Here is a 72,089-nt window from a genome sequence, read left to right on the forward strand (position 1 = left end):
GCAGCATGTCTGTAGAACATGCATTTGCAATGTTTTGGGTTATTCAGAGTGATTGTATGGGAGGAGGGAAGATGAGTGGGGGTGGGACAAAGCCTTGGAAAGTGATAAATGGATTCCGGTGAGTAGGTTTTTTGATTGGCAAACGAGAGTACAACGGCTCGAGAATAAAAAGACAGATTATGGCAAAGTGGTGTGGAAAAAATTGGATGATTTGGGTATTCAAAGGGGAAATTTGTATTTGCTCACTGCATTTCATGATTTGTGTTTTTTCTTGATTCCTTTGGCATCTAAAAAGTTTCAGAAGTGATAAATCTGGCTGTAAAATTTTAAAATTGCCCATGTGGGTTTTTACATACAAAAATAAAACACCTCTGAAGCAATAGAAATACATTATCACCAGGTGTGGCAATGTAATGTGGAAACATAAAACTTGTTGTCTTGTGTACGTTTGAACATTGACTTAATAATGGTTCATAGCAATGTTGCCTTTGAGCAATTGCAGAAACTACAAATGCTGGAATCTTGCGCAAATCTCTGCAGGTCAAGCTGCATCTGTGGAGGAAATGGACACGTTTTGGTCAGAAGGATCCCGACTTGAAACATTGTCTGTCCATTCCCTCCACAGATGTCGCTCGAGTTCCTCTAGCCTTGGAGCTGTGTCGGTTTCAGTGCAATTGATGCAAGCACTGCTGTGTTGAACATGACAGACGTTTGAAACAAATTCAATCTTGATGTTTTGGAACCAAGTTAGCTTCAGTACTAATTCAGGTGCAGGTGGTCTTAAGGTCTAGTTTCCTGTGGAAGCAATGTTTTCTGCTAAGTTTCCAAGTCAGGGATCGAGAAACCTTGCATCAAGATTGAGAGAACAGATTACCAGTATACAGAATTATAAGGAAGGGGTGGGATTGAAGCTGGTAGGTGATCAGTGGAATCAGATTGGTGAGGGGGCTGGCTGAGTCATGGAACTAGGTGGGGGAGAGATTGGGCCTGGTGCCATGCACCTTGACTTGAGTTCCAGATTCCTAAATCTGCAGTGTCTTTTGTCTTAAGGACTCCCCCAACACTATATTAGTTTGAATTGTGAACCAGCACATCTTGTGAGTACTTTATCAAGACCCTGCTGTCATGCCTGTTTTCGCCTGTACTCATCCCACCTAAATTTTAAATTCAAAACTAAACCTAATACATCACCAACAAAATGAAAACACCTCTGAAGCAAAATATATCATTAAAAAAAAATTGCAAACAATATGTGGGTTTTGAATTACATTTTACTCAGATGCAAGCCAAGGAATTGCATAATTGTTAGCTGTTAATTGGACATAATCAACCTGAGCAAATTGACAATATCCTATTGAAAGGTAGTGGGTCTAGGGGTTTTTCTAATGATAAAATTAGCTTCAGAAGCATTTTCTTTTTGCATGAACCCACTTCAGAACCATGGGCGATTTAAACATTTTACAGCCAGATTTATCACTTCTGAAACTTTTTAGACACCAAATGAATTAAAAAAAACATACATAATGCCTTGCTGCCCCTATCAGTCTGAAGAAGGGTTTCGGCCCGAAACATTACCTATTTCCTTCGCTCCATAGATGCTGCTGCACCCGCTGAGTTTCTCCAGCATTTTTGTGTAACATCACCAACACTATCCAGCTGTACATACTTAAACCACAATATTATCACTTGTGACACTACTTCATTTAGAATTGTATCTAAATTGGTATGTATTGTATTTTCCCTTCAAACTAAGGACAATCATCTCATTAATTGCTCATTACCTCAGCACCACTTTCTTGCATTAAAGCAAATCTCCTGCCATCTCCCCATATTCCTCGATTCTATCTATCTGTACTTTAAAGGAACGCAATAACTGAACCACCACAGCTTCGGAATGCCATTAAAATGACCACCAACAATGAATAAATTTCTCATCGAAGTTCTGAACAGCTTCCCTCCTATTTCCTGGTTTGAGTTTAATCAGGTAATCGAAACATCCTTTCTGCACACAGCCAGTCAAGCATTGCAAGTTTTTTGAAATAGAAACTGAAAATGCTGGAAATACTGGATCAGACAAAATGGATGGATATAGAAACAGGGTTAAATAAGTTAATAGTTCAACATTTTATGTTTTTATTTATGAATTCCAAATCCAACATCTGCAGATTTATTTGCTGCAAGAAATTTACAAGTTTTAATGACGTCTACCACTTTATAGAAAATACAGTCCGGTGTACTCAATCCTTCTCACTCAGCAAACCCATGAGTGCCTGAAACTTAGCTGCAGTCCCTTTACAACAAGTACAAACAAAAACATTGAACATTCCACATGTGGTTTAATCCAAGTCCCTTACAAATGCCGGTTTATAGACCATTTCCCTTCCTACATGTTGCTCTTGTGTTTGGCTTTCATTGTCATAACTAGGTCCTTTTGATTATAAACATTACACAATTTGTCATCTTAGAAATATCTATAGATAACTCAAATTGCGATGTCATGCAGAAAAATTGTTCTAGTTTACTGTTGCACCTGGACAAACCACCCACTAGAAATTAGGAGGCATTTCCAGCACACTGGATTGGGAAGAGAAGGATTTATTTTAACATAATTTACATGGAGCCTCCTGTACACCTTGGTCTCCATACCCAAGGATAGGCATGCATTAGATGGAGTACAGTAAATGTTTATCAGATTGTTTGTGAGATGAGAGTGTAGATTTACAATTTCGCCCCATGCTCTTGAGTTTGGAAGAATTATTTTATTGAAAATATAAAATCCTTCCAGATTTGACAGCTGGGATGCAGAGATGATTTGCATCACACTTGGGGGAGAAAGTAATCCTGGGGGCACAATCTAAAAATAAGGGGTTGGCTTGCAGGTCTAAAAGAAAATTCATCTAAACATCGGTTTGTCTTTGGCATTCTCAATACATTCAAGACTTTTTTAGATATTATTAGATATTAACTGAATCAGCGAATATGGAGTCAGTGCAGGGAATGCTGCAATGATTAAAAGATCAGCCAAGGGTTCATTACGTTGAGCATTCACAAGTGACCAAGTGGCCTAACTGCTTTTATTTTGTATGTTCTTTGTGTTTATATAATTGTGTAATAGATAGTAGCATCATTTGAAACTTGGTACCTTGCAAACAGTAGGTAATACACACAGTAGATAAAAAAATTTGACAGAAAATTAAACCGTTGGTACTCTTTGTTCTCAAAATTTTAATCACCCGGCTCTATCCCTTAGAGCCATTCTGCCTTACACAGTTTATTTAAAATAATTATATTCCCTGGACAACAAAAAATGTCATTCAAATCTTATAAAATTCACACATGGTTAAATGTGTTGAATAGACTAAGCTGGTCAATATTGTAGATGAAAAAGAAATGATGGAAACACCCAAGTCAGAATATATCCATAGAAAGAGTTTAATTAAAATGTCAAGTTATTTATCTTTGCACAGATGCTGCCGACTGCTAAATGCTTCAATGTGGGTTTAAAAAAAAAAAATGTAAACCTTTGAAGCTTTAATTTTATGCCATGCAACTTTTGAATAACAAACCTGGTTCTGGGATTTAAAGTTATTACATGCTATTCCCTTTCCCTCCTATACCAGTTGGAGCCTATCATTTGTAGAGTCTACAGAACAGATTTCAATCCTACTTTCTCCAGTGTTTCTTATTGGAATCAATGTGCTGGGCCACTGCTTGGAGTTGCACCATGCCTGCATTTATATGGGCTGGATCTGAAGGGCCAGTTTTGTTAGCCCTCCACACCATGTAGTTGGGTAGCAATGACTTCACTACATCACCTACAGCGAACCCCATCCTGAATGTCCTTGATTACTTTGACGGAACCAATGGTCGGAGTCTAATTTCATCTTCTGACGATGTGGTAAAACATTTTAATAGCATAAATGCCTGGAACATTTAATATTTATATAAATTTTAAAGTTCAATGAACAATGTTATATTAAAATGATTAATTAAAAGAAACATTTAATTATCTACTGTTCAACAGGCCTGAAATTCACATTTCAATCAAAAGGATCCCCAAATCCTTTGCCAGTCTGACGGTATAGAAAGTGAGTTATAATATCCCCAGAAAATCCTAGCAAGACTATGCTCGGCCAGTAGATTTCACGTGGTGTCCAAAAATAAAGCATTTTATTAAATAAGTCTTAGACCTCCATGTTTGATATCATATGTGGAAGTCACTTGCATAAGTATAAATAACCTAATTACAAGTTTTGAATATGACTGCTGCGAGCACGATTTGCCGTATTAACTGATCATTATCTCAGGGGAAAGTACAAATGGTACAGTGGAACTTGGGTTCATTTTGGTCAGAAACATTTTTATTATTTCACACTTGTGAATAAATACCTATTAACTAACATGAGACAACAGGTAAATCCATGATCAGAAATGGCATTTAATATTGCTTAGAAATTGTAATTAATTAATAAAGTTAAATTACAGCCTTGAACTTATTTACCAGACAATATATACAATGCCTACATTTATGGAATTTTTATTTCAAGCATGACTCTTCCGTTTCTTCTCGTTCCCTATTTCTATTATTTCCAAGGTGGTTTGAATGATTCCCAACGGAATCTTTGAACAGGACAAAATTCCTGCACTGTTTTATTACTGACAATTGATTATTTTTCATACTGACTTTGAAAACTGAAATGTGTGAAAAGCACAAGACCCTCATGCAGAATAACAAAATATTTTGACTCACAAGACTTACTTTAAAAGACTATATTTTAAAACAGGTGTATACAATTATTCTAAGAAAGGGAAAATTACCATTGTCACCACGAGCAGTATCAACATTAAAATACATGCCAAAACTCGGAATTAGTATCTGTCATTATCTTTGCATAATGGAACTGACCAATAACCGAAAAGACAATGATCCTGGCAACTTGAAGCATTATTTCATCATTCTTTAAGAATTCCAATTCATTTGTTTCCAGACTCTGCACAAGCTTACAACCTCCATTTTGGGGCGGGGTTGGGAGATTAATCATTCATTTCTATCAAAACGCCACATAAGTGTTTAAAACTGATTGACAGATGACATCATCTGAAGTGACTACAGTAAAACATTTTTCACTTGCAAAAATCTTGAAGTCCCAAGTAATATAATGCCATTAATACACAATTCTTGAATGTCAAAGATATGGCTCCAGAACTTTATGGCTAATAAGTACAAATACTAGGAATAGAGGATAACTTCAACATTTTTACGTAAATAATTTGTCACAATTCCTCAAGTTAATTACAACGGAATGTAGGGGAATCGGTATATTATCCCTTTGAATCAATTTTTCACTTACAAATAGGAAGGCACATAGCAAACTGAAATAAACAACTTGTTGAGTTTCGATCTCAAGGCAGAATATCACTGCACTTTCAAACAACATCCCAATGTTAGATGTACCTTAATCACATCGTAACTTAAAATCATAAACACAGTGAATTGGAATTGTCTTTGCCAATTTTGGTATTATTACCAAAGCTGATGTTATAATTAATCAAAACAAGATCTTTTTCTGCTTTCCTGGGTCTACTTTTTGTCAAATCTTTATGCCTAATAGGCCGTATACTTCCATAAAAAGTTCTTATTTGGATTCATTTTCTCCAAAGAAAGTACGTAACAATTTTTTTCTATCTATGTTTTATTCATTTATAAAATAACCTATTCAAATTTATTTTAACTGTGTGGCTTTTTATTTTTTGTCTCAGATTTATTCCCTCGTCTCTGAAACAATGACTTTACCCACAGGTTTTTTTTTTTTTTAAATAACTGGTACCTTGCACACAGGTCCATTTTACAATTGAGACTAGAAAATTAACTTTGTCTGGTATTTCAACATCAAGTCACCCTAGCTGGAATCATTTAACTACACAAACAGAAACTCTAGATATGGTCTCCAATCTAACAAGGGAACAGTTCATTCAACTATAGTAGTCCAAATAGAACTTGCACTGAAAACAGTTAACTGAGAGAGACTAAATCTGGAACTTTCCTGTTGTAAATACTCAGTATCACATCAGGCCAAATATTTTTTTTAAACCATACCCTTACTTTTTTTCTTTATGCATATAAGTGCATCACTGCCTATATTAAGTGAGTATTTTCTAGAATTAAAAATCCAAGTATTGTAACATATTGAATATCTTTCTTGGGGGAAAGTGGGGCAGGGGAGGAGGTCATTTTCCATTGTGTAGTGTATTGAGTAAGTAGCCACCTCATTGTACTGACACACCTTCCATTGGTCATAACACTGAAAGTACTGGTCACTGGTCAGATCGATTCTGCCCATACTCAATGATAATTGGCTTGCCCATTAGATTATAGCCATTCACCATGTTGAGCGCTTCCATTGCCAATTCGACACCTAAAATGCAATGAGACAACTGAAAATTAAGATGAAATAAATCAGGACTTTTGATAATTATACATTCAACTCCTGGCAGAACTAAAAATAAAAAGCTCACCACATTAATGTATAAACCTAAACACTTAAGTGTCAGAAGGCCACTAGACCATTGACAGGATCTCAGCCAAGTCTGATCCACTTCTTTATGTTTAAATATACTAAATTTCCAGTCAGAGCCTACAAATAATCAGAGCAAAATTTTAGTTGATTTTTTCAGGATAGTTCTTAAGTATTCAATCATTTACAAATATCTCCGACTATTAAAATGCCTTGGTATCCTCTCGTGTTAGAAACTTAGCACAAAAAATGCCTTTGGTAATAACAGCATTTCACAAGTTTTAATGACAAAGTTAATTTGGAAGTGGAAGGAAGCCGTAGCAATACTTGTAGATGAATCTTCTCATGGATTCATTTTGTCGAACACCTACCAGTCACCTGTTTTATAGCCCTTATGAAAAACTACCAGCCAATTAGCTTTCATTCCCCAGAGATAGTTACGAACAGAACTTTTTTTTAAATTCCTTATTGTAGACAAATAAAAGAAAATAAATATATTTTTCTCTGAAGTTTGATGAACAAAACATCACTGTGATAAACTTTAAAAAAACTTCTCCCTTCAGCGCTACACATACTTGGGAAGGTGATGAACGCCTGTCCCTTCATTCGACCTGTCAGTAACCGGAAAAGGAGCTGAGGGCCATCCTTTTGTTGGAATGAAACAAATAAGGAAAACAGATCTTCCAGTGTGGCTTTTGAATTCAGATTTTTCAAGTACAAAACCTGAAGAGAAAAGAGAAAGCAAAGGAATGAAACACAGTGAAGTAAAATGTCAATTGCACATTGGTACATTATCATGGCTAATGGGTTACAACCATAAGCAATCTGAGTGAACTCACCAATGTTGCCACAAAAAAATATTTTTCTGCTTAATCAAATTGATCATTCATATCAATGGTTCCAGTAGTCGTGGGAGCAACACAACCAAACTTGACCCAAAATGTCACCTATCATTATTCTTCAGAGATACTAACCTGCCTTACTCCAGCACTTTGTGTCAGTTTTGTAAACCAACATCTGCAATTCCTTGTTTCTACAAAAGCATGTTCATGATCCTGATGGAATTACATTTGTGATTTAATTAATAGGACTTAGATACAACAATCTGTCTATTTTCTCACACCCTGAATGGGCATCCTTTATTAACTCAAACCACGCATTTCTATTTCTTAAATCATTCAGTCAGATGTCTTTTCTATATGTGCAATTTGTATTGGTTTCCCAAATCAATAGGGCTTAAGTCTGAGGCCACCGTTCTGAATGCATAAAATACTGCAGTCAATTTGCCCCTTACATGTCATGTTTAATCCAAGTGAGTGAAGCACAAGTAAACAAGCATACAAAGGACATGAAATAACGACTGATCACCTTCTTAGCAACATGGTCAGAAAGATGATATGGGTATATACAAGACAGTACACTAGACAAGATTAATCCTAGGCATTTAGCAATCACGCAGGAGGAAGTTTAATACCTAAGTCAGTAACAAACAACACGTCAAATTGCTCTTTTTATTTTTAGGGATATGTTGCTTTAAGGGCTTGACAGTGTTGATGCTGAGTTGATATCCGGGAATATAGAATGTGGAACAATTTAAAAGGGTCAGCCATTCAGGACCAAGAAAATTAATTTCTTCAGCCAGTGGGAAGCGAATCTCTGGAATTCCCTGCGGAAGAGGGCTGTGGAGCATCAGTTAGTAAGTTATCCGAGGCTTTCACAAAGTCTGGTGTTATTTAACAAAGATATATATTTTCTTTTCATAGTAGCTTTTAAAAATATGGTTGTTCCTTTCACAGCCCACACTATCAGACCCATAGGTAATTAGCAAAAGCAACGTTTATGATGGGACCGATTAAATATTTTCAACAAGGTAGGCGAGCCTGGGAACAGGAGAGATTTAAATGTCAAAGTAACACAGGTGTAGGGATTAATTCTGCAGTGGATTACAACAAGCAGGGAAAAATGGTATGATATGGGTCAGACCAAAGTTAAAGATTCAAAATACAAAGTGCTAGAGGAACTCAGTGGATCAGGCAGCATTGGAGGGAGAATGGACAGACGGCATTTCAGGTGGGAACCCTTCTTCAGACTCAAGACCCTTGAGTGAGAAAGATGACAATAAATGTAGTTTAATTATTTTAATCTAACCAAATGACATTTGATGTGGAAATGGTTAAAACTTGCATTTTAAGCACATGGTATATGGAATTCCTATACCAAGAAACAACATTAATTCCATTAGTGTTTCAGTTCGTTATGTAACTGAACTGTGAGATGGCTCTAGTTGAATCTCATTAAAACTACAGCATCAGCGGTCCTCCCTTGGGAGTTCACTTCATCAAATACCACACCACATGGACATTTTTCACTCAAGCAAAATCATCAAGAATACTGTTCCAACTAATGACAAATATCCTACCCTGCTTGGTTGTCCCGGGTTATAGTTTGAAAATCTGGGAATCATTCTGATTTCCTCCTCAGAAAGTTTGTTCCTTCGAATCTCTTCTATGGAAACAGCTTCCACATGCTGTGTGATTTTTTGAGGACACTGGGTGCCAGTGCTGGGGAGGGTTCTGATAGGCACATTCACAGAAAGTCTTTTGGTATTCTGATGTTCATATTGGTCGACAACACTGAGCTCATGTTGTGGTGGAATAAGCAGGCTAGTCATTTCTCCAAAACCAACTCCTTCACTTGTGGCTGTGGAAGGAATTTCTGTGGAAGACCCTGGCCTGTTTTTTGGATTTTCTTCCATTCCAACTGTATCATTTTTGAATTTTAATAACATCATTTCCAATTGGTTGATTGGGTCATTCTGATCTTTTACATATTTTTCATCTGAAGTGGAAACACAAATATATTAACAAAAGGCATCTCACGAGGAAAAACTTAATAAAACAAGCATGTCCAGGTGATCAGTTCCATCTCCCTGTACCCCATCCTATTCTCTTTGGCCCAAGTATGGGATGGTATGATGGACACAGGACTTGCCTCAAGCAAGCTAACATCTGAGAAGCCCAGTACTTATATGAAGTGATGGCATTAGCCAAAGGATTGCCTTCAAATATAACAAGAACTTAAATTAAACTAAATAAATTCTAATTACTTGGTGCTATGTTTTGGCACAAACTTTCAACCAAAACTGAAATTCTATCAAACCATGGAAAGATTGAGTTTTTACATCTTTATTCCGCAACACATTAGTTAAATCTCTTGCTAATAAAGATATAATAATAATAATATAATTTGTAACTGCACATTAAAACATTCAGTTTAATAAAAATAAAATCATATAATAGAGGCAAATATCCGTGACTCATTTTTCTCAGTTTTAACATGAAGGTGAACAAATTTGACAAGGACTAAATGAAGTTAAAATTAAATTTGAAAAAAAATAATTGGTCAAAAAAAGTGATGTTTAGAGCAGTCCAATATGGATGTCAGCGTTCTGAAAAGCTTTAGGAAATGGAATAATGTTGGATACAAGATGGACCAGCCGTGCAAAAGAAGTGGTCTTCACTTAACTATTAAGTGACCTAACTGTCCTTCTGCAGTTGTACAGAGTCCCAGTGAGACCACACCTGGAGTATTGTGTGCAGTTTTGGTCCCCTAATTTGAGGAAGGACATTCTTGCTATTGAGGGAGTGCAGCGTAGGTTTACAAGGTTAATTCCCAGGATGGCGGGACTGTCATATGCTGAGAGACTGGAGCAGCTGGGCTTGTACACTCTGGAGTTTAGAAGGATGAGAGGGTATCTCATTGAAACATAAGATTGTTAAGGGTTTGGACACGCTAGAGGCAGGAAACATGTTCCCGATGTTGGGGGAGTCCAGAACCAGGGGCCACAGTTTAAGAATAAGGAGTAAGCCATTTAAAACGAAGACGAGGAAATACTTTTTCTCACAGAGAGTGGTGAGTCTGTGGAATTCTCTGCCTCAGAGGGCAGTGGAGGCGGGTTCTCTGGATGCTTTCAAGAGAGAGCTGGATAGGGCTCTTAAAGATAGCGGAGTCAGGGGATATGGGGAGAAGGCAGGAACGGGGTACTGATTGGGGATGATCAGCCATAATCACATTGAAGGGCCGAATGTCCTACTCCTGCACCTATTGTCTATTAACTTTTTTCTTGCAGACAAAAGAAGCGGCCTTTACTTATCCCTTAATTTTTCCTGGGGTCGTTAGACTCCACAATCAATGATACTTTTGCATCAACATAGACAGGGAATCTAGAGGGTAGCATTCTTTTAGGTGGCAAACCAATTTACTAGCGAGGGAAGAAAATGACAAAAAAAATAGCATAATCTGCCCCATTTACGAGCAGCCAACTTGACAGTTTCTTGAAAACCACGTTGCAAGTTATTTTTGTTCATTTAATTTGGTCCTCTATGCCACGCATCATTCCCTAATCAGGAGAATGGGCAATGCTATTCAGTGTTTTCAAAGCTCTCTACCTAACCCATTCTAGAATCAGTGGCTGCGAGGCTTAATTGTTACTGATTCACTTCAATTTGCTTTCTCACTCACAGCAGAATTGCCTCATCTCTGCTCACATCTCTGCACTTGTTTGCCAAACTGAGCTAGGTAGCTTGCTATACTTGGACATTAAAAACAAGCAAGCAAGCAGTTTGGAGCCATGCTGTGCTACACTATGTGTTACAGGATGCAGGTTAATGCCCCATATTCCCCACGTTAGGCTTCTAATCTCAATGCTGTTTGGAATTAGAAACCAGAGAAGGGAAAATAAAAGTACATGTCATCTGCGCCCCTCCTGTGCATATCCATTGATCAGTTACGTAGTGACTTGGTCAGAACTTTGGGAGTAGTTCTCTGAGCCATACATGTAGTTGGGGAAGGTGCGGGATGTTGAGGAGACTTCAGGAACTAAAATTGGGAGAACGAGACTTACAAACAAAACCCATAATTAACTGTCACCCCTCAGACGATGACTGGCACAATGTCATACAGTACCATTTTCTGTGTCCACTACTCTGGGAATTTGCCATTTATTTGTCACAAATATTCTGGAAGGGTACAGAACAATAAGTATTACAAATTTGAATCATAGAAACATACAATCACAGAACAGGTCTGTAAGTATTTCAATAGAACAAGAACAAGAAACATTTCTGACCACAAAACTGGCTACAGTCAAAGAACAACATTAAATGACACACAGCTTTCTGACCTCTGAACTGAAGCAGGGGGCTTGAGTTCTTTCTGTAATTAAAGATGAATACATCAGGTCTTTAAGGTTCTACTGCTCCTGTGCCCTGCTCTACAGAATAGTAAACCCTGAGTTAGCAAACAAGCTAGTTCATTCCTTTTTACCAAAAATGAAAATCAAAGGCATTTTATATCAACCTATTCTTACTTATCACCCTAAAAAGAAACTTGGAAACAGGTCGCTTCCTTTCTCTTGCCTAGGGAATGATTGTGTCAAATAAAGAGGGGGGAAAATGTACGTTTATTTAAAGATCAAAATGTATACCTTGGTAGTAGAGTGCTTTCAGAAAAGTATGTCGGTCAGTTCCTTGGAACATGGCTTTTTCAATCTCCATCTCTCTCCTATTCAACTGTTTACTTCCAGCAAATCTCTGCGGCAATGACAGAAGTCGTTGGCGCTCCTCAATCTTTTCTTCAATGGCACGGAGCCTCTGCTGCACAGCTGCTGGATCTGCTCCAAGCCCTGAGAACTTTAAACGACAGAATGGGTTTCAATGAAAAGGTTTCTCTCATTATTAATAAACTGCCAGATTTGACTTTGATGCAAATAAGGGTTAAAGAAAATCGGGGACGTTACACTTGGGCATATTCCAAAAATTGCTGCATAAAGTAAAAGGCACATGCAAGTAAGCGCAATTCAATAAAAACATACCATAAAGGACAAGAATGAGAAAATAATTGATAAATGGTTTAAAAGCTGAGTGGACCACAATTCGACATCACTTCAATTGTGGGTGGTAATGGTGACTTATGTTTTGGTTAAACCTGTAACTCTTAAGTACATAATCACAGACCTTTGCATGATTTGCAAACACTTGATCTACATGAATTTCTCAGATAAAACAGGACTTGCGTATAAGCAGACACATTGACATAGAAATCAGTTATTCTCTAAAAAAGATTATATCTTTTCATGTAGCTAATAGTTCAAATGAGCTTGTTTGGATGCTAACACTGCAAATTATGATTTCACCCTGCCTGCGTTTTGCAAAACCCTTCATGCATTCCTCACCTTGACTAGAGATTCCCTTTCTTGCCAGAGTTGTATTTCCCTGTCAGTAAGTCCAAGGTCTCTCAGTGCAGCAATCTCCCCATCTCCATCCTGTAGAGTCTGGAATTGTGACAGACTCAACACACCTGCTGCCTGCTCCCCAAAAGGCTTGTATAAAGCACTTGGAGCAAAGCATTTCTTCTTAGCTATGCATCTATGACAAAGAGCAACTTGAGTTAAGAAATAAAAGCATTAGTAAGTCAGCAATGTGTAGGGGGATAGGATCAAAAGGTAACAATTTAAGGAAAAAACCTTCAACTGAAGTCCACTACTGTTTCTTGAGATAATGCAGTGGGTCATCAGAGTATGTGAAGTTCATGAATGTTCACCTGCACTAGACCTGAGCTCTATCTTTTCCCAGAACTAAGTTCCCAGAAAGTTGTTTGACTAAAAACAATGTATTTCAATTGAAATGAAAATGCTGACAATGGTAGATGGTCTAATCATTAAATGTGACCAACTCCTTTACTGGCATTGGGCGTTTGAAACTCACACATCAAAGCTTTGCCTTGAGGGTCTTAATTTCTTAGAATGCATCTGCGGCAATAGAAAGCAACAAAAGCGAAGTATATACATATGGCTGAGGAGAAAAGTAATCAAGGAAGATTTATTGAACTAACAACTTTTGAAAAACACCTATATTTTATAGATCAATAATTCCATGATTGCAGGGTGCTATTCAGAATTACATGATCTTTTGGAGACTTTTTAGCAGTCACTTGGACAAATGAGGATTGATTAAAAAATGCCAATATGGATTTGTTAAAGTAAAATCATGTCCAATTAACAATACAGTTTTTATTAAGTAAGAGAGAGGGTCGTTGACTTCGAAAATACACTTGCATCAATAGGATAGACATTCAGAACCTTTGTGTAGGAACTGCAGATAGACACAAAATCCTGGAGTACCTCAGCGGGTGAGGCAGCATCCATGGAGAAGGAATGGGCGACATTTCGGATCGAGACCCTTCTTCAGACTGATGTCAGGGGAGGGGGCGGGACAAAGATAGAATGCAGGCGGAGACAGTAAGACTAGTGGGAGAATAGGGAAGGGAAAGGAGAGAGAAAACGCAAGGGCTATCTGAAGTTAGAGAAGTCAATGTTCATACCGCTGGGGTGTAAACTAGCCAAGCGAAATATGAGGTGCTGTTCCTCCAATTTGCACAGGGCCTCACTCTGGCAATGGAGGAGGCCCATGACAGAAAGGTCAGATTGGGAATGGGAGGGGGAGTTCAAGTCCTGGGCCACCGGGAGATCAGATAGGTTAAGACGGACAGAGCGGAGGTGTTCAGCTAAACGATCACCGAGCCTGCGCTTGGTCTCGCCGATGTAGAGAAGTTGACACCTGGAACAGCAGATACAGTAGATGAGGTTGGAGGAGGTGGAAGTGAACCTCTGCCTCACCTGGAAAGACTGTTTAGGTCCTTGGATGGAGTCGAGGGGGGAGGCAATGAGACAGGTGTTGCATCTCCTATGGTTGCAGGGGAAAGGACCTGGAGAACTGTCCTGGCAGACCCATTGTTTCTGCGTGTTCATGCCCCAACAAATTAATTTCCACATTCCTCGACTCCATCCTATCCCCCCTGGTCCAATCCCTCTCAAACTATTTCGAAGACACCTCACACTCTCTTTATCTCCTCAATGACTTCAATTTTCAGGCATGATATTCACCTCCAGAAAAAAAGTAGGAAGTATTGGCTGGGGAACCCAGCGGGGGTTCAGGGAGCTCCTGTATTTTCAATAAATTGAAAGCAATTCCCAAGCTTTCTGCTGGTAGTTTACAGAACAGAAGCTTAGAATTTTTCTAACACATAACCAGTAAAATAACCTCCAAAAGATAAATATGTCATGAAATAAATGACTTTGTACAGCTAAAAAATCGTTACCTGAATGTTACCTGAAATGTCTCTTTGCCTAGCACTGTGTGCAAACAGCACAGAAAAAGTGGTTTTAGCTGCAGCCATCTTCTGCTTCAGTAAGGGAAGCTGGTCGGTGATTGGCCGCAACGCCCCTCGGAGACTGCGTCTGATTGGCCGCTGAGTGACTGGCGCATTATGTAATTGGTCACAACGCCCTTGGCGACAGCGGCTGATTGGACGGGAGGAGACCGATTTGTTGATTGTACAGGAATTTTAAGGGAAGCTGGTCGGTGATTGGACGCAATCCCCTGAGAGACAGCGGTTGATTGGCTGCCAAATAATCGGGCACAAAAATTGACAAATAGGAAAACCAAAAAAAATCGGAATTCTGATTTAAATCGGAAGAATATCATGCCTGCATTTTTCAGGACCCCACTTCCTCATCTTTACTATGGATGTCCAGTCACTCTACACCTCCATCCCCCACCAAGAAGTCCTCCGTTTCATCCTCGACCGCAGAACCAGCAAATTTCCGTCCACCAATACTCTCCTCCGCCTAGCAGAGCCGGTCCTTACCCTCAACAACTTCTCCTTCGACTCCTCCCACTTCCTCCAGATCCAAGGCGTAGCTATGGACACTCGCTTGGGCCCTAGCTGTGCCTGCCTCTTTGTAGGGTGCGTTGAACAATCCCTGTTCCAGGCATACACTGGCCCTATACCCCCCTATCTACCTCGGCTACATTGACGACTACCTCCTGCACACATGCAGAACACACTGACATCAACTTCACCACTAATTTCCATCCTGCACTCAAATTCACTTGGACCATCTCCCTACCGTTTCCAGATCTCACCGTCTCCATCACAGGAAACTGACTATTGACCGGCATCTACTACAAACCTACTGACTCCCATAGCTATCTTGACTACACTTCTTCCCACCCTGCTTCCTGTAAACACTATCCCCTATTCCCATTCCTCTGTCTAAGCCGCATCTGCGTCCAGGATGAGGTGTTCCATACCAGGGCATCGGCGATGTCCTCATTCTTTAGGGAACGGGGGTTCCTCTCTTCCATTATAGATGAGGCTCCCACTAGGGTCTCCTCAATATCCCGCAGCTCCACTCTTACTCCCCCTCCCCCCATTCATAACAAGGACAGTCCCCATTGTCCTCACCTTCCACCCCATCAGCTGTTGTATACAGCATATAATCCTCCAACATTTTCGCCATCTCCAACGGGATCCCACTACTGGCACATCTTCCCATCTCCACCCCTTTCTGCTTTCTGCACTGACCGTTCTATCCGTAACTCCCTGGTCAACTCGTCCCTTCCCACCCAAACCACCCCTTCCCCAGGTACTTTCCCCTGCAACCGCAAGAGATGCAACACCTGTCCCTTTACCTCACCCCTCGACTCCATCCCAGGACCTAAACAGTCGTTCCAGGTGAGGCAGAGGTTCACTTGCACCTCCTCCAACCTCATCTACTCTATCCTCTGTTCCAGATGTCATCTTCTCTACATCAGCGAGACCAAGCGCTGGCTCGGCAATCATTTCGTTGAACACCTCCGCTCAGTCCGTCTTAACCTATCTGATCTCCTGGTGGCCCAGCACTTGAACTCCCCCTCCCATTCCCAATCTGACCTTTCTGTCCTGGGCCTTCTCCATTGTCTGAGTGAGGCGCAGCGCATATTAGAGGAACAGCACCTCATATTTCGCTTGGGTAGTTTACACCCCAGCGGTATGAACATTGACTTCTCTAACCAGATAGACCTTGCTTTTTCTCTCTCCTTCCCCTTCCCAGTTCTCCCATTAGTCTTACTGTCTCCGCCTACATTTTATCTTTGTCCCACTCCCTCCCGACATCAGTCTGACGAAGGGTCTCGACCCGAAACGTCGCCCATTCCTTCTCTCCATAGATGCTGCCTCACCCGCTGAGTTACTTTTGTGTCTACCTTCGATTTTACCAGCATCTGCAGTTCTTTCTTAAACAAGGAACTGCAGATGCTGGTTTGAACCGAAGTTAAGACACAAAAAGCAGGAGTAACTCAGCGGGGCAAGCAGCTTCTCTGGAATGGGCAATGTTTCGGGCGTGACCCTAAACATCAGAACCTTTGTCTATTTACTTCGTCAGAATCTTTGTGTCTATTTACTTGGAACCCAGGTAAGCATAGTAGAAACTAACATTGTTCTGTTGGCAATACATGTGACAATTGAACAATCTTGACTCTTGAACCTGTTTCTCATGGTAGAAATGTCAAAGACTAGAAGGCAAAGTTTTACGGTCAGAGGGGGATGATTAAAGGAAATAAGCAGGGCATGTTCTTTGTTTACACACTAGATGCCTGGAACTTGCTGCCAGGGGTCACGGTGGAAGCAGATACGATAGCTGTGTTTAAGATAGGCACATAGATATGAACAGAATGGAGGGAATATGGATCACATGAAGGCAGAGGAGATTAGTTTAATTTGGCATCATGTTTGGCACAGAATAATAGAACAATGTGGGGCAAAGGGTCTGTTCCTGCACAACACTGTTTTATGTTCTATAAAGTGTCACTTAATAGGCTTCACTTTAAGACTGAAGTATATGCTATGGCAGCGTTTATTAAAAAAATCATTAACAGGAATGGAGGAAGTATGCAATGGAGTTCCCCAGGTTTTGGTACTGGGATGCTCCTATTCTCAATGTACAGTGAAGATTTGACATGGGTGCACTAGGCACAATTGCTAAATCTGCAAATGATATAAAACGAAGGCATAAAAAAAGTGAGGGGATTGAGGAATTGATGACAGATAATGACACAATTCAATATAGAAAAATGCAAAATATTACGATTTTGGTAGGATGAATGAGATGAGGCAATATAAACTAGAGGGCACAATACCAGAATAAGTATAAGAACAAAGAGATCGGGATCCATATATTTATCACATTGAGAGGCTGTACTTGTAGAGAAAGTGTTTAAAATGTATTCTATTAGTCTGTAATGCTATAAGCAACAAGGTGGCTCAGCAGTTCGAGCTGCTACTTCATAACAAAAACATGACCTTGATGTCCAGTGTAGTCAATGTGGAGTTTGCATATTCTTTCTATGGCCACATTGGTTCCTCTTGATACTCCAATTTCCTCTCACATGGGAGCAGAAAACACATGGTGAGAGGACGAGAAAGTGCGAGAACCAAGGTACCAACGAGTGGACAAAGAATATGGGAACTGGGGCCACGGCAAGTGAACGGGAAGCACAGTGAACATCACCCGATGATCCAAATGCTGAATGGCAGATAGCGGATAATTTGTGTTTTACTTCACAGGATAAGCATTTTTTTTTAACGTACGTTGATTTGATTGGTGGCACCAGGTTCTTTTAGAATGGGTTACCACTTTGGGTAATGTTTTTTTTAAATAAAATTAGCATAATGCCTATCAATGGAAATCTCTATTTTAAACGTACTAAAAATACTATTTTCTTCAGAAGCTGATAAACATTAAATATGTCCAAATAGGCTATATAATTGAAATGGCAAAATATTTCACAATGTACAAAATTATTAACATGTCATTTCATATTCATACAGAAACAGAAGATATTTTGTCAATCTTATACTTACTCTTCAAGTGATACAGTTGTGTCTAGCTGGTGCTTCAACAGGTTTTGTAGCTGCCTCTCTCCTTCTGTTTCCAGATCCTCTGGTTCAACGTCCTCATCATAGCAAATACGACTACTAACCCTAAATGGTATTGAACAAAATGGAAGTCTCAGGGGTGATTACAATAAGAGGAAAAGGTGTTTTTTAGGGCTGGATTTGCTTGGAAAATTAGCATCACTTTTAAAGTTCATTGCTTTTTTTTAAATTTGGGGAACACAATGATCTGGATCTTTCGGGCACATGCTAACAGTTCCAAAGCAGACAGCTGGCCTACATCCCTATAAACAATGGCAAGTTTGAGATATTAGCACATATCGCGACCAAGTTTGAGATATTAGCACATATCGCGGCCAAATATGTCCTCCATAGATGCTGCTGCACCCGCTGAGTTTCTCCAGCACTTTTGTCTACCTGCGACCAAATATATCTGTCTTCAACTTGGTGATGGGTTCCAGTAGGTGAATCGGTGAACACATTCTGCCACTTGGATCCATGGAATCAAACGATACAGCATGATGCTAAAAAATTAGGTCAAATAATCTCCGCCCAGAGTTTGCACATTCTCTGTGCCGGCGTGAGTTTCTTCCTGATGCTCCGGTTTCCTCCCACATCCCAAAGACATATAGGATAATTGGCCCCTGCAAATTACCTCTAGTGGGATAATACTGAGCCAGTTATTGATGTTGGCATGGACTCAGTGGGCCAGAGTTTTCATGCTGTATCTTTCAATCAATCAATTATAATTCCTTTTAATGTTTGTGAATAACAGAAACATTATAAAAACTTGACAGATGGAAATATAAAGGGCATGATTTTGTTGTTTATAATAATGAGTTGGGTTGAGTTTTGTTTATTGTCACGTGTATAGTGTAGGTACAGTGAAAGGTTTTTGTTGTGTGCTAACCAGTCAGCGGAAAGAGAATACATGATTACAATTGAGCCATCCACTGTGTACAGATACCATAGGAAGTAATCATACAGGCAAGTTGAAGTGAGCCAATTTACACAACTGGCAAAGTTGATGCCAAACCATGTTCAGTGTGGAGCAATGGTGAACCTGAGCAGTAACTAAACATGTGTTCAAGAAGGAACTGCAGATGCTGGAAGATCGAAGGTACACAAAAATGCTGGAGAAACTCAGCGGGTGCAGCAGCATCTATGGAGCGAAGGAAATAGGCGACGTTGCGGGCCGAAACCCTTCTTCAGACTGATCCGGGACCTCCCACGCATCGCCCACGGACCCCGACTCAACTGCCACAGGACTCCGACCATCGGGTCCAGTGATCCACGCCACTGGACTCCGACCATCGGGTCCGGAGACCCGCGCCACTGGACTCCGACCATCGGGTCCAGTGATCCGCGCCACTGGACTCCGACCATCGGGTCCAGTGATCCGCGCCACTGGACTCCGACCATCGGGTCCGGAGACCCGCGCCACTGGACTCCGACCACCGGGTCCGGTGACCCGCGCCACTGGACTCCGACCATTGGGTCTGGTGACCCACTCCATATTTGGAGTGGCGCGGGTCACCGGACCCAATGGTCGGAGTCCAGTGGCGCGGGTCACCGGACCCGGTGGTCGGAGTCCAGTGGCGCGGGTCACCGGACCCGATGGTCGGAGTCCCGTGGCAGTTGAGTCGGGGTCCGTGGGCGATGCGTGGGAGGTCCCGGTGGGTGGATAGTCGGCGGGGCGGCCATAGCGTTGGGGCGGCGAGATGAGTCGGGTGCGTTGCGGCGGCCATGTTGGGGGAGCCCCGGTCCGGCGGCGATGCCGGGTAGGTCGGGTCCGGCGGCGATGCCGGGTAGGTCGGGTCCGGCGGCGATGTTAGGCGGGCCCAGTGCGGCGGCGATGTTCAGTGGGCCCGGTCCGGCGATGATGCTGGATGGGCCCAGTGCGGCGGCGATGTCGGGTAGGCCCGGTGCGGCGATGAGGCTGGGCGGTCCCGGAGGGCGGCGAGGGTCGGAGGAATCAGCGATGGGGAGGGGGTCCAAGTTACCGTAGAAGCGGCGAGGCTGGGCATCATCGGTAGGCAGGTGAGAGTCGGCGGCGGCATCGATGTGGAGGTCGGTGAAGGCGGCGTCCTGGTGAGTATTGAAGGCGCTCCTCGTGGCCAAGATGGTGTCGCGGGACTCGGGCAGGCGATGCAGGCCAGAGTTGGGGCCTGGAGTCTGCTGATGGTCGAGTCGCGGGGCGTCGGTAGCGGCCTGGAGGCGGGATAATTTAAGGTCCTTGGTGGAGTTAAGGTAGGCCAGGAATTTTTGATTGAAGAGGTGGATCTTCCGGCAGATGAAATATAATTGGGGTCCGTTGCAGGTATGGGTTAGTGAGGCCTGAAGTTCAGGGAGTGTCGATGTGAGGTCCTGCTGGTGCCGGCGCATCGCGACGGGTAACTAAACATGTCAAGCTCCACACAACAGGATTTGTAACATACTCTCAGCAGAAATCTTTCCTGTCTGTCTACGATTTCAATGATTTTTGTGGAATAGTGCAGAATGGATTAGAGATCAAAAGGAAAAAGCCCATAGATAAGCTTTGTCATTGCCACAAGCAATAATAAATCCATTTGGACCCTGTGTGCAAGTGACTCTCAAATAGTCAAATTAAATTACATCTGTGAATCAGATTTATTTATTTAGAGTTGTCAAACAAAACTGAAAACAAACATTGAGGAATAAAATGTATTGATTATTAAGAGAGAAACAATTAGAAGTTCAGTCTGATGATTTTTCGTCAGAACAAAGAAACCAGAAACTGAACAGGTTTTAAGTTGTTGGGAACGGGGAGGTATATTACTCGAGATGGATTTGAAGATCCATTTCAAAATAATTAATTGCAATGTCAGCTGAAGATCGCTATGAGCAGACAGTATTGTACTTGGTCGGTGAGACCAAGCGGAGGCTGGGCGATCGTTTCGCCAAACACCTCCGCTCGGTCCGCAATAACCAACCTGACCTCCCCGGTGGCTGAACACTTCAACTCCCCCTCCCACTCCGTATCCGACCTCTCTGTCCTGGGTCTCCTCCATGGCCAGAGCGAGCAACACCGGAAATTGGAGGAACAGCACCTCATATTCCGCTTGGGGAGTCTGCATCCTGTGGACATGAACATTGAATTCTCCCAATTTTGTTAGTCCTTGCTGTCTCTTCCCCTTCCTCAGCCCTTCTGCTGTCTCCTCCCATCCCCCAGCCTTCAGGCTCCTCCTCCTTTTTCCTTTCTTCTCCCCGCCCCCCACCAGTCTGAAGAAGGGTTTTGGCCCGAAATGTTGCCTATTTCCTTCGCTCCATAGATGCTGCTGCACCCACTGAGTTTCTCCAGCTTTTTTGTGTACCTTCGATTTTCCAGCATCTGCAGTTCCTTCTTAAACAGTATTGTACTACCGTTCTGTGGGTATTCAAAAGACCCCTTCCTGCAGTTTTAAACATATTTTAATTTCTAACATTTCCCAGCTCTGATAACATGCCATTAATCATTACTATTCTCTCTTATGATGCTACCTTACTTAGATGTGCATTTCCAGCATGTTGTGTGTAATTTCCTGCATCTGTAGTTTTTTTATTTTTAATATCAATTATTACATGAACCATTGGCTTTGCTAATGAGTTTCTGCAATATACCTATACATGTATACATTATCTTCTCCCTTCTCCAATGTTAATAATCATCAAACTACATATTGATACAGCCACTAATGCAATTACTGTTTCCAATCTCGAAAACCTCCCCCTTTCTCCATCGAATAAGTGCTCAGATTCCATTATCCTTCTGAAGCCAGATTAACATCAGGGAAATTACACTCTCCAGCCATTTTCATTTGTTACCCCGAGCTGGACACCGTGCAAATACATTCAATTAGACCAGAAAAAGTAGATAAAAGGTTCTGCATTCGCCAATTAAACACTTAACGTAGGGTTTCAGCGAACGACGCTGCTCCTCTCGCAATAATACAGTGGGGAAATCAGGGCAGGCGTTTTTGCTCAGGTCGCAGAAGAGACATAACGACACGACCTTCTGATTCGAATGCCATGAAGCTTATAAAAGGAGTCAGCAAACAAAAGCAAGGAAGATGAGGGAACGTAGACGGCGAAGCATGTGTGTGATATAGTCGTAAATATAGTCCCACGGTACATTCGAGATCCGTTTTGGGTTGTGGAAAAGCGTGAATTGTCATTGTGAACAGGAGCACATTATTACAAACAGCCAGTGTTGTATTTTATTGCCCCTCCTTGGCTCCCCACAAGTCTCTCCACGGGCGGCCATCTCTCTCTCTCCCTCTCCCTCTCCTCCGTGTCTCACTGAATACAACAACCTTCCTCAAGCCCAAGCAGAATTAATAACCAGCGCTGGTCGTGCTGACACCCTGTCCTATTACCGATTCCTCTGTGACAAATAAATCTGAATCAATACCGTCAAATGTTCGGTCGCTCTCACTCACCTACGCATCTTCTCCGCACTAACAGCAATAGCCAGCGATCTTGCGCATGCGTCCAACCGCTTGGCACCCTGGGAACTGTAGTTAATGCATAACACGTGATCCCACGAGTGCGCATGCGCCGTAAGGCCGGACAAACACGATGGGAGATGTAGTCCATTTATCTTAGATGAAAATAAAAATTTGCTACTACTCCGTTGCACAACAATTGGAACAGTTAGTTGGGTGGGAAATGGAATATGTGCATTGCACGAAATTGGAAGAGGCTATTTATTTTTCAATCGGCAGGTTATTCAGGGCGTTGAACTGGTCAGGCAGAGGCGGCCGGTGGACTGGGTCCTGCTGCTAGAGGAGGTGAATGGCGGCGGCGCGACCGGGGACCAGGGGGACACTGGTTTGTCAGCGAGTGCGGCTGTTGTCGGTCGGTCGGAGGGAGGGAGGGATGGATATTGGGCAGAGGGACGAAATCTTGGCTATGTTGTCGCCGCCCGCAGTCTTCAATCCCTACAACACTAATTGCTGGAATTACTCAAGCCGCCGAGCAGCCTGTGTGGAGAGACAGACAGACAGACAGACAGACAGGGCTACCAGTCTGCTTCGGTGTAGGAAGGAACTGCAGATGTTGGTTTACGCCGAAGATAGACACAAAATGCTGGAGTAACTCAGCGGGGAAGGCAGCATCTCTGGAGAAGGGTCTCGACCCAAAACGTCTCCAGAGTTGCTGCCTGTCCCTCTGAGTTGCCCCAACATTTTTGTGCCTATTAACATTTTGCATCTTTCGGACTGTGTAAGTAGTGTGTGAACAGCAGAACAAGAAAGGAAGCTATTGAGTTAACAATTTCTATACTGTTTATACAGCCAGTGCTTCGTTTGCTTTTTCTTTATCACAAATGACCTTTGACAAATCCCATGATTTCTTGCGTTTTTTGGAATACCGAACTTGCTTATTGCGAGAGGGTTTGAGTTTATGAGCAAGTTGTACATAGCCCTTGTGAGACCGCACCTTGAGTATTGTGTGCAATTTTGGTCTCCAAATTTGAAGATGGACATTATTGCTATCGAGGGAGTGCAGCGTTGGTTCACCAGGTTAATTCCCAGGATGGCGTGATTGACATATGATGAAAGAATGGGTTGACTGGGCTTGTATTCACTGGAAATTAGAAGGATTAGAAAGGATTTTATAGAAACGTATAAAATTCTTAATGGATTTGACAGGCCATTGGGAGACCAAAACAGCACACAATACTCCAGGTGTGCTCTCACCAGGACATGTACAACTGCAGAAGGACCTCCTTGCTCCTATACTCAACTCCTCTTGTTATGAAGTCCAACATGCCATTATCTTTCTTTACTGCTTGCTGTACCTACATGCTTACTTTCAGTGATTGATGTACAAGGCAGGCACGTGCCGTCAGGGTAGGTCAGGTAGTCAGTGCATACCCTGACTAAAATTATAAAATGGTCATTATTAAATATAAATAGTAAAGGCACGGAAGAATTATGCCTACCTAAGAGATCGATCTCTTGGGTAGGCATAATTCTCCCGTGCCTTTCTTCCGCAGTCCATGTAACATGCAAAAGTATGTGCAACTCATGTGCCGTCGACGCTGCTTCAAGCCTTCAATGACAATGGTCTATAAAGGCAGCTGAAATTCTGACTTTGCACCGTGGACTGCGTGCATGTGCTGCGCAGCATATTGCGCATGCGCAGCGCAAGTTTCTTGGTGGGTTTTTCAAACATTGATTGTCATTATCTTAAAGAGTATCTTAAGAAACAAAGAGAAGAATGGAGTACGTATACAAATAATGTGATAAGTAAATTTATTTGAGCTACCGTATTTCCTGGTAATGTAGACGCACATGCTTCGAAGACGCACCCCAATTTTGAGTTGCAAAATTTTGAAAAAAGGATGGCGGGACATAGAATTTCTCACGCTCAAAAAAATAACAAATAAAAATAAAGAAAGTAACAATTCAATTTTCCCAAGACTTCCAGATCTTCTCCATTCTGAATGACTGAATGGATGGGGGTGGAGGGTGATGGCAGGTGGGGAGATGGTGGGAAAAATGGGAGCACACCGGGACAAGTTAAATCAGTTGTGATCTTATTGAATGACAATACTAGTTCAAGGGACCAATTGGGGGGAGAGTTCCTTTCACAGCGTGTGGGGTGGCTGGCCCGGGTCAGCACAGGAGCCTTGAGAAGGAGGGAGTCGGGGATCATGCCAGCAACTCACTCACTGCTGCCGCGGCGCTCCGGGCACAGAGGCACCGCATTGTAGCCGGGGAGGGAAGTAGCTTGTGCGGCTGCAAGCGGCCGCCACTCCTAATATTCCAACTGCCGTCGGGAGCAGGACATGGCCTCACTTGCTGCGCTGGGTGCCACTGCATGGCGTTCACTGCCCGGTCCATGTCTTTCAAGTTCAAGTGAGTTTATTGTCATGTGTCCCTGATAGGACAATGAAATTCTTGCTTTGCTTCAGCACACAGAACATAGTAGGCATTTACTACAAAACAGATCAGTGTGTCCATACATCATAATATAAATATATACACAATGTAGACCGGACAATGAGGGGACCAGCTCAAGAGCAAAGATCATAGAATGGAGCTGGTCAGTGGGCGATGAATAACAGCAGGCTGTGGAGCTTACTCCTGTGTCAGCGCAATCAAGGGACCGATTGAGGTTACTCGGATTGACACAGGAGTAAGCTGTGTGGGACCTTATCAAAGGCTTTCTGAAAGTCCAGATACACTACGTCCACAGGCTCTTCCTTCTCCATTTTACTTGTTACATCCTCAAAAAATTCCAGAAGATTTGTCAAGCATGATTTCCCCTTCGTAAATCCATGCAGACTTGGACCGATCCTGTTACTGCTATCCCTTATGATCAGCCATGATCATATTGAATGGCGGTGCAGGCTCGAAGGGCCGAATGGCCTACTCCTGCACCTAATTTCTATGTTTCTATCCAAATGAGCCGCTATTGCATCTTTAATAATTGAGTCCAGTATCTTCCCCACCACTGATGTCAGGCTAACTGGTCTATAATTCCATGCTTTCTCTCTCCCTCCTTTCTTAAGAAGTGGGATAACATTAGCTACTGTCCAATCTCCAAGAACTGATCCAAAATCTATAGAACATTGGAAAATGATCAACAATGCATCCACGATTTCTAGAGCTACCTCTTTGAGTACCCTGGGATGCAGAGCATCAAGCCCTGGGGATTTATCAGCCTTCAGTCCCATCAGTCTACCCAACACCATTTCCTGCCTAATGTGAATTTATTTCAGTTCCTCCATCACCCTACGTCTCCTTGTACATCTGGGAGATTGTGTTTTCCTTGGTGAAGACAGTTCCAAAGTACCTGTTCAACTCGTCTGCTATTTCATTGATCCCCATAATAAATTCACCCGTTTCTGTCTTCAAGGGACCCACATTTGTCCTAACTAATTTTTTCCTCTTCACATACCTAAGGAAGCTTTTACTGTCCTCCTTTATATTCTTGGCTAGCTTACCTTCGTACTTCATCATTTCCCCCTGTATTGCCTTTTTAGTTACCTTGTGTTGATCTGTAAAAGTTATCCAATCCTCCGGCTTCCCACTCATCTTTGTTATGTTATACGTCTTCACTTTTATTTTTATACTGTTCTTGACTTCCCTTGTCTGGTCGCCTTTTACTCCCCTTAGAATCTTTCTTCCTTGATGTTGGGGGAATCCAGAACCAGCGGTCACAGTTTAAGTTTAAGAATAAGGGGTAGGCCATTTAGGACTGAGATGAGGAAAACCTTCTTCACCCAGAGAGTTGTGAATCTGTGGAATTCACTGCCACAGAAGGCAGTGGAGGCCAATTCACGGGATGTTTTCAAGAGAGCGTTAGATTTAGCTCTCAGAGCTAAAGGAACCAAGGGTTATGGGGAAAAAGCAAGAACGGGGTACTGATTTTAGATGATCACCGATGATCATCTTAAATGGTGGTGCTGGCTCGAAGGGCTGAATGGCCTACTCCTGCACCTATTGTTCTATATTTGTATGTAAGCTCTGCGGATCAAGCTGACAATAATCAGATCCCTGAACATAGAACAAAGATGTTGATTCACTTACCTTGCCAATAAATTTGGAGCAAAACAAAGTGTTGAAGGAACTCAGTTGGGCAGCATCAGTGGAGTGAATAAACAGGTGGTGTTTCTGGACAGGATGCTGTGATGCAACATTGGTTGTACTTCATTAATGGTTTGATGTGCCTGCAATAACTAGTGCATGTATAAACTAGAGATACCGTATAAATTCTGCCTCATACAATGAGCTTCAATAATCAAGTGTTTAATTGTCATATGCATAGGGAATAGTATTGCATGACAAGGATAGGTTGGTAAAGAACATATTGTTTAGTTTATGATTGTCACGTGTACCGAGGTCCAGTGAAAGGTGATTTGTTGCGTGCTAGCCAGTCAGCGAAAAGACTATACATGATTCCAATCAAGCCATCCAGTGAACAGATACAGGATAAAGGGAATAGCATTTATGTCCAAGGTAGACTCCGATAAAGATAGTCAGAATGTCTTCAATGAGGTAGATCATTGGTCAGGACTGCTGTCTAGTTGGTGGTAGGATGGTTCAGTTGCCTGATAACAGCTGGGAAGAAATTGTCTCTGAATTTGGAGGTACAGCACCCTCCATTATGTTTGGGACAAAGACCCATCATTTATTTATTTGCCTCTGTACTCCATAATTTGAGATTTGTGAGGTAGTAGCATAATAAATTCTGAAGTGTATAGACACATCCTATCTGCTCAAGTTCAAACAAATGCCTCAAAATTCATTGGCCAGCGGTTCATTCCACAGCAAGACGATGATCCCAAACATACTGCTGAAGCAACAAAGGAGTTTTTCAAAGCTAAAATATTGTCAATTCTTGAGTGGCCAAGTCAATCACCCGATCTGAACCCAATTGAGCATGCATTTTATATGCTGAAGAGAAAACTGAAGGGAACTAGCCCCCAAAACACGCATAAGCTAAAGATGGCTGCAATACAGGCCTGGCAGAGCATCACAAGAGAAAACTCCCCAGCAACTGGTGTTGTCCAGGAATCGCAGACTTCTAGCAGTCATTGCACGCAAAGGATATGCAACAAAATACTAAACATGACTACTTTCATTTACATGACATTGCTGCGTCCCAAAAATTATGGTGCTCTGAAATGGAGGGACTATGTATAAACTCTGCTGTAATTTCTACATGGTGAAACCAAAATGTATAAAAATGGCCTTTATTAAAATCTGACAATGTGCACTTTAACCACATATGATTTTTTTTTTTTCTATTACAAATCTCAAATTGTGGAGTACAGAGGCAAATAAATAAATGATGGGTCTTTCTCCCAAACATTATGGAGGGCACTGTATGTGTTTTCATACTTCTATAACCCTTGCTTGATGAGAGAGGGGAGAGGAGGGAGTGACCAGGGTGATACTAGTCCTTGATTATGCTGGTGCCCTTGCTGAGGCAGTGTGAAGTGCAGATGGAGTCAACAGAAAGGAGGTTGGTTTGCGTGTTGTTCTGGTCTACTTCCACAACTCTCTCCAATTTCCTAGGGTCTTGGATGGAGCTGTTCTCAAACCATGCTGTAATGCATCCCAATAAAATGCGTTTTGTGGCACATTTATAGAAGTCGGTGAGAGTTGTTGGAGATGCTGAACTTCGTATGTCAGGTATGTCACGTGAGCCATGTCTCTGAAACAGAGCACACAGCAGTCTCTCTGTTCTTAAAGATAGGTCTGTGTCTGGGATTTTCAACCATATAGATCAGCCATGATCAAATGGTGGAGCAGGCTCAATGGGCTGAATAGACTAATTCTGTTCTTATGTCTTATTCTGATTTACACATGTACTGCTGATGACTAATTCATGGTATTGTGGCATTTGAATCAGTCTGCACTTCCTTGTATCAATGCAATATAATTGGTGAGCCAGTAGAGGGCGTATGGTGCAAATAGATTTCAAGAGAGCAGGAAAATGCTATCTTTAATTATTCAGAAACGAGAACAATTGAATCATGATGATGATACCGCATTAACATTAGTAATATTTTTTATTCAGTATACCTACCTCTCCCAGTTAATTCTGGACACCATCTCAATGTTTAAATATTGTAGAATAATGTGGCTGCACTTGTATTATGCACACATGAGGAAAAAACAGACTCATCTTTTGGAATCTAATTTCAATTATTTTTGTTTGCAGATCTTGCAGTAGGTTGCAGGTTGCTATTGGCATCGAGAAGAGAAAAGATTGCACAATAGTTCCACAAACTGAAAAACTGTCGGCATGCTGAGGTCTTGTTGGACGGGCATCTCAAGGTTTTACATGGTGCCCCCTTGTAACGCTTGTGCAAGAAGACTACAACAGTTTCATTTACCACGATTTTATTCCGTATTCAATCGAGTTACTCTTCAGAAACTGAACAATCGTTCATCTCAACAGTCAGTGAGAAGTGTGAATGGCCGTAATCCCTTCACTAGAAATCAGGAAGAGCAATGGAGAAAGAGGAATAAAACTGCACTTACTTACATAGCAGCTGCAGCGATTGGGATGATTGGCGTGTCATATGCTGCTGTACCTCTCTACAGACTTTATTGCCAGGTCAGTGCTTATCCCCAATATACAACTAATTTACTGGTTAACATGATAAATAGACAATAACAAGTATTAAAAATATGTCTGTGCCTAAATGTTTTAAAACATTTTTTAACTGGTTCTTTGAAGTGAACGATGTGATTTAAAAGTGCAGTGATTTTAACAGGTATCTGATAAAGCAACTCGTCTGATCAAAATCCCTCACTATCGCCTTCTTCCATCGTCAGAACAACAAATTGATGTATACTTCAGATCTCGTGCCTGAAACTTGTGGAAACTAACAGAAATTGTTCCACAAATTTATAAAAGTTCAGTAACTGAATCGACAGAGTTGGATGCACATGCATGCCCAACCTTTTTTTTTTAAAGTTTGCATTGCAATTTGGTTTTGTATTGCATTTATAAACACCAGTAGTTCATGAGGTGAAAAAAGATGTAGGAATGTGGGTTCCTTCCTGCACAACTCGAGGGGGGGTGGAATCCTAAGGCGGAATAGATGCTGCATTTAATATCATAAAAGTCACTCTATTCTAGAAGGCAGTTATTATGTGATGCACACTCAGACATTCTAGGAATGCAAGATGCTACTTAAATGCAAGTACATTGAGGTTTTTTTAATCAGTTTGAGGAATAGCAATAGGTAGGGGAATCCAAAAGATGTGTGCACTGATACTTTGAGTCTATGGTTGATAGAATTGCAGACTTATTACTAGCTCAGGAAAATATCCGATTGTACTTAATACCTTTCAATCTTAATCAAAACATTTTACAAATGAAAGAGTTGCATTTCTGTTAGCGGTGATCTCATATTAATTGCTAGGTCGATTGTTATTTTAAAATCTGAAGGATAGATTTTTCTAAACTGAAGGCATTAAGGGAAATGGGTAAATGGATGGATTTAGTTTGCAGGTTAGCCACGATCTTATCATATGTTGGAGCAGGCTCCAGGAACCAGTCTGAAGAAGGGTCCTAATCCGAGATGTTACCTATCTCCAGGGATGCTGCCTGACCCGTTGAGTTACTCCAGCATTTTGTCTTTCACAGGAACCAAAATTGGCTGTTTTATAATTTCTCTCCCTTGTTCAAGATTGCATTCAATCAAAAGATGCTTTGACAAATTGTTGCGTTGATCATCTATATTACTAAAAGTCTGATCTTGACCACTTCCTGTTCTGTATATTGATTTTAGAAAAAACGCTGCCACTTACGGCTATGATTTTTGGCCATCTTACTCAGAGTCCCCCTCCACTGCGCAGGGTGAGGATTTTTCCTATCGATGAAAAATAAGAGTTATTAGTGTTTAAAAAAATGTTGAGATTCTTTCTCCTGAAGGCCACGCCCCTTCCGGAGGGACTATAAAACCCGGAAGTGTTGAGTGCCGGGTCGCAGTCTCTGCAAGATGGGGGAGCGAGAGGGTCACGTCTCTCAGTCTGAGCTATGAATAACACTGAACACATGTCTACTAAACTGTGAGTGGTTTTACTGACCTGTCTGTGCCCTTGAATGTGGTTTGAAAACATAGTTTGGAAATGCTAAAGCTGTGTTGCCTTTGGTTTGGAAATGCTAAAGCTGTGTTGCCTTTGGTTTAGAAATGCTAAAGCTGTGTTGCCTTTGGTTTGGAAATGCTAAAGCTGTGTTGCCTTTGGTTTAGAAATGCTAAAGCTGTGTTGCCTTTGGTTTGGAAATGCTAAATCTGTGTTGCCTAATGAAAGTTGCCTTGCCTAATTAAAGTTGCCTTCTATATAATTAAAAGTCTAATCTTGAACACTTCCTGTTTGTGCTTTATATTGATTTTAGAAAAAAACGCTACCACATGCGGGTGTGATTTTTGGCCATCTTACTCAGAGTCCCCCTCCGCTCATCAGGTTCCAAGGATTTTTCCCATCGATGAAAAATAAAATAGTTATTAGTGTTTTTAAAATGTTGAGATTCTCTCTCATGTCAATCACGCCATGAAGGCCACGCCCCTTCTGGTGGGAGGGGGGGAGGGACTATAAAACCCAGAAGTGTGGGCATGGCTCCGTCTCTGCAAGATGGAGGAGGGAGAGGTCACGACTCGCTGTCTTTAGTGGCCTTGCACCTTGCTTGAAATGGTATTAAACTGCACATGAATTTGGTGGCCTTGCACCCTGCTTGAAGTCGTAAGAAACTGCACTTGAATTTGGTGGCCTTGCACCCTGCTTGAAATGGAATTTCAAGGAATAGCCGTGAGTCAACTGCCAACCCACCAGCCGTGTTTAGCACAACAGGCTTGAGTGACTGAGCCGCCAGCCCAAGAATCCTTTCGGCCCACAATGTCCATAGTAGCCCTCTGGAAACCAGTCCCTTCAGCCCACAACTCCCATACTAGCACTCCAGAAAGCCCCTCCACTGGCCACCAATATTGGAATTGGTAGAGAGGTAGAATATTGCGTTGGGGTACCAGCCCTCCCATGTGATGCTGGGACACAGCGGGTCCCACGTAATCTAGTATTAGCTAAAAATAGATACTGGCTGGCATGTTTGTTTATGTGCACGCATTTCTATTTCTGACTAAAACAAAAATAAATCAGGAATTGAAATGGCATGTGGTCGATGATTTTTATATATGCCATGGTCAAAAAGATTACACTTTATGAATAGCTCAAAGAAAGACACAAGAAACTGCAGACACTGGAATCTTAAGCAAAAAAACGTGCTCGGTCTTATTGGGTCAAGCAGAATCGGTGGATGGATGGAAGACATTTCTGGTCAGAGCTATTCTTTATTAGGGTGAAGCAAGGTGCTTTTATGGATGCCTAAATGAAAAGAACTAGCTGGAGACCCCAATTAATTGTACGATGTATATAAAATAAAACATTCAAAGTTGTTCTCATTTCAGCTAGTTACTTTTAGTTTTAACAAATTGTCTACTTTCAGGCTTCAGGACTAGGAGGGACTCCAGTAGCTGGTCACAACATGGAACAAGTGGCCACGATGGAGCCTGTGAAAGATCGAGTTATTAAAATTACTTTTAATGCTGATGTTCATTCCAGCCTGCAATGGAACTTTAGACCTCAGCAAACTGAAATCTTTGTGAGTAATTTATGTACTAATGATATACATGATATGAGGAAAGTGATGTACCACTCAACAATACAAATTAAATTAGGGAAACCTAAGCCACTTAAACTTTCTTCTTGAGATAGTTTCAATTTGGGATCATTGCAGATATGCAATGCATAAATTAGTAATTAGATTTTAATAGAACAACAGGGAACTGACTGCATTGGAAATGAGTGCATTGCTCCTTCAGATCTTGCCATGCTATCAATTGATTTTAGAGCATTGAACCAGGCCATATGTCTTTAGTCTTTGTCTATGATCTTCTCTGCAGGCCTTTTAATCAAATCCCACTTGCAAAATTCCACACCAATTTACCTTTTTTTCTTTTGGTTTAGCTTGTTCCTGGTGAGACTGCTCTAGCATTTTATAAAGCAAAGAATCCCACTGATAAGCCAATTATCGGAATCTCTACCTACAATGTAGTGCCGTTTGATGCAGGGCAGTACTTTAACAAAATACAGGTATGGTACAATGATCCAAATGTTAAAATAAATTGATACTTTTTAAACACCTTATAATTTTGTCTAATGTGGTTTTAGGTGGATGTTTTGACTTCTGTAAGGCAATGCTTTTAAGCCCTCAATCAAAATTCCACAATTTAAGGACACCTTTCAAATAATATAGCATCTCCAAGACCATCTGTTTGTAATCTTTTTTAATTTTAAAGCTGCCACAGGGATGAGGATAGTTTGTTTTTAAAGCCAATGTATTGCACGCAGATTTTCCTGCCCCAGACATATGTATGTTATGGAGATTTAATATGTTGTGACATGTAAAAGGAAAAGTTTATCTGTGGAAACAGTTCAAAAAAAAAAAAAAAATGATGTACCCTTGGCGCCCATGATCGCAGTGACAGTTACTGTCATAGTTTTGCCAGGACATCACTGTGCAGCTGATCAGCCCAACACTTTATGCTACTCGCCAAACTCTTTGAAAATTCACCTGGAAAAAGGTTTTGCCAGGAGCAAGTAATTCCTGATCAGCTCTTTATCACTCTAAATGTAATGTTTATCTCAAATAATTGAGTAATTTTAGACAGACTTCTTACTCGTCACTGACAAAAATTAAGCAGACAATAGTTGAGGGTAGAGGGTGTCTATTTTTTATAAACGGCATTGTTTTCAGCATAAAAGCCAGATATCATTTCTCTGATGCAAAGTAACAAGAAAATAATAAAGAAGTTCACCCTATTTTGATTCTGAATAATAATTTAGAACGTTGAATAATGCAGTACAGGAACAGACCCAACGGCCCACAATATCTGATCCATATTCTTCTATTCCCTTCATATCCATGTGCGTATCTAGAAGCCTCTTAAATGCCATTTTCGTATCTGCTTCCATCACCACCCCCTGACGGTGCATTCCAAGCCCACCACTTCTGTATGTTGAAAAAACCTTGTCTCATACATCTCCTTTAAACTTTCCCACTCTCACCTTAAAGTTATGCCTTCTAGTCTTTATCATTTTTATATTGATGAAAACGTTACCTGTTTCCTATTCTCACTGTTTCCTGAATACGCCTCTTACAATTTTATATACGTTATCAGTTTTCCCCTTAATCTCCAAAGCCTTAGAGAAAATGATCCAAGTTTGTCCAAGCTCTCCCTTTGACCTTTGACCTATGGCCTCTAGACTTTGACAATTATACCCTAGGGAAATGGTTCTGACAGTCAGCCCTATCTATGCCACTCATAATTTTGTGGGATAGATGCAGAGTAAAGTTCCCCTGGCTGAAGAATCTAGAATCGGGGGTTACCCTAAAATAAGGAATGGGACATTTCATTTTTGCCTGAACATACATTTCTTCACTTGGATGTTGTGAATATTTGGAGTTCACCCCAGGTGTTATGGATGCTCAGTCATTGTTAATTCAGCGCAGAGATTGATAGATTTTTAGTTTTCCAGAGATGTTGAAATAGTGCAGGTAAATGGAACTGAGGTGGAAGGTCAGTCATCATGACTAATGGAGTAGGCTCAAAGGATCAGATACCCTATTCTGAATTCTGATCCTAATTCAAACTTGAATGATTTGCTCCCTTTTAATTTACAACTTGGTTGTGATTGAGGAAACCATACATGTAACAGTAACATATTCTTCCCTTTCTCATCAAATGATTTCCACTTTACTGCTCAGACTACCATACCCGGACATCCATTTTACACATTAATCATACTTGGAGACAGTTCAGAATTATCTTTTATAGTTTTAAAATTGGTACAGTTTGTTCTAGAAAATGTTTAATTTTGAATAACGCTATAGATTTGCCTTTCCTTTTATCCTGCTATGGTCTCACCTGTTATTTTCTCTTAAGGCTAAAAAAACATCATTTACCTCAGCTCTTTGAAGCCAGCATTCATTGTCGTCTTTCATAATGGCATTGTCTCCAAGGCATGAAGATCTTTCCCGTGTCAAAGGTTTCAACTGGGTTCAATGGTCAATACCTGCCTGATCAGGGCACTGTTCAGTGCCTTTCAAGCAATATTCATTATGACTTTTTGCAGTATTGTTTCACAATTTATGAATTTGCTTATTTTTCTGCCTTTAAAAACCCTGACAAGTAAGATTCAAATTTGGTTCAAAAGAGAATGTGAGTTTAATAGGTGCAGCAAATTATAGTAGACTAGGCCAAGTGGGACCCGTTGGGCCTGGTCCCCCAACACAACCCATTCTCCAACGCAATATTCCATCACTCACCCATAGCCCCCATGGGATCCTGCTGCCTCAACACAACCCGTTCCCCCAACGCAAAATTCCAGCACTCACCCATTGCCGACAACAGCGCAGGGGCTGCTCATTTCGCCTTATTCAGCCTCCCTCATTTTTAAACTTTTAAAAAATGCATTTGCTCTTGCTAGCTAGCTTTTTAAAAAAATGCATTTGCACTTGCTAGCTAGCTTTTTAAAAAAAATGCATTTGCACTTGCTAGCTAGCAGAACTCAGTGTACTTGGATAGCAACAATGTTGCGAGCAGGGCTAAGCACAGGGAATAAGTGAAAGACAGTTGTCTTTTTTCCAAGTTTTTAGAGTATTTTGAACATTTTCATCAATAACTCGAGAAACAATATGAAATTTTCAGATAAGGCGATTTTTTACTTCACAGCGTAAATCTCTATCGGAATATGTAAACATTTTGCCGTTTGCATGTTGTGTTTTCGAGGAGATGTGAAACGCACACGAACATCACACAAATAAATACACATCCAAGCTATGAGTTTTATGTATAACTAGACCAAGGGGGACCCGTTGGGTCCCGTTCACTCAATGCGCAGGAGGGGGGGGAGAGAGGGGCGGGGGGAGGAGGGATGCTGGGGGAGGAAGAGGAGGGGAGGAGAGAGAGGAGGGGGGGGGTGGAAGAGAGGCCCTGGGGGGTGGTGAAAGAGGCTGGGGGTGGAGAGAGAGGGGGGGGGGGAGATCAGAGTTTTATAAGTATATAAATGTCTTTGTTTCTTGTGTAGTGTTCATCATAACCATGCAAATTGATATAACACTAGCTCAATTATGCTGGATTGATTTGCTGTCTTTCAGTGTTTCTGTTTTGAGGAGCAACGGCTAAATCCCCATGAAGAAGTGGACATGCCAGTCTTCTTTTACATTGATCCGGAGTTTGCTCAAGATCCGGCAATGGCACGTGTGGAGACAATCATTCTCTCTTACACATTCTTTGAGGCAAAGGAAGGTCAAAAGCTACCTTTACCAGGATATAATTAGCACAGTATTGCTATAAATATTGCATTCATTCAGCAATGTTCCTTTAAATAACGCGTCCTTTGGTGAGCCGATGAAGAATCCTTACTGTTGTGATTGTTAAAATTAGATGATCAACAAAAGAATCAAAGAGCAGAGAATTGTTCTGTGAGCAGAATGACTACAGAAGTAAATTTAAAATGAATTACGGGGGAAATAAACAGCTTTCCAAGGACAAAGCAAATATCATGGAAGGAACCTGGGATCTAGTTTTGCAATAACATATAATTATTAACATTTCACTTAGTGACTTGGTTTATATTGTGTCAAGATGATCAAGATAATTTATTTAAGAAGGAACTGCAGATGCTGGAAAATCGAAGGTAGACATAAATGCTGGAGAAGCTCAGTGGGTGAGGCAGCATCTATGGAGCGAAGGAAATAGGCAACGTTTCGACCCAAGATAATAAGTGATTGAGATCTGCACAATAACAACACTTAAAAAAACATTTGGACAAGTATGTAGGCAGGGAAGGTTTAGTGGAATATGGGAAAAATGCGGTGCATGAGACCAGCTTAGGTGAGGCATCTTGACGAGTTGGGTTGAAAGGCCTGTCTCTGTGCTCTATGCCAATGATTCGATGAAAGGTTTACTATTGAATGCCATAAAGGCACAATGTGCTGGAGTAATTCAGCAGGTCAGGCAGCATCTCTGGAGAACATGGGTAGGTGGGTGAAAGTTTGGGTTGAGATTCTTCAGACTCATCCTTAGTGGTGGTCAGGTAAGTAATGAGACGTTGATTGTTGATTGAATCCATGTTCTCCAGAGATGCTGCCTGACCCACTGAGTTACTCCAGTCCTTTTTTTGTAAACCAGCATCTGCACTTCCTGTTTCTAAACAACTGTGTAGGAAGGAACTGTAGATGCTGGTTTAAACCGAACAGAACTAATGTTTCAGATTGAAGAGCCATTTCTGCTTCAGTTTCAGATTCCCAACAACTGCAGCTATTTATTTTCCAACAAATATAAAATATGTTTGCGTAACATATGTAACATAGAGCTATGTTTCAGGAAGAATAAAGAAAAAAAGATTCCTGTACCAAAAGAAGGAATGCACAGAAAGGATGACTAATAAGACATCTTAAGCAGAGATGCCCATGTTCAGTGAGATCAAGCCTTGACAAAAGCAATAATTAAAACTTTATAAATACTTACTAGCTGTCTGAGGTGTGTTGTGCTGATAATTACTGCAAGTGAAAGAGAAATGAATCAGTTCAGGGTCAGAATTAGTCTTGTAGATGTGTTTGTGCTGAATTATAAAGATAAAACCTCCAGTTACCAAACTCCAGAAATGCTGCTTGATCCGCTGAATTACTCCAGCACTTTGTCTTTTTTTTTTGTAAACCAGCATCTGCAGTTCTTTGTTTCCACTATTAAATGCTGTTTTCTTTATCACAGTGAATTGCATCACTTTTCTATTTTGTCACCTCCATTGCCCACTTGAGGGGACGGCCTTGATCTCATATCCAAAGAATAGCAAAAGAATCTTCTGGGATAGCTTTTCTCTCACCTTATTGAATGTTCCTAGAAATCTGACTTGGGTCTTGTCTTGAATTCTGTTGCCTCCAATCTCGTAACTGCATAATGCAGATTCAGGTTCAACATGACATTCCCCCTCCCACACCACCCCTCACAATGTACCTGCTGTTCTTTCTAAAAGGGCAAGCAAGAGTGTTACAGAAACAGGGTCTCCAAAAGTGTAGCAATCTCAGTATTTCAATGGAGTAACATTGGTCTGCAAAATTCTGGAATGGACCCACAAGTGATTGACTCCGATGGGAGTGCTACCAATTGAGGCGCAACTGACCATCACGTGACATGTCTCAAATTATCCATATCATATATCTCAGAATAATTTCTGAAAATAAATTGTCCAATTTCATGAGAATTCATCAAACTTCTACCTCATCCTACAACATGGAAGACGTATTGACACAAGAGAGGTGGTGACGGAGATGTTTCTGAGAGCTTGACTGATGTGAATTATTTGCTTGATGTCAATAAATGCATTTCAGTAAACATAGTTTGTTTGATCGTGTATTGGGATTCTAATGGACAGTCCTGGCTCGCCTTGGGTGAAATTCCACTGTAAACTACATTGTGTAATTAATTCAAAAACATAAAGGTTTATTGCCAAGCTTGAGAGCTTAGTGGAGTTCAGAAAATTCTCACCAGCTTTTTGAGAACCTCATTGTATATAAATATGAACATGCTTGAAAATATGGTACAACTGCCTGTTTATAATCCTATTTAAATTACAACCAAACTATGAATTATTCATTTTTTTAAGGGAATCAACCTGTCAAATGTGGTGATATTAGGGGGAAAATATTTTGGTTTTAGGATTAATATGATGCAAAATCTGCAGTTTTATTGTTGATAGCTGTATTTTATACAATTCAATTAAAGACTTTGTGATTCAACCAACATTACCTGGCATTTTATTATGTATATTTAACATTTAAACTGCTGTTACAGTATATCTACTTCTCACTTCATACCACAAGCACAAGAAATGGCAAACAATATTTGGATTGTCAAGTTCACTTTCTTTATAGAACATTACAGTCCCCCATTTAATCTTAAAGTTTTGCCTAAACCAGACCATGATGGAGAAGGTAAGAACAGACTCTACGGTGGCCGTGTAGAATTAGACCATCATTGCCTGTGACAGATTGTGCTTCCTCAGCTCCTGCAGGAAGTACATCCTTTTTGACTGTGGAGTCGATGGTGGCCCCCACTTAAGGTCCTTGGGGATGATGGTTCCCAGGAACTTAAAAGACTCCACAGATGTGACTGTGGTGTTGTTGATGGTGAGTGGGGTGAGGGGAGGGGGAGCTCTCCTAAAGTCTACAATCAATTCCACTGTCTTAAGAGCATTGAGCTCTAGGTTGTTGCGACAGCACCAGGACGCCAGCTGTGACACTTCCTGTTTGTAGGCAGATTCCTCCCCATCCAGATCAGTCCAATCAGGGTTGTGTCGTCCGCAAACTTGAGAAGCTTGACGGAGGTGGCTGTGGAGGTGCAGTCGTTGGTCTGGAGAAAGTAGAGAGGAGAGAGTACGCAGCCTTGCGGTGCTCCTATGCTGAGCGTTTGCGCGTCCGAGATGTGCTTTCCCAGCCTCACATGCTGCTTCCTGCCTGTCAGGAAGCTGGTGATCCACCGACAGAGAGGTTCAGGCACAGTCAACTCGGAAAGTTTGGAGTGTAGTAGCTCTGGCACAATGGTGTTGAATGCAGAGCTAAAATCAACAAACAGTATCTTCACATATGTCCCCTGGCGGTCCAGGTGCTGTAGGATGAAGTGCAGGCCCAGGTTGACTGCATCATCCACAGATCTATTGGCCCGATATGCAAACTACAGAGGGTCCAGCAGGGAGTTTGTGATATTTTTCATCTTGGCCAGCAGAAGCCGTTCGAGTGTCTTCATGACTACAGAGGTCAGTGCGACAGGCCTGTAGTCATTAAGACAAGTAATCCTTGCCTTTTTGGGTACAGGGACAATAGTGGTGACTTTGAAGCAGGCAGGCACAGTACATGTTTTCAGGGACTGTTTAAAAATGTCTGTATATACCGGTGCCAGCTGATTGGCACAGAGCTTAAGAGTAAAGGGGGAAATATTGTCAGGTCCCGGAGATTTCCGGCTTTTTTGTCCTCTGAAAAGCCTCTCCACCTCTATTTTTATTGTTGATGATGGAGAAGTAATGTTGTGCAGTTCGGTGGGTGTGGGTGATTGGGTGTGAAGTGGTGCTTGGAGGGGGGTGGGTGTAGAAGGGCCCAGTCTTTGCAGAATGAGGTCAGGGAATTGGCCTCCACTGCCTTCTGAGGCAGAGAATTCCACAGATTCACAAACCTCTGTGTGAAAACATTTTTCCTCGTCTCCATTCTAAATGGCTTACCCCTTTATTCTTAAAGTGTGGCCCCTGGTTCTGGACTCCCCCAACATCGGGAGCATGTTTTGTGCCTCTAGACTGTCCAAACCCTTAATCTATATTACTAAAACTCTGATCTTGACCGCTTTTGGCACACTGTGGCGTTATTTCCGATAGAACGCCGCCACCTACCGCCGTCATTTTTGGCCACCTCGCTCAGTGCTCCCCTCCGCCTTTCGGGACGGGAGGATTTTTCCCATCGATGAAAAATCAGAGAGATATTAATGTTTTTAAAAGATTTTTAAAAGAAGGATAAAGCAGTGGATGTTGTCTATATGGACTTTAGTAAGGCCTTTGACAAGGTTCCTCATGGAAGGTTGGTTAAGAAGGTTCAACTGTTGGGTATAAATGCAGGAGTAGCAAGATGGATTCAACAGTGGCTGAATGTGAGACGCCAGAGGGTAATGGTGGATGGCTGTTTGTCAGGTTGGAGGCAGGTGACTAGTGGGGTGCCTCAGGGATCTGTGTTGGGTCCTTTGTTGTTTGTCATGTACATCAATGAGCTGGATGAAGGTGTGGTAAATTGGATTAGTAAGTATGCAGATGATACCAAGATAGGGTGTGTTGTGGATAATGAAGAGGATTTCCAAAGTCTACAGAGTGATTTAGGCCATTTGGAAGAATGGGCTGAAAGATGGCAGATGGAGTTTAATGCTGATAAATGTGAGGTGCTACACCTTCGCAGGACAAATCAAAATAGGACGTACATGGTAAATGGTAGGGAATTGAAGAATGCAGTTGAACAGATGGATCTGGGAATAACCGTGCATAGTTCCTTGAAGGTGGAATCTCATAGATAGGGTGGTAAAGAAAGCTTTTGGTATGCTAGCCTTTATAAATCAGAGCATTGAGTATAGAAGCTGGGATGTAATGTTAAAATGGTACAAGGCATTGGTGAGACCAAATCTGGAGTATGGTGTACAATTTTGGTCGCCCAATTATAGGAAGGATGTCAACAAAATAGAGAGAGTACAGAGGAGATTTACTAGAATGTTGCCTGGGTTTCAACAATTAAGTTACAGAGAAAGGTTGAATAAGTTAGGTCTTTATTCTCTGGAGCGCAGAAGGTTAAGGGGGGACTTGATAGAGGTCTTTAAAATGATGAGAGGGATAGACAGAGTTGATGTGGACAAGCTTTTCCCTTTGAGAATAGGGAAGATTCAAACAAGAGGACATGACTTCAGAATTAAGGGACAGAAGTTTAGGGGTAACATGAAGGGGAACTTCTTTACTCAGAGAGTGGTAGCGGTGTGGAATGAGCTTCCAGTGGAAGTGGTGGAGGCAGGTTCGTTGGTATCATTTAAAAATAAATTGGATAGGCATATGGATGAGAAGGGAATGGAGGGTTATGGTATGAGTGCAGGCAGGTGGGACTAAGGGAAAATAATTGTTCGGCACGGACTTGTAGAGCCGAGATGGCCTGTTTCCGTGCTGTAATTGTTATATGGTTATGTGGTTATTTGCCATTCTCTCTGCTGCCCCTGCTGGTGGGAGGGGGAGGGACTATAAAACCCGGAAGTGGTGTGCCTCACTCACTCTTCAAGATGGAGGAAGCCAGAGGGTCACGTTTCTCTGAGCTGTGAATAACACTGAACACATGTCTACTCAACTGTGAGTGCCCTTAATGTGGTTCTAAAATGCATGCAAAAAGTGTCTATTGGTTCTAAAATGTATGCAAATGTGTCTATTGGTTCTACAATGCTTGCAGAAACTCTTTTTTGGTTCTAAAATACTTGCAGAAAGTGTCTTTTTTGGTTCTAAAATGCTTGTAGAAAGTGTCTCTATTGGTTCTAAAATGCTTGCAAAAATTGTCTTTATTGGTTCTAAAATGCTTGCAAAAAGTGTCTTTTTTGGTTCTACAATGGTTGCAGAAAGTGTCGATTGGTTCTAAAATGCTTGCAAAAAGTGTCTCTAGGTTCTAAAATGCTTGCAAAAAGTGTCTCTATTTGGTTCTACAATGCGTGCAGAAAGAAGAAAGTGGCTTTTTTGGTTCAACAATGCATGCAGAAAGTGTCGATTGGTTCTAAAATGCTTGCAGAAAATGTCTTTTTTGGTTCTACAATGGTTGCAGAAAGTGTCGATTGGTTCTAAAATGCTTGCAGAAAGTGTCGATTGGTTCTAAAATGCTTGCAGAAAGTGTCGATTGGTTCTAAAATGCTTACAAAAAGTGTCAGTTGGTTCTAAAATGCTTGCAAAAAGTGTCTCTAGGTTCTAAAATGCTTGCAAAAAGTGGCTCTATTGGTTCTACAATGCGTGCAGAAAGAAGAAAGTGTCTTTTTTGGTTCTACAATGCATGCAGAAAGTGTCTATAGGTTCTAAAATACTCGCAAAAAGTGTATCTATTGGTTCTAAAATGCTTGCAAAAAGTGTCTCTGTTGGTTCTAAAATGATTGCAAAAAGTGTTTTTTTTTGCTCTAAAATGGTTGCAGAAAGTGTCTATTGGTTCTAAAATGGTTGCAAAAAGTGTCTATTGGTTCTAAAATGCTTGCAAAGAGTGTCTATTGGTTCTAAACTGCTTGCAAAGAGTGTCTATTGGTTCTAAACTGCTTGCAAAGAGTGTCTATTGGTTCTAAACTGCTTGCAAAGAGTGTCTATTGGTTCTAAAATGCTTGCAAAAAGTGCCTCTATTGGTTCTAAAATGCTTGCAAAAAGTGCCTCTATTGGTTCTAAAATGCTTGCAAAAAGTGTCTATTGGTTTTAAAATGCGTGCAAAATGTCTCTTGGTTCCAAAATGCTTGCAGAAAGTGTCTCTTTTGGTTCTAAAATGCTTGCAGAAAGTGTCTTTTGGTTCTAAAATGCTTGTAAAAAGTGTCTTTTTTGGTTCTACAATGGTTGCAGAAAGTGTCGATTGGTTCTAAAATGCTTGCAAAAAGTGTCTCTAGGTTCTAAAATGCTGGCAAAAAGTGTCTCTATTGGTTCTACAATGCGTGCAGAAAGAAGAAAGTGTCTTTTTTGGTTCTACAATGCATGCAGAAAGTGTCTATAGGTTCTAAAATACTTGCAAAAAGTGTATCTATTGGTTCTAAAATGCTTGCAAAAAGTGTCTCTGTTGGTTCTAAAATTATTGCAAAAAGTGTCTCTATTGGTTCTAAAATGCTTGCAAAAAGTGTCTATTGGTTTTAAAATGCGTGCAAAATGTCTCTTGGTTCCAAAATGCTTGCAGAAAGCGTCTCTTTTGGTTCTAAAATGCTTGCAGAAAGTGTCTTTTGGTTCTAAAATGCTTGTAAAAAGTGTCTTTTTTGGTTCTACAATGGTTGCAGAAAGTGTCGATTGGTTCTAAAATGCTTGCAAAAAGTGTCTCTAGGTTCTAAAATGCTTGCAAAAAGTGTCTCTATTGGTTCTAAAATGCTTGCAAAAAGTGTCTCTATTGGTTCTAAAATGCTTGCAAAAATTGTCTCTATTGGTTCTAAAATGGTTGCAAAAAGTGTCTATTGGTTCTAAAATGCTCGCAAAACGTATCTATTGGTTCTAAAATGCTTGCAGAAAATGTCTTTATTGGTTCTAAAATGGTTGCAGAAAGTGTCTCTTGGTTCTAAATTGGTTGCAAAGTGTCTCTATTGGTTCTAAAATGGTTGCAATAAATTTCTCTATTGGTTCTAAAATGGTTGCAAAAAGTGTCTCTATTGGTTCTAAAATGGTTGCAAAAAGTGTCTCTATTGGTTCTAAGATGGTGCAAAAAATGTCGCTATTGGTTCTAAAATGGTTGCAAAAAGTGTCTCTATTGGTTCTAAAATGGTTGCAGAAAGTGTTTATTGGTTCTAAAATGCTTGCAAAAAGGGTCTCTATTGCTTCTAAAATGTGTGGGTGCGCGTCGTCTGTCTGTGCGTCTGTCTGTGCATGCGTGCGTGCGTGCGTGCGTGTGTGTGTGTGTGCTGCTTGAAAAGCTGTGAATTTGGCTTGGAGTGCTGTGAGGTTGGACTTGCTGCCTGCACTCCGTGATGACTTTTGAGGTAAATTCTCAGATTTTCTTTGTTAAAATATGACTGCTTAATCTCTCTATATTAAATTTGTCTTTTTTATATCAAAAGCAGTTTTTATATCAAGAGGCAGTGAGCAGCAGAACACAGCAAGAGACACAACAAAAAATAACTTAATAAATCTAATAATAATAATAATAATAAATTTTATTTATGGGCGCCTTTCAAGACTCTCAAGGACACCTTACAAAATTTAGTAAACAGAATACAAAACATGTAAGCGGAATGAAACAAAACAATAAATAACTACAAAAAATAAATAAATAAATAGTAAAGACATCAACAATACACAATTCAAAGACACAATTCAAAGACACAATTCAAAGAGAGAGCAGCGGCAGCTAATCGCGCCAGCGTTCACTCTCCCTTCCAGCAGCCATCTTGGAAACGGAACAATAAGGATCTTTAACATAGAAACATCCCCCCACAATGGTTACCATTATGGGGGAAGGCACAATGTCCAGTCCCCATCCCCAGTTCACCCATAGTCGGGCCAATTGAGGCCTCCACAGTTGCCTCTACGGAGGCCCGATGTTCCAGGCCGTTCTCGCCGGGAGATGGTGCTCCGGCGTCGGGAGAGTCCTCTCAGCGGCTAGGGACACCTGGAACGGCCGCTTCCTTACCGGAGACCACGGCTTCCGAAGCCGACAAGGCCGCGACGGTTGGAGCTCCACCACTGGCGATCTCATCGAGAGATCCCAGGCTCCAGATGTTGAAGTCAGCGCCGCCGCCCGCAGCTGCCCGCTCCGCAGACCCGCAGCTCCGCGATGTTTTTATCGGCGGTCTTCAGCTCACCGGAGCTCCAGTGCGGCGACCCAGGCAAGGCATCGCCTGCTCCGCTCCGCGATAGCACTCCAGCGCTGTGCCGCCGCCGAAGCTGAGGTGCTGGGCGGTCCCCTCGGGAAAACGCCGCTCCAGGCCCGCTGGTAGGCCGCGAGGACGGGTCGACGGTGCAGCCCGGAGAAAAGCTGCCTCTCCGACCAGGTAGGGACCTAGAAAGTAGTTTCCCCCTTCCCCCCCCCCCCCCCCCTCCCCCCACATAAAAAAAGTCTAGACCTCCTAAAAACAAACACTGAAACTCACTAAAAATTAAAGAAAAGAGTGAAAAAAGACGGACAGCTGCTAGCTAGCAGCCGTGCCCCAAGATGGCGCCCTCTAAATCTCATCTTTAACATTTAAATTGTTGTTATATTTTAAGTCATTCACATTTTAAACTTTAATAAATCCTTTTTCCACTTGCCATGCCTGCGTGCTCTTCATCACAATAGTAACCTAATAGGCAGGAAGGGTTGCGCTGTCGGAAAGAGCCACTAAGAGTGCATGGGGGGGAGATTGAAGGGAGATGGACTGAATGCGTGTGGGGGAGGGGAATGGCATGGAGCAGAGTGAGGGGTGAAGGGAGGACGGATGACTGAGTGAACTGCCACCACCAGCCATGAGAGACTGGGCTGCCAGCCCACCAGCCATGAGTAAGTGAAATGCCAGCCCACCAGCTGTAAGTGACTGAAGTGCCAGCCCACCACCCATGACTTAGTGAACTGCCAGCCCATCTGCCATGACTCACTGAACTGCAAGTCCAAAAATCCATTCAGTCCACAATGTCCATACTAGCCCTCTGGAAACCAGTCCCTTCAGCGCACAACAGACTGAGTGACTGAGCTGCCCGGCCAGAGTGACTGAGCTGCCCGGCCAGAGTGACTGAGGTGCCCGGCTTGAGTGACTGAGCTGCCAGCCCAAGAATCCATTCAGCCCACAATGTCCATACTAGCCCTCTGGAAACCAATCCCTTTGACCCACAACACACATACTAGCGCTCCAGAAAGTCCCCCCCCCCCCCCCCCCCCCACTGGCCAGCAATATTGGAATTGGTGCAGAGGTGGGATATTGCATTGGTGGACCAGCCCTCCCGTGTGAAGCTGGGACCCAACAGGTCCCACTTAGTCTAGTAATCTTATATGTTTCAATAAGATACCCTCTCATCCTTCTAAATTCCAGAGTGTACATGCCCAGCCGCTCCATTCTATCAACATATGACAGTCCCGCCATCCTGGGATTTAACCTCGTTAATGGGTCAAATGGAAGGGGGATGTATACAATTAAAACCAAGACCCTTAATAACATTCATGTATAGAGGGACTAAAGGCCATAGCTCCCTGAAAGTAGCAACACAAGTAGATAGTGGTTAAGAAGGCATATGGTATCCTTGCCTTCATTGGTCAGGGCATTAAGTAAAAGAGTCAGGAAGTAATGAAGCTTAATAGGATCTCGGTTAGGCCACATTTCGGGTATTGTTTGCAGATCTGGTTGCTCCATTACAGGAAGGATTTGGAGGCTTTGGAGAAGGTGCAAGAGGTTTTCCAAAATGCTGCCTGGATTAGAGGGAATTAGCCATAAGGTGAGGTTGGCCAGACTTGGATTGTTTTCTATGGAATGATGGAGGTTGAGGGGAGACCTGATCTAAGTGTATGAACTTATGAGAGGCTTAGAAAGAGTAAACGGTCAGAACCTTTTTCCCACGATGTAAATGTCAAAGACTAGAGGGCATAGACGAGAGAGGCAAAGTTTAAAGGAGATATGCAGGGCAAATATTTACTCAGACAATAGTGGATGCCTGGAACACGCTGCCAGGGGTGTCAGTGAAGGTAGTTATGATAGTGGTGTTCAAGAGACTTTCAGGTAGGCACATGGAAATGCAGGGAATTGGGGGTTAGAGATCATATGCAGATTGATAAAATTGGATTATCTTGACATCATGTTGGCCATACACATTGTGGGGTGAAGCGCCCACTCCTGTGCTGCAATTTTCTTTGATCTATGTTCGGATTTTCATTTGAACAGAATGAAGAAGCTATACATTGGGTATGGAAGCAAAGAATTTCACTGTTCCTAGTCACATGCAACAAAAAGTATTCCTATTCCTATTCCTTCCTAAACATGAAGAGCGCATTTCCAGTTCTGATCACAAGAGGATGCTATTGGTACATTTCTGTCTTGCTGGCAGATACAGAGATATGTAGGAAGGAACTGCAGATGCTGGTTGAAACCAGAGATAGACACCAAAAGCTGGAGTAACTCAGCATCTCTGGAGAAAGGGAATACGTGATGTTTCAGGTTGAGACTTCTTCAGACTGAGAGTCAGGGGAAAGGGAAACGAGAGATATAGATGGTGATGTAGAGAGATATCGAACAAATAAATAAAAGATATGCAAAAAAGTAACAATGATAAAGGAAATAGGCCATTTTTAGTTGCGTGTTGGGTGAGAACGAGTTACAGACAATGAAACTCAAAAAGACGACTTTGAAGCTGGTTCGACTTGGGTGGGGTAGGGATGGGGAGAGAGGGGAAATACAAAGGTTACTTGAAGCTAGAGAAATCAACACTCATATAACTGGGTTGTAAGCTGCCCAAGTGAAATATGAGATGTTATTCCTCCAATTTGCATTTGGTCTCACTCTGACAATGGATTTATTGGTTTTCATCAAAATAATATGTAATTCTTTATTTATTTATTTATGTAATTGTGGCATCCCTGGCAAGCTTAGTGTTTAAGACAATAAGACATTGGAGCAGAATGAGGCTATTTGATCCATTGAGTCTGCTCTGCCGTTCAATCATGGCTGATCTATTTTTCCCTCACAACCTATTCTCCTGCCTCCTCGCTGTAACCTTTGATGCCCTTACTAGTCAAGAATCTATCAATCTCTGCTTTCAAATATCCATCTCCACATTAAAAATACCCATTGCCATCTGTGGCAATGAATTTCACACATTCACCACCCTTTTGTTAAAGAAATTCCTCCTCATCTCCATTTTAAAGGTACATCCTTTTATTCTGAGGCTTTTCCCTCTGGTCCTAGACGCTTTTCCATTACTGGAAATCCTCTCCACATCCACTCTATCAAGGCCTTTCATTATTAATGCATTTTTCAACGCTTTCGTGAAATGTTGTAGACTACATAGTGAAAGTATACCCATTGTGCTGTTAGAAAGTCCCAGTATTCCATACATACTGAGATAAACAGAAAATAAAGTAGGAATAAGCATATGTCAACTGTTCGCAATCCACATATATAATAATAATAATAATAATAAATTTTATTTGCGGGTGCCTTTCAAAGTCTCAAGGACACCTTACAGAAATTAAAAAGAGTAAAAAAACATATAATCGGAGTAAAATAAATAATAAAGACATCACCAATACACAAATTAAAGACAGAATTCGATCCAAAGACAAAACATATATGTTTTGGATGAGGTGCCCAAATGCAATACATGCAAATTTGCTGATCGTACAAAGCAGGATGACTGTGACAGTGGTGAGGGGAATGCAGAAAGATCTCGAGAGATGTAGCAGGCTCAGTGAATGGGTGAGGACTTACAAAGTGGAATATAAATGTAGGAAATGTATAAGCATCCATTTAAACAGACAAAAGAGAGAAGTGGAGACATTGGAGATGTTTTGTTCTTCTTGTACACTTCATGTGCGGGTGCAGCAACCCATCAGGAAGGCAATCAGCATGTTTTGCAAGAACATGTGAGTAAATACACCTTACTGAAATTCTTGGGATGCTGGTGTGATAATTCCTGGAATACTGTGTACTGCTCTTGTTTACCAACCTAATTGTGAAAGAGAGCGTTCACCAGATTGATTTTCAATTTAGAGATTATTTTAATGAGGAGAGATTAGACAGTCTACACCATGCTCTTGGTGATCCATAAAATGGCAGGTGATACCATAAAAACATAGAACATAGAAATGTGCAGCACAGGAACAGTCCCTTCGATCCACAGCATCTGTGCTGAAAATGATACCAAGCTATTCAGGGTAATTTTTGTACACAATATCGAATGCCTGGAACACTTTGCAAGGGATGTTGGTGGGAGCAGATACAATAGCGGTATATATGAGGCTTTTAGACAGGCACAAAAATATGCAAGGTATGGTGGGGATATGGATGACGTGCAAACATAAAAGATTCATTTAACTTGGCATCATGTTCGTCACAGACATTGTGGGCCAAAGGGCCAGTTCCTATATTGTACTCAAGAAGGAACTGCAGATGCTGGAAAATCGAAGGTACACAAAAAAGCTGGAGAAACTCAACGGGTGCAGCAGCATCTATGGAGCGAAGGAAATAGGCAACGTTTCGGGCCAAAACCCTTCTTCAGACTGATAGGGGGTGGCGGGGAGAAGGAAGGAAAAAGGAGGAGGAGGAGCCCGAGGGCTGGGGGATGGGAGGAGACGGCCCGAGGGCTAAGGAAGGGGAGGAGACAGCAAGGGCTAACAAAATTGGGAGAATTCAATGTTCAAGCCCGCAGGCTGCAGACTCCCCAAGCGGAATATGAGGTGCTGTTCCTCCAATTTCCAGTGTTGCTCGCTCTGGCCATGGAGGAGACCCATATTGTATATGGAGGAGATCCTATATTGTACTATCTATGTTCTAAAGTCATCTACTTAATTATTGGCCGAATATCACCAGAATGTAAGAACGTGCATAAATTGTATGCAACCTTCTTTTTCCGATAGTACCACCTCCATGTATAACTATTAGCACAAATAAAAACAACTGATGATGGTGGAAATAAAACAGAAAATGCAGGTAAAACTCCGTAGATCAGGTAGCATCTATGGAAAGAGAATATTGGCTTTGTGACCCTTTATTAGAACTGGGGGAAAAAATATTTTCTATAGGAGGGATTGTTTGCATACTAATTCAAAATGTGTTCAGAACAGTCTATATTATTACATTGATTTTCTTCGCCATTGGCAAGAATGCATCTTGTGGAAGAACATGATTTGTAACAGAAATATTCATGTCTAGCTGGGAAAATTTGGAATAGACAAATTAATCTATCCTGTAATAATGACAAGTGCTAATAGCTTTGATGTTAACATTATAAAATCTAGGCTAATAGTCCATTATGGGTTCAGACTGTCAGAGCATTGGCAGAGGTAGGCATGTCATCCAAACATATTATTAATAGTCACATAAAGTAATTTCAAGGCCCAGATTAATTAAAATTCCAGACTGAAATGCATAAATGCATATTTAATTAAACTGTTGTTTTCTGTTCGATCTTTGTAAACGTGCAGAATGTTGCGCCCCATTTTCCAACTGCATTAATAATTTAGTAACACATCTAAAACTTATCATACAAATGATTACTGTCTCGTTGCAATGAACGGAGTAATTTAGTAAGCATAAAAAATATTTTATATTAAGAAAATAGTTTAAAATATTTAAGATGTAATTTAGAAAACCAAATGCTGAATCTTTATCTTGTTTTTACTAAGCCCTCCCGTTATTCCATTTCCCAGCCCATTTTTGGACAGCCAGGAGTACATAAATGATGATCTAGCACCAAAGTCTGAAGAGAGAAACGTGGAACTGCAAATGCTGGTTTACAATACAAAAGAGCTGGGGTGGATCAGAGGGTAAGGCAGCATCCCTGCAGAACATGTATAGGTGACGGTTCGGGTCAGGACCCTTTTCATACTCGGGGCTGTGAAGGGATATTGGAATGACTTCCAAAGCTGTCTTCTCTACCAACATGGAATGGGTGACGTTTCAGGTTGAGACCTGAAACGTCACCCATTGCTTCTATTCAGAGATGCTGCCTGGGCTGCTGTTACTCCAGAATTTAGTGTCTATCTACGATGTGAACCAGCATCTTCAGTTCCTTCCTACACACTTCTCTACCAACACAATATGTAGGTATGTTTCAATACTTACCTTCAGTGGCGCTGCAGTTCTGCCACTGGCCGCGTGTGCGATTTTGGCGCCTTTGATGGGGGGCGGGGTTAAAACCGTTTTTTTTCCTACCTTGTCCTGGAATATATTTGGTTGGAGTGCAAGCTTTTGCTGAAGAATCGTTCATACGGGCGTTCTGTGTATTTTTTTTTTAATCGCCCGACATGTTCAGTGCTGGAGTAATTTTAAAATCAGCTTCTAAAGCCGTAAACGCCGACAACGGGGACTGATTTAAGGTACAGGACAGGTAAAAGAAAGCCGTTTATTTTATGTATAAAAGTGCTCCTTAAGATGCCTTTCATTCACATTTTACGTTGCGAAACGGTGTTTTTTTCCCCCATATGAACCGGCAGTATTTTTCCTGCCGAAATGGGGATTAAATTCACCGCAACCGCAACGTTCCAAATGATAGCGTTCCAGAAAAACCCACTCGCAAGATGATTTAAATGGCCATTAATTTACAGGTATTAAACATTAAATTCCTTCCATTTGGCCTATAAATCCATGACAATGAGATTTTAAAATTATGTTATATTGTGAATTCTTGTGTGAATGTTATTTGGACACTTAGGCTATTTAAAAATGTTAATCTATTCTTAAGAAATGGATAGATGTTTAGATCTAGTAATTGAATTTTGGAATTAGCTACAATTAGGTAACTAACTAATTATATGCTTTAATTTCAAGTCATCTAAGTAAGATTGTTTCATATTTGTTTCAGAATGTTTCAATCTATAATAACTGAACATTTCTTTCAGTTCTCTTAATTTTTAAGAAAGTTATGGGCTTTTGACTGTCCTCGGTCACAGCTTTTGTGTTAAGTCAATGGAAAAGCAATAGGGAACAAGATGCTAATTTCCGAGTATGAAAATGGCCATAACCTTTTTAATACTGAAGATATGAAAGTGAATTAGGTGTCAAATTAAACTTCTTTTACGCTTTATCTGATGGGATAAATTACAGACTTGATTTTTAAAATCTCAAAATGTTGTAACATTGCTACATTATGGATGGGGAAATGTGAGTGGATTGAGCATTTAAACGTGCAACCTCTCTTTCTGTTTAGGAATAAGCAATATTGTATTTGAAATGTGGAGCAACTCCAAAAAGAAAAATAATAACTGATGCCATGGAGAAAAACTAAACAATTCTACTTGGAGCAGAAGAAAGATAGCAAGAATATATAAAGCAACTGGAGGCATTTATTAGAAGTGATATAAGGTTCCACAGATAAAAAAACATCTTAGACCAGTATTGATTATGTTGTATAGTTGAACAAAAATGCTCTTGTGCTCATCAGATTACCACAAACAACAGCTGTTAAACTGTTTGGTGGTTTGTAAAGGAACATTTGAGTACACCAACAAAAATGTGCAGATTTCTCCGCCATGGTGCTGTGGACAAGCTGGGCAGAAGGAGCTATTTTCACATTGTATGACTCTGTGACTGCATAATTCTGAGAGGTTTAATTTATTCAGGAACAAATGAGGAGCATTTTAGTTTCCTTACAAATACATGGTTGCTCCATTAAAACGTCCATGTTGTCCCCCCTCTGCCAGCCTCAAGACTAAACGTGTAAAAGGGAAAGAAGGTAAGCAGCTAACACCACTGATAATATTACACTTGCCCAGCCAGGTGGAACTGCAAGCGAATGAATGGTGTCATTTATCATTTTAGTTCCCTTCTTGTGGATAGTTCACCCACTCAGTTCCTTCAGTTAATATCAGAGCACAGGATCATTTCGGAAATATACTTTCCAGATAAGGCAGGCACAATGTTCTGTTTTGACCTAGGATAACCTTTATAATAGGCATGAACATATATCCGATGTATCCAGAGATACAACCATGGAAGAGAGAATGAATGATTTGATGTATAGTTAAATGCAAGATCTGTTATGAGACACGGTAAATGGATGACTTTGAAACTTCATAACAGTGGAGATTGCCAAAAGCTCCCATGAGCAATATAAAGCCAATTTTCCAGGATGCAGAAATGTCTTTGCTGTATTTCTAGTCTCCTGTAATTGCTTGCATGACACAAGCAGTTTTTTATTATTAAGGTGGTGACTGACTCTATCATGTTTGGGAGATGATCTATCTCTTGTCTGTTCCTTACATCTCAGCTTGACAACTTTCTCATTCCAAAATAAGGGACAAATGGTCAAAATACGGGACAAATTCCCAACGGCAATTTGTTGACCAACTCGGTTGTGGCTGGGTGAATGATGAGTTGGCCCGGGTGCTCGACAGCACACAAAGCCCAGCCGGCTGGCCAGCTGAGGAATTTTGGCCCAAGTGATGTCGCGCGCAATGTCCAGCACCCCATCCAACTCATGAACCGATGATAGGCCATGAGAAGGAGGAGTGGTGGTTTTGGTGGGAAGCCAATGTACGAAGGGCGGAGAGCTGGCTGGGCTGCCGACCGACGGGGCCATGGGCGAGATGCTGCTGCTGCACTCCATGGGCTGCACGACATCTGGATGGGTGAGGGGGGGCCGGACGCGGCGCTCCGACCCGACAGTCATAGAAACATAGAAAATAGGTGCAGCAGGAGGCCATTTGGCCCTTCCAGCCAGCACCGCCATTCATTGTGATCGTCCCCTATCAATAACCCGCACATGCCTTCTCCCCATATCCCTTGACTCCACTATCCCCTAGAGCTCTATCTAACTCTCTTAAATCCATCCAGTGACTTGGCCTCCACTGCCCTCTGTGGCAGGGAATTACATACATTCACAACTCTCTGGGTGAAAAAGTTTTTTCTCACCTCAGTCTTAAATGACCTCCCCTTTGGGAACATTTTTCCTGCATCTAGCTTGACCAGTCCTTTTATAATTTTATATGTTTCTATAAGATCACCCCTCATCCTTGTAAACTCCAGTCCCCTCAACCCGAGTGGTAGCAGTCAAATACGGGACATGGGCGGTCCCGTATGTGACAAACCAATTTAGCCCAAAATAAGAGATGTCCCGGCTAATACGGGGCAGTTGGCAACCCTAACTGCATCTGAATGATTATGCTAAGGGCTTCAGGCCTCCTTTAACAGTACAATCACACAACATGTTATATTATCCTGTTTAGAAAAAGAGGAGCACTGTTCTCCTCTACTTAATAGATTCAAGCATGTCACAGGCTTTCAAGAACAAAGTTCATTGAGACAACATAGGATGGAAGTTGCTACTTAAGAGAAAGTGATTGGTGCAATATACATATCTTATGATGCTCTTTGTTGTGGAGATTGTTAAAAAAAGAAAATAGGAATGAGGAATTAAGATAGGAAAGTTGGTGAGAAAACAAAGAAAATAACAAATTAAAAGGCAGAAAAATGATCAGAAAGGTAATAAACTGAGAGAAAAAGGAAAGAAATGGATGGCGAGGAGGAAGGTGACACAGAACAAGAAATAGATGGAGATGCAGAGTAAGGGAGAAAGGGAGGAAGCCTGAGAGCCTAAGAGAGCAAATGAATAAAAGAAAGAAATGTCTAAAGTACATTCAAGGATTTCCCAAGAACCATGATATTTTGAGCTGTTTGGATTTTTTGTTAGCATGCAGGTTCAATGCTTGTTAACATGCAGGTTCAATGTTTGCATTGCATCTTTATTTCCCAATTCCTTTTCTCAGAAAAGCATGGAACTTGAGCCTTTATCAGAAGTACACCAGCTGGCAACACAACATCTTGCTGTGCAGGGCCGGCCTTAAGCCGATTGGACCGATTTTTCCAAATTGGGCCCCTCACCCAAAGGGGGCCCCGTGTTAATTTTCCGTATTTAATATGGAAATACAAATTCGCTTTGTTAAATAAAGATTTTTAAAAAAACATTCGCCATACGGATTTTTTACAAAACTTACATTGATAACAAGCGCTGCATGGCCATCAGACAAAAACGATGTGTTAAGTAATACTGTAGAACTTGTTAACAGCCAGTAGTTAACAAGTAGTTATACAATGTGTCATCAATGCATCGATCCACATTCCTCAGTAATTGTAATTGTGTTTTTGAAGAAGTATTAATGACGCTGTGTTCCTTTGAATACAATTCACGCGGCGTCATTAACGCTTCTATCAGGAGAACAGAAAGCAGTGAACATGCAGCTTCATGGCCTCCCTCAGAAGATTGAAATTAATGGCTGACCTTTATTGAAGGATTATGATGCAGGCTATCTAAAACCAGCACATTCATTTATTTTTACCCAGATAGGCAATATAGCTTTTTTTTTTAAAGTAATAGGTTTTACAATGAATAAAATCCTTAAAACTGCCAACAAAATCATTTCACTGAATTTTTAACTAATTGATGACTACATTATAAGTACAACTGTTGGCCCTGGTATTGCACAAACACCAACACTACCAGAGATGGATACAAAATGCTGGAGTAACTCAGCGGGACATGCAACATCTCTGGATATAAGGAATAGGCAACACTCAGGGTCGAGACCCTTCTTCAGACTGAGAACCAGGGGAGAGGGAACACTACCAGTTTGGTCTTCCTCCTCCAAATACGCTGTGTTATGATATTCTGAAGTTTTATGTTTTAATACACATTCATGAGATCTGAATATAAAATAGTGGGCCCAGCATTTCATCAGATCAAAGACAATGAGGAAGATCATCACGAGCATAGTACGAGAAATATCATCTGTGCTCTTGACAATGAAGGCTGAGCTGTACCTCATAGAGTCATACAGCATGGAAATAGACCCTTCAGCCCTGCTTGCCATGCCAACCAAGGAAGCCCATCTACACTAGTCCCACCTTCCCACATTTCACCATATCCCTCTAAAACTTTCCTATCCATGTACCTGTCCAGATGTCTTTTAAATGTTGTTATAATTTCTGCCTCAACTACCTCCACCGGCAACTCATTCCATACACACACCACCCTCTGTGTTAGGTCTTCCATTCTTGTACAAGATCCAAACTCCAATTACTCACCATGGCTCCATACTCCTGGGTGCTCTCACCTAATAGATATCAGCTGTTGTTCTATTGTCAATAGTTATAATTGATCCAGCATCAACAACCCTTTTGGTTGAACTGGGGTCAGCTGGGAGATTACATTGACACAAAAATTCAAACAGAAAATCTGGGAAATACCAGCAAATCAGGCAGCATCTGCAGAGAGAGAGGCACAAGTAGAGTTTTCAACTCAATTGTTTCCCGTCTGTCTGTCTGTCTGTCTGTCTGTCTGTCTGTCTGTCTGTCTGTCTGTCTGTCTGTCTGTCTAACTAAAAGTCTGATCTTGACCACTTCCTGTTGTTCTGTATATTGATTTTAGAAAAAACGCTGCCACTTACGGCTGTGATTTTTGGCCATCTTACTCAGAGTTATTAGTGTTTAAAAAATGTTGAGATTCTCTCTCCTGAAGGCCACGCCCCTTCCGGAGGGACTATAAAACCCGGAAGTGTTGAGTGCCTCAGTCAGTCTCTGCAGGATGGGGGAGCGAGAGGGTCACGTCTCTCAGTCTGAGCTGTGAATAAGACTGAACACATGTCTACTAAACTGTGAGTGGTTTTGCTGACCTGTCAGTGCCCTTAATGTGGTTTGAAAATAGAGTTTGGAAATGCTAAAGCTGCGTTGCCTTTGGTTTGGAAATGCTAAAGCTGTGTTGCCTTTGCTTTGGAAATGCTAAAGCTGTGTTGCCTTTGATTTGGAAATGCTAAAAGCTATGTTGCCTTTGGTTTGGAAATGCTAAAGCTGTTGCCTATGGTTTGGAAATGCTAAGGCTGTGTTGCCTAATTAACGTTGCCTTGCCTACTATATAATTAAAAGTCTAATCTTGACCACTTCCTGTTTGCGCTTTATATTGATTTTAGAAAAAGGCTACCACGTACGGCTGTGATTTTTGGTCATCTTACTCAATCCCCTTCCCCTCATCAGGTGCCGAGGATTTTTCCCATCGATGAAAAATAAAAGAGTTATTAGTGTTTAAAAAATGTTGAGATTCTCTCAATCACGCCATGAAGGCCATGCCCCTTCTGGTGGGAGGGGGGAGGGACTATAAAACCCAGAAGTGTGGGTGTGGCTCAGTCTCTGCAATATGGAGGAGGGAGAGATCACGACTCGCCTGCCAAAGAATCCATTCGGCCCACAATGTCCATACTAGCCCTCTGGAAACCAGTCCCTTCATCCCACAACACCTATACTAGCGCTCCAGAAAGCCTCCCTCCCTCCACTGGCTATCAATATTGGAATTGGTGGTGAGGTGGAATATTGCGTTGGGGGACCAGCCCTCCCATGTGATGCTGGGACCCAACGGGTCCCACTTAGTCTAGTATCACTAATATATATGGGAAATTGTTGGCAAAGAAAGAGATAGTTTAATAACATGAGAGACCTGGTTTCTGTGTCTATATCATCTCACAGTAGTACAAAACATATTTTAATCCAGATTATTAATTCAGTTATATTTTCTAAGCCCTCAAAAAAATATTCTTTTTTATAGCATGTTTCACAATTCAGGCTGCCCAAAATGCTTTGTAGCCAAAAGGTTTCTTTTGATCTGTAGTCGATAAAGTAGAAAATGTGGCAGACAATTTGTACACAGACAGCAATGTGAGAATAACAATAAAAAGCTTTGTTAGTGATAAAACCAGGAAATGAATGAATTGAAACTTTAACTTTCTTCTTCTTCACAAACATTGCCCGATCTGAAAGGATTTTCCAGATTTCCCTCTCTCCATCCCCCCCCCCCTTTCCTAGTTCTCCGACCAGTCTGACTGTCCCCTTGATTAATTTGTATCTCTGTATGCTTCATTGTCACCTTCTCTTAGCTAACAATGGTCTATTCTACATTTTCCTTGAACCTCATCCCCTTTGATGTCTCATTTTCACACTTTACACTTCCTTATCTCTGTGTCTCCCTCTCCCCTGATTCTCAGTCTGAAGAATGGTCTCGACCCAAAACGTCACCCATTCCTTCTCTCCAGCGATGTTGTCAATTGCGCTGAGGTACTCCAGCAAATTGTGTCCATCTCCCAGATTTTCTATTTTTATTTCACTAATCCAGCATCTGCGATATTTTGCTATGAGATTTATGTTGTCGGTGTGTTGAGTGAAGGATAAATATCAGCTGGGAGAAGAGCAATTTAGCTGCAATTTTCCAATCTGTGGTTGTGATGAGAAGTTTATTTGCTAATGTAAATTTCTGTCAGACCTTGTTTATAATTTCCAAATTCTAGCACATTACAATTATTTTACTAATCCCCATTCCCCTTGGGCTGCAGTGTGCATTGTTTCTGATTACCATTTTATCACTATAAATTTACCGGCTTCATTGATTAATCTGCTTTGCTCGCAACTTTTGAATTCTCTCCGCGTTGTCATTGCCAAGCAAGGTTACTACTGTCCTAAAGATATCCAATGCATCTTGTGTAACAAATGAATATTGTTTCACCCCATCAGACTTCAACTTAATGCGATCAGTATTGGACTTGCTATCAGTAAACTGGACTTCCAGTTTCTTACAAATTATCAAATTGCATTTATTTTGACATTATTCATGGGTGCTGTGTTAACACATTCAATGTAGGGACATGGATTGTATGCTGGTAGATACGAGATGGTATTGGTATCATGTTTGGCACAGACATTATGGGCCGAAGAGCCTGTTTTTGTGCTGTACTGTTCTTTGTTCTTTATTCAACTTTTTCTTATAAGGTTGAGATTTAATATGTATATGAACATGTAATAAACATGCATAATTGGATAGATTTCTGAATATAATAGGTTTAGAGGAATATGTGCCACATACAGGCAAATAGGCCAGGTTCAGGAAGCAACTTAATGGACCTAGAAGAGTTGGACTGCAGGGCCTTTCCTTGCTGTATAACCATGGGTCTATGTTAAAATAGATGCATATTGATTACGCAGTCATTGCTTTCTACATTAGAGTCCCATTGTTGGATGATTCATAGTCAAAAGGAGGTACAGCATAGAAACATGCCCTTCAGTCACTGAATCCTTGCTGCCCATCAGCCACTCACTTTTATTAATCCTATATTAATTCCATTTTAAGTATCCCAAGGATGAGTCTGAAGAAGGGTCCCAACCCAAAATGTCATCTATCCATGTTCTCCAGAGATGCTTCCGACCCTTTGTGTTACTCTAGCACTTTGTATCTTTATTTGTTCTATTTTACCGTTCACTTCCTGACCTGCGGAGAGTTTTCAACTTTTTTTCGCTTTTCTGCCTACTTATTTTTCATGTCCTCAAGACATGTCTCAGCAATTTCTAACAAATGATTTGCTTTTGGAATGTAATCAGTGGTGTATTGTGGGCAAATGCAATGGCTTCTTTGCACACAGCATGGACTCACATAGCAAATGAACTAACCTGTGGGTGGATTATGATAGTACACAATGAAGGCAAAATACTTCACGGAGCACCCAGAGACATTCATGTTCTACTCTATTAAAGGATTTACATTAAGCAAGTAGGTGTGACCATGGTCCACAAGAACCAAACAGTCCACAAGAACCAAAAGCCACATGGTGAATGGGTATATTTAAAGAAGGGTTCCGACCCGATACATTACCTATCATTGGTCTCCAGAAATGCTGCCTGACCCGCTGAGTTGCATCTCATGAGTGATGCAGCTTGACGTAATTAACAGATGTGGAAAGGAATATATCCTCCACCTGGTGATATAGGAAGCTGATGCAGGAAGGTTATTAATATTATAATAATAATTATCCAGAACAATTCCCCAATACATCTCTAAATTACATGTTGAAGACCTCCTTTGACCATGAAAAAGACCTCCTTCGACCTCCTTCGACTATGTTGAAGACTTTCTTCGACTAGCTACGACTAACTTCGGGAAAATTGGACACCGAATAGTGAAGAGTGAAGACGACCTCCCTTCGACTATGATGAAGACTATCTACGACTACCTTCGACGATACTCGATTACCTACGACTAACATGCCGACCTACTACGACCTAGTATGACTAAACCTACGAGTAAAAAAGTATCTATTTTTTTTCCCATGGCGACCTTTTTTTACTCGTGGGCATTTTTTAACATCATGAAAAAAATGGCGCGACCTAGCTGAGGCCTCGAGGACGCGGAGACCACTTTCGAGCATGAGGGAGAGTTACGAAGACCCCCCACGGCTTCGTGTCGACCATGCTGCGAGTATGAGTGGAGGGCAAACTCGCCAGAACTCACGGATTAGGTCGCCCAAGTGGAACCGGCCCTTAAGGTATCAACATTGATTACGTGCTCAGGTATGTAGCTAGGCAGGAATCGTAGCTGTTGTAAGTGTGCTTCCATATTGAAACCGACCAGTCTCTGAAAAATACAACATGACTCAAATGAGAATGCAGGCTGCAGAGGGAGTGGTGTTAAGACTGACGTCATGTTAGGTGTTGCATATACATATGGTTTGAACTTAGCTCTTGTTTAGGCTGCAATTTTCAGCAACAAAAAATAACGTTATAAGAAAAAGTATTTTTATATAGAACTACTCAACAAACTTTAGTTTCTGTATATTATTTCAGCACAGTTCAACTGGAATTCAGCTGCAGTATGCAATTGATTATTCATGTACACACCAATGCACAGAGGAAATGAATCCCCGATGCAACTCCTAACATTATATATAACAAATTTGATTTTGTTTTCTTTCCCATTAAACTGTATGTTAAAAGAGAGCATGCCAACTTCACAATTAATGTAACAGTATCTCTTACCAACAGAGTGTACAGTAGGCAGCAGCTCAGTACAGATGCCACTGTCACAAGGACCTAAAAAACACTATTTATTTGGTACTCCAGGTACCTACAGTATGTATGGTAATCCTATGTGTGGAACAGTATAACTCTACAGGTAAGAAGGAGTAGGGTTTGTTGGTTTGGGAAAGCAGATAGTTTATATAATTTTAATATCCTCCCGGCATCAGCTTCCTATATCACCAGGTGGAGGACATTTTCCTTTCCACACCTGTTAAATATTTTTATTAGAAGCAATGTGCAGTAGTATAAACCGTGGCATATGACAAAATACATTTGATGTACATCTTCCATTTTAAATTTAACAAGAAAGAAATAGAACAAGAGAGAAAGAGCAAGAAGGAGAGAGAGTGAAAGAAATAGTGAATGTGTAAACCCCTAGACTACCAGATAGTGCAGTCCAGGAGTGAATGAGTAAAAGCCTATAGAAGAATAAGAAGACAAAAACCAAAAATAATAAAGAAAAAGAAAAAAGGGACCTTTACGTGTTGATATACGTGCTTCGTATCACCCTGTCCGTGAATCGGTTTACTTCCAGAGTTGTGTTGCACCATACTATACTTGTAATGAATCAATGAAAGGAGACCATATCTTTAAAAATTGCTCTGATTTTCCTGCTAAGATGAGTCTCATATCTTACATCTGTTAAATACTTTAAGCTGCATCACTCATTTGATGTCTGTCAAACATCCTTTGGCATACCACACAGAACAATATTCTGTAGTAACAAGGAGCTGCAGATGCTGGTTTACTAAAGAAAGGCACAAGATGCTGCAGAATCTCAGCGGGTCAGGCAGCATTTCTGGAGAGCATGGCGAGGTAATGTATTGGGTCAGGACCCTTCTTCAAATATACCCATTCACTATGTAGCTTTCAGTTCTTGTGGACTGTTTGATCAACCATTCACTAGAGTGCACCAGCAGTTAACTCCTGATGTTCAGATGCTCCAGCTAGAAACTTTGTAAAGTAAGTGATAGACTGTGGACACGGAGTATGGATATACTGTGGACATGCTGTGGACTGACATAGAAGTAATTGGAATACCTGAGTTATACAAGGAGCGTTTCCTGCGATTAATTGGATTGCAGGCTGCAGTATTGATGTAGGTCTGAAATAATTTTGATATAACATACTAAACCCATAAGCCAAAGCTTCAATTTAATATCCACATACTAATAATTTACACTTATTTAGTCGATATTAAACATATTGGAATGGTAGAGAGGGTAGTTAAAAATGGAAATCAATGGTCTCCAGCTCTCCAATTTGCAATTTGTTTCTTTTCCATTGCTGTCTGCCTCATGCAATGTGAGAGCGTTGTCCTTGTGAGCACTTCATTAACATGCTTAAATCAAGCTCACTGTCTATGTGCACGTTTCCCAGGGCTCTGGAAAATTGGCAATAACGGAGGAGTGGAAGACTTAAATTGTTAAAATTCTCAGCTCAGATTCTGTTTTGCTTTTTTTTTTCTAGTTTGTTTCTTCCTTTATTTTCTTTTTTTTCTTTTTTTTCTTTTAATCTTTTTTTTATATACATAAGTTTTCTTTTAAACATTTAACTATATTTACATAGAGACCGGGAGGTCTATATTCAATGTGTATTTTGATACTGGACTCATATTTAGGTTATACCTGTTATTAATGTAATCCTGATCCCTAAGTATCAATATCATTGTTATGTTTATCATTATTCTTTTTGTTTTGTTTTTGTTTTTGGAAAAAAAGCTAATAAAAAGATTTTAAAAGGAAGAGAAGTGAAAGTTGGCAGCACAGAATAAAAGCAGAGATTGATTTAAGATTATTCTGAACCGGGATAAAATCTGGACATTGGGGTAAACTGGAGTAAGGCAGATTACAACGTTATTAGGCAGAAGCTGGGGAGTAAAATTTGGAGCAGTTGTTGATCGGTAAGTCCGCATCTGACACGCGAGAGTCGTTTAAAAGCCAGTTGATCTCAGTTCAAGACCTGCATGTTCTAGTGAGGAGGGATATGGGGAACCTCGGATGACCAAAGAGGTTGTAAATTTAGTCATAAAGGAAAAAGAAGTGTAGGTAAACCGAAGGAACTGCAGATGCTGGTTTACAAACTAAAACGACACAAAGTGCAGGAGTAACTCAACAGGTCAAACTGGAGGTCATGGATCGGCAATGTTTCGGGTTGGGCCCCTTCTTCAGACTGGTTGTTTTAGGGGCAGAGAATGCTGGAGGAGAGATCAGGGCGGCACAAAACCCGGCAAGGTGGGTATAGGTGAGGGGCATTTTGATTGACAAAAGGATGGAGAAAAGCCAGAGATGAAAAAATTAAGTTGTGAGATAAGGAGAGAAGAGGAATGAAATGTGAAGCCAGAGGAAGGAATATAGGTGGAAGGGGATGGGAGAGGGGGGGAGGGACGTTGAAAGGAGAAATAGGTGCGCGTCCATGTGGGGTACAAGGAAGAGAGGGGGACAAGATGGGGGGGGGGGGGAGGGGGGGTGTTCATACTGTTGGATAGTAAGCTTCCCAAATGGAATATGAAGTGCTGTTCCTCCAGTTTGCAGTTTGCATGTGGCCTCAATCTGGCAATGGAGATGGCCCAGGATGAAAAGCTCAATATGGGAAGTCATCTCTTCTCTCCATATCTCACAACCTTTTCATCTCTGGACGTTACTCTACCTTCTGCCAATCAAAACCCCCTACCAGGATTTGTCTCACCCCAACTCTTTTCCAGCTGTCTCCCCCCTACTGCCCCTAGTATGTTCCCAACCCAAAGCATCACCTATCCATGTTCAAGGTTTGACAAACTTGGATCATTTTCTCTGGAATGGTGGAGGTTGAGGAGAGACCTAAAGAAGTATATAAAATTATGAGGCAAATATAGGGTAGACTGTTTTCCAGTATGGAAATGTCAAAGACTAGAGGGCATAACTTTAAGATGAGAGGGGCAAAATTTAAAGGAGATATGCAGCACAAATGTTATACACAGAGAGTGATGGGTGACAGTGCTGCACTGCCACACATGGAGGCTTACATGACAGTGGCATTGCTTGGTTTTCCATACTAAAGATGGATGATATTCTTCAACTGCAGCCCAAGTAATATATTGTCATAGAATCATGGAGTTGTACATGTTGAATAGGCCTTCAATCCTTCGCTTCTGTGCCAACCATCCTGCCTATCTTGTCACCCCGCTCACCTGTATTACTTCCAGATCACTTGTCGCATGTCACATTGAAGTATCTCTCCAGATGCCTCTCATATTCATCCACCATCTCCTCCAGCAGCTCATTTCTGATGCCAACTACTGTTTGTAAGAACATTTTCACTCACAGATTCCCTTTAGAAATCATGCCTTCACTTTAAACCTTTGCCCTCAGGTTTTAGACATTCCTGCAGTGGGAAACGGGCTAATTACCCTATATAAGAGTAAACCGGCATCTGCAATTCCTTGCTATTACTTGGATTTTTTCTGCACTCTCTCTCTAGCGTAATCACATCTTTCCTGTAGTTTGTCTACCAGAACTACACATGATTATCCAAGTGCAGCCCAATCAATGTTTGTACAGCTGTCACATGCATCCCATTCTTGCACACCTTCCTTGCCACCCTGTCTACCCATGTTGCCACTTTCAAGCAACAATGTACTTGTAGCCCTGGATCTCTTTGCTCAGCAACACTCCCCAGGGCTTTCATTCACTGTGTATGTTCTGTCCTTGTCTAACCTCCCAAAATGCATCGCTACTTTCCCAGCTGCAAGCGCTGTTGACAGCAACTCTACCACAGCGCTACCCCAAGTCATTCTAATAACACAATTTTCCTGCCAGATATATGAATAAAATTATATTCTCCAATCCACAAAACCAAATGCCAAATTTTCACTTCTGCCTTAATATCTGGACTCACATCCATAGTGTTTGAATGTAGACCAGCATTTCTGTTTAGAGATCATAATCATAAAAAAACATTACATCATGATTTACCTGAAAATTATTGTTTTTTAAAGTAAAAATGTGGTTAGATCCTATTTTACAGCTGAAAATTGATGGCAGCATCTGTATGTTAACTTTAACTTAAATAACTGGTCACCCAGGACGTGGAGTCAAAGAGAATGTGTGTTTGGTTGGCAGCATCGTTCCTGGAATGTTCCGGCAATGCTGACCATTTAAATGTTGATGTGCAATGATTCATGACGTTTATTGCATTCACCTTGTCTCTCTTCACTGCCATCAAGTACGAGCTGCATAAACTTAATTATTCTTCAAGGATACATTGGTGATAGAGAAAATTAGAATCATTAACTGAAATTTAGGTCTTCAATCCTAACCAGTAATGTAATGTAGTCACACAGTTCCTCATTTTTTTCTTTCTGCTGCCTCACAACTCACTAATCTAAGGTTCAATCCAGACCTCCTGTGCTCGTTCGTGGAGTTTGCACCTTCTCAGTGTCATCACATTTGTTTCCCCCTCTCTAGCCAGGGCTTGCAGGTTGGTAGCTTGTTGCACCAGTGTGTGGTTGAGCATAGTGGGATAAGTGAGATTGTGTCTAAGGGAGATTGTGGGAAAGTGACAAGAATGAAACAGGATTTGCGTAACCAGGTGGTCAATGACTGGACTGCAATTGGTGGGCGGGGAGGTCTGTGCTTGAGTCATACAATTCAATGACTTTATGATACTATGACGCAGTATACAAGGGGGAACTTAACAGGGCCAATATAGTGCGAGGGAATGTGAAGAAAGGAACTACAGGTGCTGGTTTATACCAAAGATAGACACAAAGTGCCGGAGTAATTCAGTCGGTCACAAAGCATCTCTGGAGAAAATGGATGTGTGACGTTTCGGGTCGGAGCCCTTCTTCAGACTTCAGAGTCCAGCAATGTTGCCTGACTGGCTGAGTTACTCCAGCACTTTGTGTCTATCTATAGTGCGAAGGAAGTCATGTAAAATAAGAATTGGTAGTCAAGGTGATCCTTCAATCCTTCTCCCCTGCTCCATGTAAGCTAACAATAGTCTCCAAGCCTCTAATTGGCAAGAAAGAATAAGTAATGAGTGGGTTAACATATGATGAACGTTTGATGGCACTGGGCCCCTACTCACTAGTGTTTAGAAGGATGAGGGGAGACCTCATTGTAACTTATTGAACAGTGAAAGGTCTGGATAGAGTGGATGTGGAGAGGATGTTTCCACTGGTGGGAGAGTCTAGGACCAAAAGTCATAGAATAGAATAGAATAGAATAGAATGCTATTTATTGTCATTCAAACCTGGGTTTAAACGAAATTCCATTTCTACAGTTTTTTACATTACAAACACAATCCAAGACCCACACTTAACACAGTTTACATAAACATCCATCACAGTGAGTCTCCAACATCTCCTCACTGTGATGGAAGGCAGAGTCTTTATCTCTTCCCTTTGTTCCTTCTCCCGTGGTCCAGCAGTCCAACTGCAGTGTCGAGGCGAACTGGGGCTCCGATGTTAAAGCCCCCGGCGGGCGATGGTAAGTCCTGAGGCCGTTTAAGTCACGCCGGGCGATGTTAGGCCCCGGCTCCATGTCCTTAAACCCGCGATTCCAGCGGGAGAAGTCGCCGTTGCGGAGCTCGGAAAAGCGGTCTCCCACCAGGGACCTGCGAGCTCCCGATGTTCCCGTCCACCGGGTCTGCGGCCGGTGCCTCCGAACTCCAAAAGTCAGGTCGCAGCCGCGCGCCACCACAGCTCTTCCCGCTCCAAAGTTGGCCAGCTCCGCGATGTCAGTTCCGCAGGCTCTGCAACTGGAGCCCTCAGGTTAGTCCCGGCCGGAGGTCGCCGCCGGCTCCACGATGTTAGGCCCAACGACATCCGAGACCCGACAGGGAATAGTCGGATCCCCGCACAGGGAAGTGATTAACGGTTTCCCCCACAGCCCCCCCCACCACCCCCCACATATACACAGCTTAAAAAAAAAAACTGACTCAAAGACATACATTTAACAAGACAAAAAATAAAAAAAGACAGACGACTGTAGCCCATAGCCTCAGAATTAAAAGGAAGTTCCTTTCGGAAGGAGATGAGGAGGAATTTCTTGAGTCAGAGGGTAGTGAGTCTGTGAAACACATTGCCACATAAGGCTGTGGAAGCCAAGTCCATGGATATTTCTAAGGCAGTGAAGAATAGATTCTTGATTAGTAGGGTGTCAGGGGTTATGGGGAGAATGAGGTTAGGAGGGAGAGATATATGTCATGTTGGAATGATGGAGTAGACATGATGGGCTAAATAGCTTAATTCTGCTCCTATAATTTATGAACTGGTGAACTTGTATACTGAGATACCTATTGGGCTATTTTGAGCAGGTATCTCAAGGCACCAGAAAGATACCTTCATTGATGCCTCAGCAAAATCCTCCAAATTCACTGAAAGGATAAATGAACCATCATCATTGTCTCCTGTAGGTTGACAACCCCAGCCACCAAAGACCTAGTTGCACTCAATTGGCTCCGTTGGGCAGGCCACAGTATTCACATTCCTAACACCGGATTCCCAAAAGATACAATCCAGTCAAGGGTTCAAACCCGAAACATCACCCATCCATTTTCTGCAGAGATGCTCCCTAACCTGTTGAGTTACTCCAGCACTTTGTGTCTATCCAGTCTGGGCTCTGTTTGGGAAAGAGTTGCACACTATTTTGCAAGCTGTGTATTCACTTGCCCCATCAGGTATTCATGCCCATCAGTGGAAAAAAATATGCATACCCCCCATGGACCTCATCAGTTGTCCTAGGACCCACAAAAACACAAGCTAAGAAGACAAGAAAAATGTTAGTTAGATGGATGATTTGCATTGAGATTGAATTCAAATACCCATGAAAATTCAATTGTAAAACTATTTTTTCAGCAATATGCAATTGGAAATCAAATTATTCAGGAGGGAAATATGATGACAACAATCTCTAAGTTGTTTTGCATCTGCCAAAAGGCAACTTTTATTGTAGATTATCCTGAAGTGAGTTTTTTTCCAAGCATGGCAATGGAGCTTGGGTAATGCTGTTCTGGGATGACTATTATTGGGAATTTTGTGACTAAGCTAGAGAAGATGGTTCAATAGTTCAATAATATACTGAGACAGTATACCAGAGTCGCTAGGTTTGGAGCTACTTTCAAATCCAAGTTATTATAACTGCAGAGTTCTTAACCTGCCCATAAAGGCCCATTGTCCTGACAGCGTTGCAGGTGTTGACCTGGCCAAGCATAGCCGTTGGTGCTGCACCACTCCGTGCTGCTGCAGGTTGCGTCTGGTCCGCTCACTCGGTCTCCGGGAGTGGCGCTTGATCCAGCTGAGTCCCAGGCTGCTGCGGGGCCTCCAGCAAACCACTCCACCATAGAGGTGCACTGCACTGCCTCCCACAACTGGTCCACTTACCAGCCCTTTGTTCCTTGCATTCACTACCGCCATCGTATTTCTTCACCCTTCTCTCTAGCCCTTGGGGACGAGCAGCGCAGGGCTTGGTGGCTTCCCTCTTGAGGAGCCATTTCCAGGCTCTGTGATGGGTGACCCAGGCCTGCTACCGGAGGGATGGTTGGCCACACGGCACCATGGTAGCGATTCACATGGATAGGGCCTGGATTGGATTATAAGGAGAGATGAAACACACTGGGTGTTTCCCCCAGAACAAAAGGGAGCAAGTAGTGACATGATAGAGGTATATAAAATTATGTGAGGCATAGATAAGTTAACTAGCCAGAGTCTGTTTCCACTGAAGGAGTGTCTCAACCTTGAGGGCATATGCTTACGGTGAGAGGGAGGAGGTTTAAAGTGGATTTAAGAGGTATATTTTTTACACAAACGGAATGAGCTGTCAGAGGAAGTGATGGAGAGAGGAACAGTAACAAAAATTAAGAGACATCCAGATTTTGAATGAGCAAATCAGGGAGGGATGTGGAATTAATGTAGACAGGTGGGATGAGTAAAGGTAGGCATGATGGTCAGCATGAACACAACGGACCGAAGGGACTGTTTTATACCATACACCTCTAACTCGAGGACTCTCAGATTAATGTGGTCTAACGTGCAGAGAACTGACTTGGGAAGCCTGCAAGGTAAATGAAGTACTCGCACAAACCCACTGGCACTGTTGATAGTGGTGCCCTGATTCTCTCTTCACACAAAGCCTGGCATCTCCTGGTCCCTGGGAGAGGTGGACAGGGCAGCCCACTACATTGATGCAAAGCTGCATTACCCAACTTGCGGTGACCAAGGCCTTGGGCACACCATTGACTTTGTTACCATGGAGGAGATAATGGAGTGTGGAAATTGTGCAGCCAGGCATAAAGCATAGGAAGACAACAGGTTTCATCATGTCCACCAGGATTCGATCAGATAAGCCATTGGCAGCCTGTCAACACAAGGAGAAATCTCTGCTGCTGAGAAACAGCTTATGCTCTCTTGTCTAGTCACAGAGCAAATGTGAGCTCTGCAACTGAAAGCTGAGCAGCCACATCACTCCTGTAACCCTCAATCAACCATGGAGCATGACGTTAACTCACTTCACACCTAGTCGCGTGGTGATGAGATCACTTTAACCGAGTCATTGCTGCAGGAGAATAAGCCCTCAATTCCAGCACAAAGCACATAGCAGTGAGGATTGCAGGCGTCCATGCCGTCCCCAACACAGCAACACCACATCTCACTCTATATCCTGCAACAATTGCCTATCCATATCTGTCTCATTTCTGAGAATGCACACTGAGTGCTCAGTAAGCTTCCAGAGTAATTAGAATTGATGCCTGCTAATAATTCCAAATATGTGGTACCAATTCAGCTAAAAATGCTGCAAAATATATTCCCAAAGATATATTTTTTAAAACAACTGTTATTCCAATTCCGCAAATCTTTATTTTAGTTACTCAAACTTTTCTCCTCCCATGGAATGATTTTATTTTATCGGTCAGTTATTTTTGAAATTTCTGACAAGTACTAGTGCCAATCTAAATTACTTATCTTGGAACGATCAGTGCATTGGCCAGAATATATAAGGGGAAGGGGGGGGGAGGGAAAATACAGTTCAAATGCAACTGCTTTTAAAAGTAAGCTGCCTAACCTTGTGGCATAAAAGGGCCTGTGCAGAAATGAATATGCATGTGCTAGGTCTAATTATCAAAAGATATAGACGATATATGTCAAATATGAAATATTGACATAAAAGATCGATGAAACCATTTCAAAATGGAGTTGGAGAGCAACGTAATTTCATGACTAAGGATTGCAGCGTTGAGCTGCAATAGGAAAGAGCACAATCAGAAAAGAAAGTAATTAAGGATCATTGAAAAAAATCAATGGTCCTAAAAATGGAAATGGAAGTAGGAATACTGGATTAATTGATTTGCTGCAGAATGGAGAACAAAATGAATCCAAGGCATTTATTTTAACTGTCTGAAAAACACTGACTTGAGCTATTGAATTTTAATCCCTCAAGCACCGCAGATGAGTTTCTCATCTGAACATAGTCGGGCTGCAGCAGCTTGTGCCAAGTATTACTTTGTTTATCAGCAGTCCTGGGGATGAATATAATCTATATTACTAAAAGTCTGTTCTTGACCGGTTTTGGCTTTCTGTGCTCCGATTGGATAGAACTGTTGATGGTGACAATCCTCTTTCCTGATGTCTATTCACTATTTATTTATTGATTGATCCGGGCATCAATGCCATTTATTGCCCATCTTGTCGGGCCCTTGAACGTCAACCATTTTGGTGGGGCTAGAGTCGCATATATAACCATATAATAATTACAGCACGGAAACAGGCCATCTCGGCCCTACAAGTCCGTGCTGAACAACTTTTTTCCCTTAGTCCCACCTGAGCAGGGAAAACAAATTGTTTCCCTGAACAGACATTATTTTACCATTAGATGGCCAACAATTCATCCAAAACATTAGATTTTTGTTAAATACCATTGTTAACTGCATTTATATTTCACTGCTGCCCTGAGTCTTTGGTTTGTTATTGCAGACCTCTGGATTATTAATCTGGTAATTTAGTATTTGTGCTATCATTATACATTGCTAAGTATTAAATGTTTCAGGATTAGAGTTGCTATTAAAGAATCCTTGATAAAATGTTGCATTGCATCTTGTAGGTGATTTAAAAACTGCAGCTACAGAGGAATGGAAGTAGAGGAGTCAAATGTTCATTGAGCAAGGTTGGGAACCATTGAGGTAGGCCGCCTCAAAGTCAGACCCGGGGAACAAAGGGTGAAGCGGGCCGTGCAAGGAGAGGGACGATGGTTCACGGGATGACCGGAAGGGATGGAACAGCTGAGGTGGGCCTTTATGGCCAACTGCAACAGGGACTGTAAAATGGCATCAAAATGGAGATTTGTGCATCGAGGATCAGTGGGCTGTTCTGTACATTCTGGGGATTAACCAGGGGATTATGCTTATTTATGGTGATAGTCTTGCTGATCTGTATGCATAAAAGGTATTTCACTGTACCCTTGGTACACATGATAATGAAGAAATCATTGAACCATTGAACCATTTTCCTTTGCTGATCTGGAGCTCCTTGAGAGTCGTTGGAACTGCACTCGTACAGGAAGTGAAGCAGATGTTCCCTCTGAAGGTTTATGCTTTGAAGATGATGGAAAAGCTTTTGACTGTCAAAGTGTATCATTTAATTAATCAATCAATCAATCAATCAACCTTTATTGTCATCTTGCAAAGCAACAATTGTACAGTGCAAAATGAGAAGACGTTTACCACAGAATAGCTAGCCTCTGAGTCTGACCTGCCTTAATATGGCTGATCCAACAAAGTATCTAGTCAATGATGGGTCACAGAAAGGTAACTTTGAGGGTATGAGATGTGAATTGGCCAAGATTGACTGGCAATTAATTCTAAAAGGGTTGACGGTGGATATGCAATGGAAGACATTTAAAGACTGCATGGATGAACTACAAAAATTGTTCATCCCAGTTTGGCAAAAGAATAAATCAGGGAAGGTAGTGCATCCGTGGATAACAAGGGAAATCAGGGATAGTATCAAAGCGAAGGATGATGCGTACAAATTAGCCAGAAAAAGCAGCATACCGGAGGACTGGGAGAAATTCAGAGACCAGCAGAGGAGGACAAAGGGCTTAATTAGGAAAGGAAAAATAGATTATGAAAGAAAACTGGCAGGGAACATAAAAACTGACTGCAAAAGTTTTTATAGATATGTGAAAAGGAAGAGATTAGTTAAAACAAATGTAGGTCCCTTGCAGTCAGAAACGGGTGAGTTGATCATGGGGAACAAGGATATGGCGGACCAATTGAATAACTACTTTGGTTCCGTCTTCACTAAGGAAGACATAAATAATCTGCCGGAAATAGCAGGGGACCGCGGGTCAAAGGAGTTGGAGGAATTGAGTGAAATCCAGGTTAGCCGGGAAGTGGTGTTGGGTAAATTATATGGATTAAAGGCCGATAAATCCCCAGGGCCAGATAGGCTGCATCCCAGAGTACTTAAGGAAGTAGCTCCAGAAATAGTGGATGCATTAGTAATAATCTTTCAAAAC

At 41.5% G+C, this 72,089-nt stretch overlaps 2 protein-coding genes across 3 annotated transcripts; one reads left to right on the forward strand and one right to left on the reverse strand.

Annotated features, from left to right (window-relative positions):
* Positions 1-4,339: 4,339 nt before the first annotated feature.
* On the reverse strand, positions 4,340-22,818 carry rbm41 (RNA binding motif protein 41). The gene is made up of 7 exons (XM_033030599.1): positions 22,730-22,818; positions 18,258-18,377; positions 12,748-12,940; positions 12,001-12,205; positions 8,935-9,353; positions 7,091-7,238; positions 4,340-6,416 (listed from the first exon to the last, which is right to left on the reverse strand). The coding sequence occupies exons 1-7, from the start codon at positions 22,735-22,737 to the stop codon at positions 6,316-6,318; spliced, it is 1,194 nt and encodes a 397-aa protein (XP_032886490.1). The 5' UTR covers positions 22,738-22,818; the 3' UTR covers positions 4,340-6,315.
* A 14-nt stretch (positions 22,819-22,832) lies between these two features.
* LOC116979117 (cytochrome c oxidase assembly protein COX11, mitochondrial) lies at positions 22,833-38,622 on the forward strand. Of its 2 annotated transcripts, none has more exons than XM_033030602.1 (5): positions 22,833-23,080; positions 28,971-29,369; positions 32,262-32,417; positions 32,783-32,908; positions 35,976-38,622. In XM_033030602.1, exons 2-5 carry the CDS (start codon positions 29,055-29,057, stop codon positions 36,156-36,158), a joined length of 780 nt encoding a protein of 259 aa, XP_032886493.1. In that variant the 5' UTR covers positions 22,833-23,080; positions 28,971-29,054; the 3' UTR covers positions 36,159-38,622. The 2 variants fall into 2 exon arrangements, with proteins under 2 accessions (XP_032886493.1, XP_032886491.1); XM_033030600.1 differs by having other exon boundaries at positions 22,847-23,120.
* Positions 38,623-72,089: the final 33,467 nt, after the last annotated feature.

Source organism: Amblyraja radiata, chromosome 12, assembly GCF_010909765.2.
Source record: "Amblyraja radiata isolate CabotCenter1 chromosome 12, sAmbRad1.1.pri, whole genome shotgun sequence".
Taxonomy (NCBI): Eukaryota; Metazoa; Chordata; class Chondrichthyes; order Rajiformes; family Rajidae; genus Amblyraja; species Amblyraja radiata.

Excerpts from the sequence above, each read along its gene's own strand:
- rbm41 (XM_033030599.1), bottom strand. Across the intron at positions 12,941-18,257 it reads ACAACTGTATCACTTGAAGA|ATGCATAGCTAAGAAGAAAT; the intron begins GTAAGTATAAGA and ends TCTTTGTCATAG. Across the intron at positions 12,206-12,747 it reads AAAGGGAATCTCTAGTCAAG|TTCTCAGGGCTTGGAGCAGA; the intron begins GTGAGGAATGCA and ends TGTCGTTTAAAG.
- LOC116979117 (XM_033030602.1), top strand. The coding sequence starts at position 29,055 with ATGCTGAGGTCTTGTTGGACGGGCATCTCAAGGTTTTACATGGTGCCC. Across the intron at positions 32,418-32,782 it reads CTCAGCAAACTGAAATCTTT|CTTGTTCCTGGTGAGACTGC; the intron begins GTGAGTAATTTA and ends CTTTTGGTTTAG. Across the intron at positions 32,909-35,975 it reads AGTACTTTAACAAAATACAG|TGTTTCTGTTTTGAGGAGCA; the intron begins GTATGGTACAAT and ends GCTGTCTTTCAG.